General features: G+C 42.4%; 1 protein-coding gene and 1 long non-coding RNA gene across 2 annotated transcripts in view; both read left to right on the top strand.

The window, feature by feature from the left end:
• Positions 1-4,451, top strand: part of LOC144492521 (uncharacterized) — an 8,361-nt gene extending 3,910 nt beyond the window's left edge. Inside the window, exon 3 of the long non-coding RNA XR_013497599.1 lies at positions 2,420-4,451. This is a non-coding gene — a long non-coding RNA (uncharacterized LOC144492521). The remainder of the gene's footprint in view (positions 1-2,419) is intronic.
• A 19,394-nt stretch (positions 4,452-23,845) lies between these two features.
• hsd17b2 (hydroxysteroid (17-beta) dehydrogenase 2) lies at positions 23,846-53,684 on the top strand. The gene is made up of 5 exons (XM_078210231.1): positions 23,846-24,175; positions 44,847-45,059; positions 47,477-47,662; positions 51,105-51,242; positions 53,341-53,684. The coding sequence occupies exons 1-5, from the start codon at positions 23,878-23,880 to the stop codon at positions 53,682-53,684; spliced, it is 1,179 nt and encodes a 392-aa protein (XP_078066357.1). The 5' UTR covers positions 23,846-23,877.
• Positions 53,685-72,089: the final 18,405 nt, after the last annotated feature.

The raw sequence follows: 72,089 nt of genomic DNA, 5'->3' as shown, positions 1-72,089 counted from the left end.
GTTCAGAGGAGTTTGGTATTTCTGGATTGTTCAGGGAATCATAGTCACCTCTTCAATGGAAAGCAATCTATTCTGATCTCATTTCTCTGCCGCTTCCTACTCACTCTTTTGTGTTTGTCATCATTTTAAATGATGTGATATTCTTAGTTTCAATAGCCACTCGTGGTAATGCATTCAATGCTCCAATAGCCATCCATGTGAAAGCATTTCTAATTCTCTCCTTCTTGGAATCACCTTTAGCATATGGTTAGGTGGATTGGCCATGCTAAATTGCCCCTTAGTGTCAGGGGGACTAGCTAGGGTAAATGCATGGGGTTATGGGGATAGGGCTTGGGTGGGATTGTGGCCGTTGCAGACCCAATGGGCCAAATGGCCTCCTTCTGCACTGTACGATTCTATCATGTGTCCTGTTGTCAGTTCCACCAACCTGTTTACTCTCAAAAGGGTCATAGCAAATGTTCATGTGATGATTTGATACATAAAAGTTCAAATGTTTACATGGAAGATGTTTTATTAAATATGCACATGTTATATTTACCACTTTTGGCACCATTTAGATTTTCTATATTGCCTGTATTCTTTCGAGCTTTGAAGAATGAGAGGTGATCTCAGTGAAACCTACAAAATACTTAAAGGAATAGACAGGGTATATGCAGTAAGGTGTTTCCCTTGCTTGAGGATTCTCGAGCCAGGCTACACAATTTCAAAATAAGGGGAAAGCCATTTAGAAATAAGGTGAAGAGAAATTTCTTCACAGAGAGGGTTGTGAATCTTCAGAATTCTCGACCCCAGAGAAGTGTGGAAGCTCAGTCATTGTGTGTGTTTAGATTTCTGATTCACAATAATGTTAAGGATATGGGGTACGGTGTGTAAAAGGCATTGAAGTGTCTGATCAGCCATGATGGTATCGTTTGGCGGAGCAGGCTGATTAGCCCATTCCTGTTCCTATTGGTAAATATTAAAATTGATCATTTTCTCAGCTGTTGAATCACTGATTCCTTGGCCATTTCTCCAGATTTCCCAAAGATCTTGGTGCCATCTGAACATGCATAAACTTTTTTCCCAACTACAATGCTGTATGTCAAATAATATCAACTATTGGGGATTTTGTGACCAACTTTTTATCCACTCGTGGGCCATGTGCATCGCTGGCTGGCCAGCATTTATTGCCCATCCCAAGTTGTCCGAAGGCATTTCAGAGTCAACCACATTGCTGTGGTTCTGGAGTCACATGTAGGCTGGACCAATTAAGGATGGCAGATTTCCTTCCCTAAAGGATGTTAGCGAACCAGATGGGTTTTTCCGACAATGGTTTTATGGTCATTAGTAAATTCTTAATTCCAGATATTTTTTATTGAATTCAAATTCCACCAACTGTTGTGGCAAGATTCGAACCCGGTTCCCCAGGACATTGTGTCCTCATTTATATTCCCTTTGCCCCATTCCAGCCACCCCTCCACCCTCATAGTATACGTCTTTGCCGATTTATTTGCTCTTAACCCTGATGAAGGGTCATCTCGACTCAAAACGTTGGCTCTGTTCTCCCCCAATGTGGAGATGCCGGTGTTGGACTGGGGTAAACACAGTAAGAGTTTTAACAACACCAGGTTAAAGCCCAACAGGTTTATTTGGTAGCAAATGCCATTAGCTTTCGGAGCGCTGCTCCTTCGTCTGATGGCGTGGATATCTGCTCATAAACAAGGCACACAGAGACACAAACTCAAGTCAGCGTGGTCACCACACTGCCAGAAGGATGTGGAAGCTTTAGAGAGAGTTCAGAAAAGGTTTACCAGGATGTTGCCTGGTATGGAGGGTATTAGCTATGAGGAGAGATTGAATAAACTGGGATTGTTCTCCCTGGGAAGATGGAGGCTGAGGGACGACCTGATAGAAATTTATAAAATTGAGAGGTAGAGATAGAGTGAACAGTTGGAAGCTTTTTCCCAGGGCAGAAATGACAATTACAAGGGGGCACAAGTTCAAGATAAGGAGGAGAAAGGTTCAGTGGAGATGTGCGGGGAAGTTTTTTTTACACAGAGGGTGGTGGGGACTGGAATGCGCTGCCAGGTGAGGTGGTTGAGGCAGTTACGTTAGCCATGTTTAAGACTTATCTTGATAGGCATATGAACAAACGGGGAATAGAGGGATATAAGCGGTTGGTTAGATAGGTAAATGTGATCGGCGCAGGCTTGGAGGGCTGAAGGGCCTGATCCTGTGCGGTACTGTTCTTTGTTCTTAACCTTGCTACATCCTCAAATTCTTCTGTACATTTCTGAGGCATGATCTGTTTTTAATTGATCTTTGCTTTAATTAAATTCTTAGTGTTTTTGACATTCACTCTTTTGTTATTTTCAAAACCTTATTGCTGACTGCTGATATTAAATCAAAGTGGTGCTGACCTTCTCCCTGTTGTTCGCAGAGCATAGGACCAATTACTACAGCATTCAAGCCACAGGAAATACCGAGCCACATATCTACAAATCCAGCGGAGTGAAGATTTGATGTATATCCAACAGAAAATCTATATACTTCATATTGTGTACCAATCCTGGCATGCCACAGTGTACAGTTATTTTGTTAAGAGGTTGGTGTTACTTGCTTTAAAATAAGCTGTCAAAATGCGGAGACTGGCCTTTATGGAAATGCATACTGCAATGGCAGTGATGTGCATTATCAGAAATGCTGTGCATTAAATAGGATATCAAAAACTATCAGACTGTTGATTTATTTTCTGACTTCTGACCCAAACCCGGAGTTAAATGCCTGTCAGTGGCTACAGGCCGTTGTTGTAACATTAATTTGACACCCGTTTCTTTAAATTTGTACATTGCCAGTGTTGTACCTGTTAATTCTCAGATACGTTCAACCAGTTTACTTACTCCAAGGTTTTACCCCGGCGCCCTTATTTGCAAGGTGGACAAAGGACAAACACAAGTAAAAGTTCAACAAGTTTATTAAATAACACTATTAACCCTTAAATTACCCACATAAAACAAGAGGATATCCCAGATTCAAGTATACTACCCGTAAAGGTGGTTTGGTTAAACTGCAGGCCCGATTCTCTGAGTCCCTCTGGTCTGTCGTCACGAAGGTGATTCTCGATGGCAGCTTCTTCCTTCCTTCCTTCTCTGGTCAGTCTTCCGAATGGTCACAACTGTCTCCCCTGTTGAGTCTTCGCTGCTGTGTGCCTCTGAATGTGTCCCTTTATCCCCAGCCTGCTTGCCTTTCCAGAAACTTCTCTGGCTTCTGGCCAATGAGGTCCCAGGTGGGGGTTCCAATACCCAGTGGGTTTCTTGATGTCTGCCTGACAGGACACCAGGGTCCGCCCCCCAGGTGTCCATCTCCATGTTGTTAAACTTGTTATCAGGTAAGGTTTCTACAGGATCTCTTGGTGACAGAAAGTCTGGCCCGATCTGGGTTTCTAACAATAGACCGATGCATTTCAATGAGGTGCCATGATCTCCTGCTAAGTCTCAAGTAGAGTGTAACGACCTTTGATGGGTGGTTGATGGGTCAGGCCCAGACACATTTGTGTATTGTACAATTGGCCTGCCTGAGGTTTGACTGTTTGATTTCAACGTGCCCAATTCTTTAATTTAGGATATCCAATTTTATCAGCCTTAAAACTAGGCCCTGTTTATATCACCACACCAGTAATTAATTTTTCACTTGCTTTGATAGAAGCTGTAGAATTTTTTTTTTTCAAATATGGAAAGTTCCACATCTCCCCCCACCCAAATCCATGTTAAAATTTTCATAGATCAAGTATTTTCTAACATTGTAAAGTTTTTTTTTTAAGTTTATTAATGTAGGCTTACATGAACACTGCAGTGAAGTTGCTGTGAAAATCTCCTAGTCGCCACACTCCGGCGTCTGTTCGGGTACACTGAGGGAGAATTTAGCATGGCCAGTGCACCTAACCACTGTGGGAGGAAACTGGAGCACCCGGAGGAAACCCACGCAGACATGGGGAGAACGTGCAGAGTCCACAAAGACAATGACCCAAGCTGGGAACTGAACCTGGGTCCCTGGCTCTGTGAGGCAGCAGTGCCAACCATTGTGCTACCATACTGCCCCAGTAAAGCAAACTGAAATCTATTGATCTGAATATTGAAATTTATGGAAAATACTGAATGTACTCGATGACCTTGGATAATAGAGTTTCTGCCAGTGTTCGCTACCTTGGAGATTGAAACATTGAAGTGCAAATATGATGCAGATTATATCACTGAACCAATGAACTTTTACCTTTTTATGGTTCGAAGTTGGCAGTTAAAGTTTATAATTGGCTGCATTTTAGAATTCTAGTTTTTTAACAAGTGTGAGCTGTAAAGAGGTTTAAATGAATATCACTTTCTTTGGTGTTTAAGTTACAATTTTAGTACAAGTTAACTTGATTTAATGTTTGAATCTCCGAAACTCCAATTGGCAGTAAAGTTAACGAATCTTGATTTATCTCCCTAGCTTCATAAATCTGTCATTTATACACACACTTCCAATTGAGGGAGAATTCAGATATCATGTTGAAGCAGACAGGGGAGGAATTAATCGTCATCTAATTTCTTCAAATTGTTCAAAATAGTCAAGATGTTTTTATCTGTGGGGGGAAATCCAAAACTAGAGGACGTAAATATAAGTTAGCCACTAATAAATCCAGTGAGAAATTCAAGAAAAACATCTTTACCCAGAGCGTGGTTAGAATGTGAAACTTGTGAACACCTGGAGTTATTCCGATGAATAGTAGAAATGCATTGAAGGGAAAGCTGAATAAGTACACATGGCAGAACAGTATAAAAGGATGTGCTGACTGGATTAGATCAGATTGGATGAGAAGAGGTTTGTGTGGGACCTGGACTAGTTGGGCTGCATGGCCTGTTTATGTTCTATGCACTTCACATAATGACAATTGTATCTTGATGATGTGGGAGTCAATGATGGCTAGGAGCCGGAGAGTGGGTTGGGATGCAGGTGAGTCACTTGTTGAACGTGTGTGCAGGTTGGTCAGTTGCTAACATGGCTGGGAAGTAATCCATACCCTGAAGACCGAGCAAAGAGAATTTTTTTCAATCGCACAATTTCAACTTCAGAATATAAGACCATAAGGTACAGGAGCAGAATTAGGCCATTCGACCCACTGAATCTGTTCTGCCATTCAGTCATCGCTGATATGATTCCCATCCCCATTCTCCTGCCTTCGCCCTGTAATCCTTGATCCCCTTATTGATCAAGAACCTATCCATCTCTGTCTTAAAGACACTCAATGACCTGGCCTCCACAGCCCTCTGTGGCAAAGAGTTCCATAGATTCACCACCCTCTGGCTGAAGAAATTCCTCCTCATCTCAGTTTTAAAGGAGTGTTCCTTTGCTCTGAGGTTGTGCCCTCGAGTTCTAGTCTCTCTCACTACTGGAAACATCCTCTCTACTTCTACTCTAAAGTTTAAAAAAAAAAGTAAAGTTTATTTATTCGTCACAAGTAGGCTTACATTATGCAATGAAGTTACTGTGAAAATCTCCAAGTCGCCACATTCAGTGCCTGTTCTGGTACACTGAAGGAAAATTTAGCATAGCCAATGCACCTAACCAGCACGTCTTTTGGACTGTGGGATGAAACCGGAATGCCCGGAGGAAACCCATGCAGACAGAGGGAGAATGTGCAGACTGAGCACAGAGAGTGATTCAAGCTGAGAATCGAACCCTGGTCCCTGGAGCTGTGAGGCAGCAGTGCAAACCACTGTGCCACCAGGCACCCCTATCTAGGCCTCTCAGTATTCTATCTGCTGGTGATGGTTCTATAGGCTGATTCTAATAACTTTTTATGGATGTTATTCTGCTATTACAGCTGTTGTACAGGTAATGTCCCTCCCCATTTCTTCAGTTCTTCCCTCACTTCGTTTAAGAAACAAAACTACACCTTTCTCGATTTTTCTATTATAATCATCCCATCTAATCATCTAAATGGACTGAACAAATATTAAGCTCAAAGAACTGGATTAAGAGGCAGTGAGACATTGAATTTAATCAAGAATTAGGAATGTGCTGGGAATGTGAAAATTGAACATGCTTAAGCATAGTCCTTAAAACACTGGAAATCAGAAGTACTCAACAGGTCAGGCAGCATGTGTGGAGAGAAGAAGAACTGAGTTAAGATTTCAGACCAAGTGACCTTTAATCAGTCCTGAGCGATAGCACCTCTGATAGTACAGGCCCCTTTATTGTCAGCCCAACTTAGCTAGTCCAATCTGGTTGGAAACCACAACCCTCTGACTCTGATGAAAGGTCCTCGATCTGAAGTGTTAACACTTTTCCCACCACCGCCCCCCACTCCCCAACCACCAATCGTGGTGAGTTTGACAATGGTATTTCCAGGATTTTCTGGGGTTAGTGCTGGCTCAGTCAGTGGGCAGTACTTACACCTCTGTGCCGCAGGTTCAAATCACTCCAGAGACATGAGCACATAATCCGGGCTGACACACAATACTGAGGGTGTGCCGTACTGTCTGAGGTACTGTCTTTCCGATGAGACAGTAAACCAAGGAACCCATTTGTCCGCTCGGGTAGGTGTAAAAGAAAAACCACAGCACTGTTTTGAAGAAGAACAGGGCAGGTTTTCCGTGCCTTGATCAGTATTTATGCTACAGCCGACATGGCTAAAACAGGCGATCTGATCATTGTCGCATTACTCAGTGGAACCTAGCTGTGCATAAATTGGCTGCTGCTCACATTTCAATAGTTACTACGTTTCAACACTACTTCAATGTTCAGCATACCCCAAAGTGGTGATGAAAAGCACAATAGGAATGCAATTCTTTCTTCTTGTCACATCGATTTGCTGGTGGGCTCCCTCCTGTGGAACATCTTGAAAGTGCACATTTAAACATTTTGTGGACAACAAATCCAGAACAAGTAATGGCCCTGAACTTTTGTGGAATGGCAATCAGAATGGGCTTCTAGGGCGGGATTCTCTGGCCACACTGGCCTCAAAACCTGAGAATCCCGCCCGAGGTCAATGGACCTTTGCATGGTGTCTCTCCTTGCCCCCCCCCCCCTCCCCCCTCCCCCACCTGCTACAATTCCCGTGGTGAACAGGAGAATTCTGTTCTGGCCCTAGTTTCTTATCTTAAAATCCAGCTGCTCCTTCCTCGCCTGACCTTCCAGAAGCTAGTTCTGGACTCCCCCCACCCCCCATTGGGAACATTCTTTCTGAATCAACTCTGCCTAACCCTGTTAGAATTTTATAAATTTCTATGAGATCCCTTCTCACTCTTCTACACTACAGTGAATATAATCCTAACATTAAGCACTCTAGATGCTAGACTCACTAAAGAAGCCTACAATCCTAGCGTGGAAATAGGCTATTTCTTCTCACTTCAGAAAACTTGGGGCCTGGTTAGAAAGGGCCATGAGCCAAGTTTTCATTGACCCTGGTAGGGCATTAAATCTGTTCTCACAGCATTCAGTGACTTGATGAGACCAAACACAACAATAGTGACATGATTGGAATAAGTATGGATAATAGTGCTATCACTTTGGATTCTAACATTTTTAGACCATTGGAACAGCACTTTTCAATGCGTATGTATATGACAAAAACACACCAAGCTAGTTTTCCCAAGGGAATGACACAACACACAGCAAGTCTATTCCAGGACTATTCTTGGAGCTAAGTTAATAGGGCAGTAATTGTCCATGTTTGATTTCGTGGATAGGATGTATGTGAGAAATTTAACATGTTGTTGGGTGGACGTCAATATCATAGCTGGACAACTCTGGTAGAAGACTAAGGTAAAAGCAAATTACTGCGGATGCTGGAATCTGAAACAAAACAGAAAATGCTGGAAAATCTCAACAGGTCGGACAGCACCTGTGGAGAGAGAATAGAGGCAACGTTTCAAGCCTGGATGAGGGTCATCCAGATTCGAAGACTGCAATTTTCCCGTCCCGTCCGCCACAGGAAGTGTAGCAGGCGGGAGGCGGTCCATGCAAAAGTCCGTTGACCTCAGCAGGATTTTCTGGTTTTGGGGCGAGCGCGGCTGGAAAATCCCGCCCGAAACATTGGCTCTACTCTCTCTCCACAGATGCTGACGGACCTGATTTTCCAACATTTTCTGTTTTTGTTTGGTGGGAGACTGGTGTGTTCGGTGCGCTGGTAAGTATATTAGCCAGGATGGTAGGCTGCTGCATCTATGTGATCAAGTCAGAATCCTGTCTGAGTGAAAGGAAAAAGGAAAGGCCCAGCCAACGTCACATCTTCCTAATCCTTCAAATATGTACTTTTCACACACAAAAACTGATCTCTCCCCCAATATTGGAAATAAAAATAAAGATTTGAATGTTGAAATGTGTTTTCTTGCATTTGTTGATATTTCTGTTGAAAAGCAATTGGTGCGTTAACTGAGGATTAAATTTGGACAATATTATCTGCAAGCATCACCACAAAACCACGGAACGAGACCACAAAACACCTAGGCTTAGATGAGTGCTCTGCTCTCCGGTGTCAATGAGTTCCTACTGCCCAAGGGATTATTGATGATAATCTGCATGAATGACATGTTCCAACTCTTTCTCAGAAGGAGACACACTGGTCCCATGAGGCTAATATGCAAGTGGAGTAGACCGCGACCTAATCTATCGCTGTCACTGGAGATACACTTAGAGAAGCACGAGGCTGGTGTTAGGAGCACATTAATCATGCATTGTCACCAAACAAAGCTCTGTGGTAGCACACAGTGAGCAGTTACACATGACATGGCTTGTTGCTGAAACGCTGGTTTCGTTGAAGATGCGTTTGGAGAGAGTGTTCTTATCGGATTTGCAAGTATCTTTCATTAGGCAAGAAGAATACGAGATTTGTTAATTGCCTGCAGGAAGTTGCTAGGCGTTGGCTTGTCTGTGGAGGGCATGGAGATGTTTGTGCAGATTATCATCAACATTTATCATCATAAAACACACTTTAAAGTAAGGCAGCAGCAGGAAGACCTGGAGGTTGATAAACACACATCTTTTAAAATGGTAGGACAAGTTGATAAGGCAAGACAGGTCCTTATTTTTATAACCAGATGCAGAATAGTAGCAATAATGAGGGACAATAATTATGTGGAGATACTAGAGAAGTTTGGATTGTTTTCCTTAGAGAAGAATATTTCAAGGGGAAATGGAATCGAGGCATTCAAATGATAAAGAATCTGTTGCCAGGGGCAGGGATACAATTAATTAAAGGATTGGCAAAAATGTACGGGGACAGGAGGATTAAATTTTTTACACAGTGAGAAACTCTGATCTGAAATGTACTGGCTGAAAGGGTGGTGGCTGCAGAATCAACAGGAACTTTCAGACGGGAATTGGATATAAACATGAAAGACAGAAGTTTGCAGGGCCAAGGGGAAAGAGCAAGAGAGTGGGACTAATTGTAAAGCTCATTTAAAGATTCGACAACATCATGATAGATCATTAGCTCAGGAATGTCCAGGTTTTGGACACTTTGGTTGTTGTTCAGGGATCAAAATGGCATCTAATGTGCATGTACACCTCTACTCTGAATTACACCAGACGCCAGAGTGGTTAGTGCGGTGTAGATAACGTGCGCTGGAAGCATGCAGAGCGATTATGTTCCAATGTGCCTTGTAAGAGAAAGCATAGGCTGGATTTACTGTGCAATCCGCCATGAATGTTGTGGTGGTAAGAGGTGGTCCACCATTGGCCGGTGGTGGTGGTGGGATCTTTTGGTCCTGCTGTTGTTAAACAGGGTGTCCAGATGAATGCATCCCTTGTCGCCTTGAAACCTGCAGTGGGGTTGCTTCGTTGGCGTGACCATAAGATCCGGCCAGCATGAAGGGCTGCAAAGTTCTGGCCCACAGATGTCATTATATGCATGTACATGCTTGCGTGTGTGGGTTGTACGCTGGAGTCACCAGCCATGTTGCCAATAGATAGGTGTTCTCGCCCAGCAGTCATGCTTTGTTTTGGAATGGTGGCTCTAATGCAACTTGCTCAGTTACTGCTACAGAGCAAAGACATCATAACGGCTTTCAGGATCCAGGGCATTGAGCTATATAATTTGCTGCATACGGTCACATACTAGCTGGATGTTGATTTGATTTGATTTGATTTTTGATTTGATTTATTATTGTCACATGTATTAACATACAGTGAAAAGTATTGTTTCTTGCGCGCTATACAGACAAAACATACCGTTCATAGAGAAGGAAAGGAGAGATGCAGAATGTAGTGTTACAGTCATAGCTAGGGTGTAGAGAAAGATCAACTTAATGCAAGGTAAGTCCATTCAGAAGTCTGACAGCAGCAGGGAAGAAGCTGTTCTTGAGTCGGTTGGTATGTGGCCTTAGACTTTTGTATCTTTTTCCCAAAGGAAGAAGGTGGAAGAGAGAATGTTGTCGAATCTTTAAATGAGCTTTACAATTAGTCCCACTCTCTTGCTCTTTCCCCTTGGCCCTGCAAACTTCTGTCTTTCATGTTTATATCCAATGCGTGGGGTCCTTAATTATGCTGGCTGCTTTGCCAAGGCAGCGGGAAGTGTAGACAGAGTCAATGGATGGGAGGCTGGTTTGCGTGATGGATTGGGTACATTCAGAACCTTTTGTAGTTCCTTGCAGTCTTGGGCAGAGTAGGAGCCATACCAAGCTGTGATACAACTAGAAAGAAACTTTCTATGGTGCATCTGTAAAAGTTGGTGAGAGTCGTAGCTGACATGCTAAATTTCTTTAGTCTTCTGAGAAAGTAGAGGCGTTGGTGGACTTTCTTAACGATAGTATCGGCATGGGTGGACCAGGACAGGTTGTTGGTGATCTGGACACCTAAAAACTTGAAGCTCTCGACCCTTTCTACTTCGTCCCCATTGATTTAGACAGGGGCATGTTCTTCTTTACGCTTCCTGAAGTCGATGACAATCTCCTTGGTTTGTTGACATTGAGAGATTATTGTTGCCAAATCAGTTCACCAGATTCTCTATCTCATTCCTGTACTCTGTCTCGTCATTGTTTGAGATCCGACCCACCACGGTGGTGTTGTCAGCAAACTTGAAAATCGAATTGGAGGGGAATTTGGCCGCACAGTCATAGGTGTATAGTGGGGGGCTGAGAACACAGCCTTGTGGGCACCGGTGTTGAGGATTATCATGGAGGAGGTGTTGTTGCTTATCCTTACTGATTGTGGTCTGTGAGTTAGGAAGTTCAGGATCCAGTTGAATGAACAGCGATGGTGAACAGATGATGGCAGAGTTGGCATTTAGCACCCACAATGTGACACGTTGCAACCATGAAGTAGCCTGAAATTCTAGCTGTATGCTTGCTCTGCCTGCTGGTCTCTGGCAAGAGAGAATTAAATATATTTATCTCCCCATGAGGGCGGCAAGGTGGCACAGTGGTTAGCACAGTTACCTCACAACGCCAGGGACCCGGGTTCAATTTCCGGCTTGGGTCACTGTCTGTGCGGTGTCTGCAAGTTCTCCCTCTGTCCGCGTGGGTTTCCTCCGGGTGCTCCGGTTTCCTCCCACAGTCCAAAGATGTGCGGGTTAGGTTGATTGACCATGCTAAATTGCCCCTTAGCGTCAGGGGGTTAGCAGGTAAATATGTGGAGTTATGGGGATAGGGCCTGGGGGGATTGTGGCCGGTGGAGACACGATAGGCCAAATGGCCTCTTTCTGCACTGTAGGGATTCTTTGATTCTATGATAACATTCTAATACAGAGCCTCAATGCTGTTGGTTATGCAACGATGGACAGCAAAGCGTCAGTTGTTGCAAATATCTCCAGATCCAAATGGGAATGAATAAAAGCTCATCATCACGGTCACCTTCACAGAAACTGGCAATAATCTTGTAGCTGTAGCAGGTGGAAGATTTCAGGGAAGATGTCCTTATTGGAGTATAAATGTCTCATACATTTGCCGAGGTTAAGGAAGGGGAATTATTCATTGGGTGCGTTGGGCGTTGTGTGGATATAGCCTCCAGCTAAGTGCTGTTTTCCTTCTCCTTTCTTTTCCAGCATCTTATTCTGCCCTTTGCACATTCAAGGCAGAATATCTACTACTTTGTTCATATTTGGGAACAATTGGTTTCATAGAATCCCTACAGTGCAGAAGGAGGCCATTCAGCCCATTGAGTCTACATTGACCCTCTGAGGGAGCAGCTCACCCAGGTCCAAACCCTACCCTATCCTCGCAACCCCCCGCATTTCACCATGGTTAATCCCCCTAACCTACACATCTCGGGACACTAAGGGGCAATTTTATCGTGGCCAATCCACCTAACCCAGACATCTTTGGACTGTGGGAGGAAACTGCAGGAAACCCACACAGACATGGGGAGAACGTGCAAATTCCATACAGACAAGTTTGTCAGAAGCCAGTCCTTCAGCACCCACTCCATCATTCAATGTAGACTTTGCAACTTGAAACAGCAATGGAAAGCACCATGAACTTGTAGGGTCAGAGCAATGACCAGAAGAAATCAGGCAGCTAATAATTGGTAAGGAATTGATGATTCCTTTAAATGGTACTGGTGAGACAGTCCTTCCTACTGCTTAAGCAGTTCATCTGTGCAAGGTTAAGTGGGGGTGGTAGGGAGAATGGGGATGGACAACATTGACTGGAGTGTTAAGCAAGGTGACACAGTGGTTAGCAATGCTGCCTCACAGCTCCAGGGACCCAGGTTTGATTCCTGGCTTGGGTCACTGTCTGTGTGGAGTTTGCATGTTCTTCCCATGGGTTTCCTCCAGGTGCTCCGGTTTTCTCCCACAGTCTAAAGATGTGCGGGTTAGGTGCATTGGCCATGCCAAATTGCCCCTTGGTGTCCTGGGATGCGTAGGTTCGAGGGATTAGCAGGGTAAATATGTGGGGTTATGGGGATAGGGCCTGGGTTAGATTGTTATCGGTGCAGACTCGATGGGCTGAATAACCTCCTTCTGCACTGAAGGGATTCTATGATTTCTATGAATTACAGTGTTGGTGTTATATCAGCATTGCACACTGATTGTTGTCATGATTTGTCTCCAGTGTATATTATCTGCAGTGCGCTAACATCCTCACCTATCTGGTTGATGTATTTCGGAGAGCTGCACATATGCATTGGCATTTTGGTTCCCGAGGAACACCAGAAATGTCCAAAAAAATTGGTGCTACCGACTCATTTCATCCATTGTGACTCTGCTGAATATTGAAACGTGCTTTTCAATTCAACTCTCCTACTCTTTCCCTGGAGCCCTGCCGATTTATGTTTTTCGTGTAAAAACCCAGTTCCTGTTTGAAAGTTACCTCCGAACCTGCTTCAGGCAGTACATTTCAGATCAGAGTTACTCGTTTTGTAACAAAAAATCTGCATCTCTCCTCTGACATTTTTGCCAATTATCTTAAATCTGTATCCTTAAAGTTACTGATACTTATACAGGTAGGAACTATTTCTCTCTGCACCAAAACACAATTTGATCACCTCTGTTAAACCTCCCCTGGGTCTATTTTCTGCTTTGAGGAAAAGAACCCAACTTTTCTGGCATCTTCACCTAATTGGTGTTTCTTGTCTCTACTGTTCTGCTGCTCTATACCTCCAGAGTCAGTATTAGGATAGTGTTAGGGTTAGGTCTCTCTGTTGTTACCTTCCTTTAAAAATATACCATTTACATTATGTTACCTATTCTAATTTTTCCTTCCAAAATTTGATTTGATTTATTATTGTCACATGTATTAGTATGCAGTGAAATTATTGCTTCTTGCACACTATACAGACAAAACATAGTGTTCATAGAGAAAGAAAGGAGAAAGTGCAGAATGTAGTGTTACAGTACTCGCACCAACTTTTACAGATGAAAGTTTCTTTCTGGTTGTATCACAGCTTGGTATGGCTCCTGCTCTGCCCAAGACCGCAAGGAACTACAAAAGTAGTAGCCCAATCCATCATGCGAACCAGCCTCCCATCCATTGACTCTGTCTACACTTCCCGCTGCCTCGGCAAAGCAGCCAGCATAATTAAGGACCCCACACACCCCGGACATTCTCTCTTCCACCTTCTTCCATCAGGAAAAAGATACAAAAGTCTGAGGTCACGTCCCAACTGACTCAAGAACAGCTTCTTCCCTGCTGCTGTCAGACGTTTGAATGGACCTACCTTGCATTAAGTTGATCTTTCTCTACACCCTAGCTATGACTGTAACACTACATTCTGCACTCTTCCATTTCCTTCTCTATGAACGACATGTTTTGTCTGTGTAGCACGCATGAAACAATACTTTTCACTATGTTAATATATGTGACAATAATAAATCAAATGAAATCAAAATCATAACTAGGGCCACTTCACACTCTCTGCAATAAATTTAACATGCTGTGTATCTATGCATTTCATCGATCTGACTCTTGGAGACCAGTTACTATCCCACTCACTGCTTATTACATTGTCAAGCTTTGTGTCATCTGCAGGCTTTGAAATTATTGTTCCTACACGCAAATAGGATACATTTGTGTTTCTACTGCATTCTTAAAATTCTGTCAGCTTGGTCCTGACCCTGAGGTATTATTATAATCACTTACCATAAACAACAATGTTAGCCAAGCCAACAGCAACAAATTCCCATTGAAGCTTTCTTCTGGGTGAACATTAAGTTTTGCTCTATTCAGCAACTTCCTCCTGTTGTGAGGATAAATTGATGCCTGTGTAAAATGAATAACGGAAAGGATACTGGAGTGAGAGAAAAACATTTGGTTTATCAATCTTTTTCTTATTAATAGGTACAGTGCTGAACAAAAGGTGCTGGATTTAACAGTCTTATAGAATGGCCACTTGCGGACACACGTATAAATAATAAATAACTGAATTGTTGCCTGGTAAATGGATGAAATTTCAACACTATTTTATTTCATTTGCGATTGTCCACCCTCCTCTCTCTTACTCACAGCCAGATGCAGAACTGTCAGCGTCAGACTGAATTTTAAGGGTCAGTAATATTTCTATTGCCAGCGGGTTTAGCTGTTTGAATTTGGTGACCCCAGCAGAATAGGAAATATGTTTTCTCAATATTGCTATTTCATTGGTGGGTACAATCCTATATTTCAAGCAGCCGAAGAAAGCAAGAGACTAGAAACAGGAAATTACAGGAAGGCAGGATGGAAGCTAATTACTTCAGTGTACAATAGTAAAACTTAGACATATTGGAGTGAAATTCAGTGCAGTTGACACCAGTTAAAACTTGGATATAGAGAGTTACTTGATGTATCAAAGTTCAAGACTCTGCTGTGCTGTGTACCTAATTCTTAACATATACTCCATGCTCATATTTCATAAATTACGTAGAGTAAAAAAAAGTGTGCTCAGGCATCAATAATGTTTTGAATCCAGTGATACTCCTGGACACTTAGGTACCAGAATGGAACCCTGGCTCGAAAGATCGTAACTTTTTTTTCCAAGAGATGTGGATCAACAGAGTTGTAGGACTTCCAATTTTAATAAAAGAACAAAAAAACTTTATTACACAAGAAAAGATTAACTATAATTTACTACTCCTTCACCCCACCTATACAATTGCACACATACACAGGTTTGTAAGGATAACACAAGTTACAAAAGGTACCTTTGTACGCTAATGTTCCCAGTAAGTACATAGTCCCTGTAACCCAATAGATGAAATGTGGTCAGACACACCACACTCTGAAACCAAGTGATAGATGGCACTCAAACAGCTTCTGTGGATTTCTTATCAAATCCCCCAGATGCTTGTTACACTGTGAGCTAACTGGTCGCACTAGAACTCTGACTTCCACATCAGTATTTTCAAACTCCACTCTTGAAAAAATATGCCTTGGAACCTTCTCCCAAACACCACTTTCTCTTGGATGCCTTCACCAAGGATTCACTTCCAGAATTTCAATCTCTCCTTTCAGTATCTCTGTCTTGAATTACCACATGCATTCAGGCTTCCACACTATATCTTACCAACATGATTACTTCACAGGCTGTATTAAGATGTCACCAAACATTTGATTTACCTCGGATGTCTGATTTCTCAAGTTAAGTCTGGTACTTGCAGCTGCTTCTTTAACTCAGAACACACTCTGTGCTTTTTACTTTGACTTCACCTGACAGGATTTTGTTCAACTTCTTGTTCTTTGTTCCTTTAACCTAACTGTCTTCCGACACATACCTGTAGTCCCAATTCCCCGGTTTCTGGACTTTATTTTGTTCTTTTGGGAAGTCTGCTCCCTGCAGCTTCCTTGTCCTGTTCAGCTTCTTCTGAATCCAGTTAAATCTAAACTCAAAAGTTATTTTTAACCTAGGTTGGCCCCTGGTTGCTATATACCTATATATGTATACTTTTGATTTTATTTATTATTGTCACATGCATTGGTATACGGTGAAAAGTATTGTTTCTTGCATGCTATACAGATAAAGCATACCATTCATAGGGAAGGAAAGAAGAAGGTGCAGAATGTTTGACAGGATTTGCAGAGATTCAAGAATATTTGAAAACAGCTTCCAATCTAATACACCTGTACATTCTCTGTAAACTGTAGTAATTTGCAATTTACAACTTTACACTTCTTAGTTCTCATATTTGGAGATTTAAGGTTAATATGTGTGCACAATTTCAACACAATTTTTTGTTGTTTTCCTTATTAGCGGAACAAAAAAAAATCACGTTACCTGAAAGTGGCGGAGGTTGAAATATTTATGTAAAAATAATCATTTATGGTTGTTGGAGTGATTAAAAGAACGGAATCTTTTGAGACCGTATTGAACTTCAACAAAAACGGCTTTTATTCAACATGCATGAGGGAGAGTATAACTCGGAGCTGTAATTCCAGCGTGCTTCCGAGCTACTCTGCTCCTCCCTTTTTGCATTACATTTACATTAGGTCGTCATATTGTTACTTTGAATTTGTTACAGTCCTGCTTTTGTCACATTATGTGAATCCATTATCCTGTGTGCTTTAACTTTAATCATTTTCTGGACATATCCTGTCTTCCTGTTTACAACATCAAAGCATTGTGTTTGTCAAGCTAATTTTGCTGGTGTGTTACTCATCCCCATTTCCCTGATACTTGATTAGTTTCCAGAGGCACAATGGCTCCTCTGGACATTGTGGAGCCTTGTTAAGTGGTATTGATTCTCTTACTGTTACTGTAGCTTCGGAAAGATCACCTGGGTGCAACTGTGTTAGTGCTGTCTGGTAATTCGTCATGTCTGCGCACAGCGAGTGTGAATACTACAGTCAGGCTGTGTGTTTAACCCTTTCCATTCATTCCTCTCCTGCTGCAGCCCACACTCCCTGGGTTTGCCCTACTACATAGTATAAATATTGTGGAGAAGTTCGTGCTGTTTAAATTACACAAAAACAACTCAATTACCGACACTTTCGTAGCAAAAGAAATACTTGTTAAATGTTACTCTTCTGCTTTCATTTTCTTCCTCGTTTTGTCTTCACTGACTTTGTATCTGAAATCTATTGACCTTGGATCAGTTTCCATAATTTGGAGTGCATCCACACTGATATCACTACTATGAAGTTGAATACTCTCACCACTGCTATTAATACATCATGGATATCAAAATGGATTTTTAATCATAATGTAAAGTTCTAGAAATCACAAATAATTTTCCTTTGATGTTACTTATATATTAAGTTGCCATTCCTTTTTGCCGTATCATGATTTTAAACTGTTGCAAAGATGATTACTGGCATGCTACAATTTTGTATCGAGTCCTTTCATACTTAATTAAAAACACTACATTAATTGGACTTTAAATTTGACATCATAGTCTTAGGATAAGGGGTAGCAAATTTAAACAGAGTTGAGGAGAAACTACTTCTCCCAGAGGGTTGCAAAACTGTGGAATTCGCTACCCCAAAGTGTGGTGGATACTGGGGCAGTGAGTAAATTTAAGGAGGAGTTAGACAGATTTTTAATTGGTAATGGATTGAAAGGTTATGGGGAGAAGGCAGGAAAATGGGGATGAGGACATATCAGCCATGATCGAATGGCGGAGCAGACTCGATTGGCCAAATGGCCTAATTCTGCTTCTATATCTTACGAACTTATGAATCATTAATACAAACAGTTTGAAAGACTAATAGCTGGCCAACTCTGATGCATGGCTTCTCATTGCTTGCACATAAATAAACTAAATATTTTAATTGAAAGACCCGTGTTGCAGATTCAATTCCCAAATTGAACAGCTAATTGAAATATACATGCATAAAACTATATGAAATGTTTCTACACTACAGCTATAATTGCACTTCAGAAAGTGAAGCACTTTAGAATACCCTGAGGATGTGAAAGGTGCCATATAAATTCAAGTTCTTTTTATTATTTTCTTGTTTGCAATCCCCATTCACAACCGTGCATAAACTGTATCCGTACAGCATCAGTAAATCCCATCAGAAGTTTCAAACTATTAGCAGAACTGACGGTGACTTCTGTAACAAGGTTGAAATTTTGTATGGCCACTACCATATGAATGCTTTTACTCTGCTCATAAATTAAACTAATTGGCAGGCTAAATCATCTAAAATTTACCCAAATTTGTTTGAGTACAATAAAATACTGTGGCAGGACAAATCAGCCTGTGCTCCAGGAAATTCTCAATTGCCTTCATTTGTCAAAATTCAAAGCCTTAATATAGAATAGCTTCTTCTTTAAATGGCATTGAGAAAATTATCATTGTATGGACAGTCAAGTTATCCAGTAACTTAAACAAAGTTTGACCTATTTCCAAGAGCTGAAACAACCTATTACAATTTAAAAAACAATCTAATCTCCTGATGTGATATTTTAGTCTAAAATGTCAAGTCATTGTTATCTATCTTATTGTTTGCATTTCCTATGCAAAGAACTGGTATGTTTGTGATAATATTGATTGCTTTAAATGCGTATCACGGCTGCCTGAGTGGATAAGTTAAGAAAATGTAGAAAAACATTTGCAACCAAAGTTGAAAAAACAGTACCTTGGCAATACATCTTCATCAACTCATACAATAGAAGGGACATTTTAAAAGATTGTTTACTGCAGACAGGCTAAAAATAGTACATGCTATTTTTGGCAAATCCCAAAGAGAAATGGAAATCTTAAATAGTTAAAAAATTTGACCTTTGTTTCAGTTTTAAAAAGAGCAAAATGGTCTAAACTGTTTTCCTACTCTTGATGAGTGACTGTACTAATACAAGTGAATTTGTGTTTGTCTAAAGCTATTATACATACAGATATATCCCTGCATATATTATATTATGCCAATATACGCATCAATATACATTTGTTCAGATATTTTATGAAACTACTACTTGCGTTGATTAGGTGGATTGACCATGCTAAGTTGCCCTTAGTGTCCCAAGATGTGTGAGCTAGATGGATTAGCCCTGGTGGATGTGTGGAGTTGCGGGGATGGGGCAGGGGAGAGGGCCTGGGTAAGATACTCGGTATGAGAGTTGGTGCAGACTTGATGGGCCAAGTAGCCTCCTTCTGCAATGTAGGGATGCTATGAAATAAATACGTATTAAAATTTTGAGGTCGTTGTATATTAGGTTGTACAATCACTGGTATTTTAGGAGAATGCACATTCGTATACAGCCATAGGGATGAACCTGCATCCCAAAGCTGAGATGAGATGCTCAATTTCCATCATTCTCCCGAATATTCACTGCAACCTTGGTGTAAAGTCCATGGAAAATATCAAAGAAATAACATAAACATGGAATCAGCTAACAATTAGTGCAGAATAGAAATAGCCTTTTTGGAAAGATTGGCTATTCGGATTTGAAAGGCTGCCTAGAACTTAACTTGACTCAGCTAAGAAAATGTTTGCCATACTTAAGAGATGAATCATATTTAACTGATGTATATTAACCACAGTGAATTGGCAAGCAACTTCTTAATTCTTCCACAATGGCATTTTGCCTAGCACACAACTGAGCAACGTTGTGCATGAATTTCAATGCCGGTTCAGTGCCACGTATGTAGGCCATATGTTCCAATGATTGGTTAATTGAATCAAACATATTCCTTCAGTTGTTCATGGGCAGTGCACTTAGCCAGCCCACACTTGTAATATCCCAAAACAAAAGGTCGACTGTTTGATGTGATTCCAAAATTGGACAGCACTTGCTGAATAACCCTGAATGTGCTAATAGCTGCACTAACGACCAACTTAAGGTAATCAGTCAAGCTTGCAATTGGCTCATTTACAGAAACAACATATATTCATACACAGGGACCCATTCTCTGCAAATGAAGGTATATATTCAAGCTTTGTACCCTTTGTTTGAATTACCTGGGACTCAGGGAGCCAATTGTTCCCCGATACTTCCTCCATGGCAATACCTTGGCTAATCAGAGTCAACTTTTCGACCAATTAGCAAACCTTTCTCCTGTAGCCTTGGCCAATCAGAATCAACTAATTAGCACACTTTACTCCTGTAGTATACATTTGAAAGTTAACACTCTTGAGTGCAAGATGAAAAGCTTTGGCAACGTGTCTCTCTTTTCAGCAATATTCAACTTCATAATTTGGCTGTCTCCGAACTGTGGGTATGGGTTCTGACTTCATTCCCACCCTTTCCCTGATAAGGTGGAAGGCATGATGCGGAGATGCTGGTGTTGGACTGGGGTAAACACAGAGTTTTAACAACACCAGGTTAAAGTCCAACAGGTTTATTTGGTAGCAAATGCCATTAGCTTTCGGAGTGCTGCTCCTTCGTCAGATGGAGTGGAAATCTGCTCTCAAACAGGGCACAGAGACACAAAATCAAGTTACAGAATACTGATTAGAATGCGAATCTCTACAGCCAACCAGGGAACCCTGCCACAGCAACCTCTGCAAGACGTGCCAGATCATCGACACGGATGCCATCATCTCACGTGAGGACACCATCTACCAGGTACACCGGACCTACTCTTGTAACTCGGCCAACGTTGTCGACCTGATACGCTGCAGGAAAGGATGTCCCGAGGCATGGTACATTGGGAAAACCATGCAGACCCTACGACAACGGATGAATGAACACCGCTCGACAATCACCAGGCAAGACTGTTCTCTTCCTGTGGGGGAGCACTTCAGCGGTCACGGGCATTCAGCCTCTGATCTTCGGGTAAGCGTTCTCCAAGGCGGCCTTCACGACACACGACAGTCAAGTTCCGCACACATGAGGACGGCCTAAACCGGGATGTTGGGTTTATGTCACACTATCAGTAACCCCCACAGCTCGCCTCCTGGACTTGCAGAATCTCACTGGCTGTCCTGCCTGGAGACAATACACATCTCTTTAACCTGTGCTTAATGCTCCGTCCACTCACATTGTCTGTATCTTTAAGACCTGGTTGGCTGTAGAGATTCACATTCTAATCAGTATTCTGTAACTTGATTTTGTGTCTCTGTGCCCTGTTTGAGAGCAGATTTCCACTCCATCTGACAAAGGAGCAGCGCTCCAAAAGCTAATGGCATTTGCTACCAAATAAACCTGTTGGACTTTAACCTGGTGTTGTTAAAACTCTTACTAAGGTGGAAGACTCCAGGATAGTGACCTATTGGCAATTTCCATATATTTTTCCAGCCCCCCGATCCACCTCCATTGGATTGGGAAAATTGCTCTCCAATTGTGAGTTAATTGCCTGACTTGTCAATGGTTGAGTATTGCAGACCTCTGAATGTCCCGGAAGATTATCTGAAACGTTGGATTTTATGAAAGTGATTACTTCCCAACTTCCTTCAGCTCTGAAACATAAAAAGAATACTGCCATTCATCTTTCAGCCATTTCAGACAGAGAACTCTTTCAGAATAAAAATAGAAAATGGTGGATAAACTTGGCAGTTCTGGCAGCGTCTGTAACCACACTATCAAGAGCTATGTTTTATGTGTCAAAGAATCAAACATGGCTGGGAAACTCTGACTTGGTCACTTTGATACCTCACTATAGGAACATAGGCTAAATACAGAAATAACATCAAATCCTTTTGTCATTTTTAACTTCTTGATTAGAATCATCCCTTAACGTTCTATACTCAAGAGAATGCAAAACTGTCTATAAGACCACAAGACATGGGAGCAAAAGTCAGCCATTCAATCCATCACGTCTGCTCCACCATTCAATGAGATCATGACTGATCTTAATCCTCAACTTCACTTTCTATCTTATCCCCATAACCCTTGACTCCCTCACTGATTAAATGTCTGTCTATCTCAGCCTTGAACGTATTTAACGACCCAACCTCTATAGCTCTCTGAGGTAAAGAATTTCACAGATTCACTACCCTCTGAGAGAAGAAATTCCTCCACATCTCTGTCTTAAATGGACTATCCCTTATTTTGAGATTAAGTCCTCTGGTCCTACATTCTTCCACAAGGGGAAACAACCTCTCAGCATCTACCCTGTCAAGCCTCCTGAGAATCCTTTATGTTTCAATAAGGTCACCTCACATTCTTCTATGGAGGGATTTTCTTATGAGGAGAGGTTGAGTATAAAAAAATCCCTCCATATCTGGGATTAATCAAGTGAATGTTCTCAGGGTTGCCTCCAATGCCAGTGTAGCTTTTTTTAGATTAAGAGACCAAACCTGTTCGCAGTATTCCAGGTGTGGTCTAACTAGTGCCTTGTATAGTTTTAACAAGATTTCCATGTTTTTATGCTCCATTCCTGTTGAAATAAAGGCCAACATTTCATTTGCCTTCCCCATTACCTGCTGAACTTTGCTAGCTAGCTCTTTATGATTTAAGCACGAGGACCCCCAAATCCCTCTGTGCCGCAGTTTTCTGCAGTCTTTCACCATTTAAATAATATTCAGCTCTTTTATTCTTCCTATCAAAGTGCCTAATTTCATTTTCTTACATTATATTCCATCTGCTAAGTCTTTGCCCACTCACCTAACCTCTCTATAACCTGTCGATTCTTTGTGTCATCCTCACCACTTGCCTTCCCGCCTATTTTTGTGTCATCCGCAAACTTGGCAACAATATTTTATTTTCTTATTACTGTCACAAGTATCATAGAATCATACAGTGCAGAAGGAGGCCATTCGGCCCATCGACTCTGCACCGACCACAATTTCACCCAGGCCCCATCCCCATAACCCCATGCATTTACCCTAGCTTGTCCCCCTGACACTAGGGGGCAATTTAGCATGGCCAATCCACCTCATCCACACATCTTTGGACTGTGGGAGGAAACTGGAGCACCCGGGGGAAACCCACGCAGACACGGGGAGAACGTGCAAACTCCACACAGATAGCGACACAAGCCGGGAATCAAACCTGGGTCCCTGGCGCTGTGAGGCAGCAGTGCAAACCACTGTGCCGCCTATAAAAGTAGGCTTACATTAACACTGCAATGAAGTTACTGTGAAAAATACATTGACTTCCCTCGTCCAAGTCAATATAAGATATATACAACATAAGATATATTGTAAATAATTCTGCCCCCTCCCCCTCCAGATCCCTGTCGCATTCTTAACTTAATCCATTAAGCTTTTCTGAAGCCTTCGACAGAACTGGAAGTAGAGCTATAGCCTGCTGACGTGACTCTCAGACGAATTTTTAGTTTCCCCCCTTCCAGCTCACGCCAGAAGTATATATTTTTTTAACATAAAGCAAACTTGTGCACATATGTTTCTCATTCTCCAGTGCTGGTGCGTCAATATATGACTGCGGGCAAACTATTGTGACAAAATCAATAGCTGCATGGTTGTCTCCTGTTGCAGTCTGCAGGGAGGCAGTATTCACTGGAGTGTGTGAAAGAGTAGGGTGGAGGTCTCCTGTACAGTGCGCTGCTGAAGTTGATAAGTGGTGGGGGGAGGTGTTACTGCGGGAGTAAAAGGCGGTTCCTCTCTCCCTCCCCACTTTGTGCTGCTGGTGAATCGGTTCTGACAAAGACAGAGAGAGGGGCAGCGCATGGAGTTGCTAAGCGAGGAACCCCACCAAGATGTGCTCTTCTTCTCGCTCCTGTACAGCATAGCCACGGCTATGTTCGGCGGCGCGGTGGCCCGCCAGTTGCGGAAACATGAGCTGCGGATGGGGGTGCGCTCCGTCTTCATCCTGGCGCTGCTCCTCGTCGGCGAGTCCATCTGCTTCGTGGCTCTGCCCGGCTACTCCGGCCTCAGCCTCTTCTCGGTGGCTTGTCTGCTCAGCTACTGCACGCTGCCGGGCACCGAGTTCCTCTATGTGCAGGAAAAAGCTGTTTTAATCACAGGTAAGCCTCCAGCACAGCAACTTTCAACTTTCTCCTCTTGACTGGGCGAGAGGAACCGATCAAAGGCAACTCCAACATTACTCCCCACCGTAACTCGTTTGTAAGCATTTAAAAATACCCAAGCTGTAGTTTGTGTCATTTTAATTTCTTAGTTACAACGAAATGTAGTTTCCTATGTGAAATTGTTCCCATAATGTTTAATTGGTAAATGCAATCCCAACACAAAAGTACTTGCCACCTCGACCACTTTGTAAGCATTTATAAGTATCCAAGTTGTAGTTACAGTGGAATTTCATTTCTTGGTTACAGTGGACTTTCATTTCCACTCTGAAATTGTTCCCATAATGTTTACACACTTTCACACTTGTTAAAACTAAGAAAAAGTATCGAAGGCACATACGGGACTGTGTCGAAATTCCAGACGCTGTGTTACTTGGGTATTTTTCGTTCATTTTGAGGCCCCCCAACCCCAATGTTTGCGAACAATTCAATTACTTCATTCTTTTCTCAAAGCCACGTATTGTTTTGTTACGAAGTTCGTTCTCTGGGAGTTGGAAATTGCCCTTCCCACCCAGTTTACACGGTATTGCCTTATTTTGCAGTCGTTGAATGTGGGAGGAGGTGTTCTAATTATTTCAGTGATCTCCTTTAACTTTCTTCTTTTGTGTTTGTGTGTCCCCCTATCCCGCGTGTAGTGCTGTACGGTAGGTGAACACAGTACATCTTTAGAAGTGGAATAAGAAGATTTGTAATAATGCACAGTGCTAATGAACTATCAACACTACTACTTGTTAACGAACTACTGCATGCTGCTGACATATACATTGTACTTGATATAGTATAAATTAATTTAAATGAGTATTTGTTTGTAGTAGCAGGAAAAAAGTTTAATTTATGAATAATGTTTTGATTTGGCCATGATATGTATAATTTGAATCAGTTGTAATATGGGATGGTTTCACCAGAGCAGCACGATGGCACAATGGTTAGCACTACTGCCTCACAGCATCAGGGACCTAAATTCGATTCCTGGTTTAGGTCACTGTCTGGGTGGAGTCTGCACATTCTCCCATGTCTGCGTGGGTTTCCTCCCACAGTCCGAAAGGCCATGCAAAATTCTCCCTCCGTGTACCCGAACAGGCACTGGAGTGTGGTGACTAGGGGATTTTCACAGTAACTTCATTGTATTGTTAATGTAAGCCTACTTGTGACACTAAGTAAACAAACTAACCTCGTCAGTAGTTTCAGTTCCCATGAGTGGATCCTACCTCAATCTAGTAGCTATATGTTTTTCCTGCATTTGTAGGCTAACTACTCCCTAAATTACAGTAAACAGTATACTGGAATTTATGTGAATTTAACCTACCCGTAATGATAGTAAATAAAATGCCAACGTATTAAATTTTTTGACTAGCTTAAAAGTAACATTTATTTTCAATTTGCAACACAGTAAAACACAAGCTAGAAAGGCATGGCACAGTTTATAGCACAATAGAACACTAATGTTAGACAGATACAGCACAGGTAGCCATCAGAAGTGACTACACTTGACTCTTAAGCATAAATAAAGTAGTCTTTTAGGATGCAGATGCACTACCACTTGAATGTTAATGCAAATTGGTTTCAGATGCTTATCAATGTGAACATGCCACCTAATTTAGGAACTGGATCCTGATCTGATTCTTGAGCACATTTTCAGAGAGATTGTCTTACGCCCATTTTGAGTTGGTACCAGCAGAATTACAAATCCAGCGTGATGTCAAGCTGCACACATCTAATCCTCTTGGGATTTTGTACCACAGTCAACTTGTTCTATTTTAGCTACGATACTGGCATCTACCCAGCCAGGTATAAACTGCCCAGGTATATCCTGCCTACAAAAAGCAGATGATGTGGCGATGTCGGCGTTGGACTGGGATAAGCACAGTAAGAAGTCTCACAACACCAGGTTAAAGTCCACCAGGTTTATTTGGTAACACAAGCTTTCGGAATGTTGCTCTTTCAGGTGAGTGAGGAGTTGTGTTCACAAATAGGGCATATATAAACGCACAAAAGCAGGACAAATCAAACCCATCCAATTTCCTCTTTGAAATTGTTCCCATCACATTTTAAACAAGGCTTCACACTTGTCAAAACTAAGGAAAAGTATTGAAGACACACGGGATTGTGTCAGAACTCCAGCTCCTTTGTCACTTCGTATTTTTCGTTGATTTTACTGCTTCCCTATATTTGTTTGTAATTTAATTATTTCATTCTTTTTCAAATACACTTATCTACCTCGGTATTAAGTTGATCTTTCTCTGCACCCTAGCTACGACTGTAACATTATATTCTGCACCCTCCCCTTTATGAATGGTATGTTTTGTCTGTATAGCATGCAAGAAACAATACTTTTCACTGTATATGTATACATGTGACAATAAATCAAATCAATTGTTTTGTTACAAAGTTCGTCCTCTGGGAGGAGGGAAAGGCTCTTCCCCACTCAGTTTACACAGTATTGCATTGTTTTGAAGTCTTTCCCCCCTTTCCTGAAATGTTGCCCCCCCCCCCCCCCCCCCCCCCCCTGTTTGAATGTGGGAGGGCATATTTTGATTATTTTATTGATCTCTTTTGACTTTCTCTTATTCTCTGGTGTTTGACTTTCTAAATTTAGTTTTTTCTACTGTGTAGTGAGCTGTACAGTAGGTGAGCACAGTTCATCGTAAATCTTCAGGTGTGGAATAGTAAGAAAATTTGTAATTATGCAATACCAATTAATTTAAAAGATAAACTTCTCTGCATGCTATTGCTACATAAGTGAATCAAAATAGTGAATATTTGCAGTGGCAGGAAATTAGTTTAATTTATGAAAAAATATTTAGATTTAGCCATGATGCATACAAATTGAATAAGTTGCAACCTGGGAGTTCCCAAGAATGATTTCACCTTTCAGAAGTTTCAGTTCCGCTGAGTGGACCTTGCCTCTTATTCCTGCACTTACAGACATCGCGTGACTGAGGACTAACAACTCCCTCGATTACAGCAATACTGGAATTTATGTGGATTTAACCCACCCATTTGACAGTTTAAAAGAAATGCCGACGTATTAAATTTCTTTACTGGCTTAAAAGTAACAAATATTTGCTTTCAATTTACAGCACAATAAAACACTAAAGTTAGACAGATGCAGAGCACAGTTTAAATATATACCGCACAGATAGGCATAACCTAACTCTTAAGCACAATTTTAATAGAGCCTTTTAGAATGCAGATGTCACTACCACTTGAATGTTAATGCAAATTGGTTTCAGGTGCTTATCAGTGTGAACATGCTGTCTAATTTAGTAGCTGGATCCTAATCTGATTCTTGAGCACATTTTCAGAGAGACCGTCTTCCACCCATTTGGAGTTAGCACCAGCAGAGTTACAAGTCCAGCGTGATGTCGAGCTGCATTAAGTGCCCACGTCTAATCCTCTTGGGATTTTGTACCACAGACTGGTGATCCAAAACTAGCTGCGCCCTTAGCCAACCTGTTCTAATGTAGTTACAACACTGGCATCTACCCCAGCAATATGGAAAACCGGTATATCCTGTCCACAGACAGCATGACAAATCTACCCCATCCAAATACAGTCCCATCAATCTACAGTTAATCATCAATTAAGTGATAGAAGGGGTCATTGACAGCACTGTTAAGCAATACTTGTTGAGCAATAACCTGCTCGCAGGCACTCAGTTTGGGTTTCATCAAGCCCACTCAGCTCCTGACCTCATTATCATCTTGGTTCAAACGTGGACAGGAAAAGCTGAGGTGAGAGTGACTGCCTTTGACATCAAGGTGGCAATTGACCAAGTGTGGCATCAAGGAGATCTCATAAAACGAAGTCAGTGGAATCCAGGGAAAAACTCTCCACTGGTTAGACTTTGGAGTCATACCCTGCCAGAGGAAGATGGTTGTGGTTGTTCGTGGTCAACCATCTCAATCCTGGACCTTCGTTGCAGGAATTCTTCAGGGTAGTGTCCTAGGTCCAATCATCTTCAACTGCTTCATCATTGACCTTCCTTCCATCAGAGGGTCAGAAGTGGAGATGTTTGCAGCAATGTTCAGCATAATTTGCGATTGCTCAGATACTGAAGTAGTCTGTGTCCATCTGCAGCCAGACCTGGACAGCCTTCAGACGTGGGCTGATGTGTGCCATAAATTACTTGCCACTTCAGTGCCAGGCAATGACTATCTCCAGCAGGAGAAAATCCAATCATCTATTGACATATGATGGCAATGCCATCACAGCATCGAGAAACTGAACTGGACCAGCCACAACAGCAGCAGGTCAGAGACTGGGAATTCCGTGGTGAGTAGCTCACCACCTGATTCCCCAAAGCCTGTCTACAAACTGAGATTCAAATCGGGAATGTTATGGAATATTCTACAATTGTGCCTGCATAAGTTTAGCTCCAACAACACTCCAGAAGCTTGACACGATCTAGGACAAAGCAGTTGATTGGCATCCCATCCAACACCTTTAACATCCTCTGCCTCCACCACTGATGTACAAAATGGTCACACTATGTACCATTTACAAGATGCACTGCAGCAATTCAAGTCTCCTTCGATACCACCTCCCAAACGTGTGACCTCTACTATCTAGAAAAGAAAAGGCAGCAGAAAAATGGGAACATCCACACCCACAAGTTCCCCTTCAAACCACTCACCATCCTGACTTAGAACTATATCGCTGTTCCTATACTGTTGCTGGGTGAAAATCCTGAAACACTCTCCCTAATAGCACTGTGGGTGTAACTACACCATGTCGACTGTAGCTGTTCGAGGAGGCAGCTTGCTCCCACTTTCTCCATGGCAATTAGGCATGGAGAATTTTTAAAAAAATGTTGGCCTAGCCAGCGACCCAAAAGCTTAAATAGGTTGGACCTGTAATCATTGGATTGGAATTAGAAGAATGATACGTATAGGATTCTCAGGCGGCTTGATGCCGAGAGGTTGTTTCCACTTGTGGAAAAGTCCCAGGACCAGAGGACATAATCTCAGTATAAGGGGTTGCCCATTTTAAAACCGAAATGAGGAGGAATTTCTTTTGAGCGTGGTGAATCTGTGGATTTCTTTACCATATGGGATTGTTAAGTAGTCAGAAAAGAGCAGCTTACCGGGGGGCCTAGATTTAAGGTATTGGTGGAAGAGTTAGAGGGGGCATGAGGAAAAGCTTTTTTACTCATAGGGTGGTGGGTGTCTGGAATTCGCTGCCCGAATTGGTATTTGAAGCTAAAACACTCAACCCATTTAAAAGGTACCGGATCTGCACCTGAGGTGAAGAAGCAAGACTACAGACCAGGTGCTGGAAAGTGGGATTAAAATGAGCAGCTCATTTCTTTTTTGGCTGATGCAGACACAATTTGCTGAAAGGACTCGTTTCTCTGGATCTATAAGTTTCCTCTTGTTAATGATCCATAAATGTCAAAGCCATTGTGGATAGCTAGTCCCAGAAGCCTTGCCCTTGGGTTCACCCATTCCCAGGTCTCAACCTTTAGTTTAACCAGATTGCTCACAACCATGATGCTTCCTATAGTTCATAAATTCATAAGATATAGGAGCAAAATTAGGCCATTTGACCCGTCAAGTCTGCTTTGCCATTCGATCTTGGCTGATATGCTCGCCCACATTTTCCTGCCTTCTCCCCATTACCAATTTAAGTTCTGAGTAACTCCAGCTTAAATTTACTCACTGTCCCAGCATCCATTGCACTCTGGGGTAGTGAATTCCACAGATTCATAACCCTTTGGAAGAAGTAGTTTCTCCCCTCGCAGTTTCCAACCCACATATCCACTGCATTGCAAGAGTACCTACTTCTATCTGTGTTCTATCAACTGTCCCTATTCCTGCTTCAGCCCATCTGCTGTTAAACCCTCATCCGTGCCTTTGACATCCCCAGATTCGATTTATTTCAATGCAACTCCCTACCGTTGCCAAATTGGTATTGGATAGGTGTCCAGCCTGCAAATGGATTCAATGCCTCCCAATCTTGTGTTGGTTGGATCTGGTCAACTTAGAGGTGGGGTGGTGTGTAGCATTAACTACTAGCTTGGTATTAGTGGAAAATTACAAAATTGTTTTAGAAATCATAGGTGCAATACCATACAAAAAGTCCAAGCATATACTCTGATTATATTAATAGTGGAAACTCGTTTTTTGTTGATCTTCGCTGAGTTTACCAACCAGTTGTTAGATTTTAGCCTCAGATCTTTGGAATGAAGTTTAGATCCTCCAGGATTCTAACACGAGCTTTTGCAAGTCACACCAGTTGGGGAAAATCGTAAAACTTAGCTTCACTTGATTGAAGCATAGATTTGAGGGATCTTGACCAAGGTGGATGTGGAAAGGCTATTTCCTCATGTGAGAGAATCTTAACTGAGGGGTCATTGTTTAAAAGATGCCAATTTGGGATTGTCTCATCTACAGGACTTTAGGACACAAGCATTAGATCGGTAAGAAGAATTCCAAGAAACAGCTAGCGTGTTGAGGAACTAGAAATCATGGTGACAATGCTTAGGAATTCAGACGCGGTATCTGTGGAGCGAAGCAACATTACTGTTTCAGGAAATTACCTTTTCATTCGAAACATATGCCTCAAACGTGTGAACCTCATCTATGATGATAAAGATTCCAAGACTGAGTTAGAATCCTAGAATCCCTACAGTGCAGAAGGAGGCCATTTGATTATTGAATTTGCACAAAACACAATCCCACCCACACCCTATTCCCGTAGCCCCTCATATTTACCCTGCTAACCCCCCCCCCCCCCCCCCCCCCCCCCCCCCGACACTAGGGTTAATAGTGACATTTTTTAAAAATTCATGAATAGAGGAAACTTCAAGCCTGTGCTAATATTGATGCTGTGCAAATGTCACCAATCTTTGCTTTTTAACTTTTATTGGCTCATTGTTGTGCAGTGATCCTGTAACTTGAGGTTAATGAGTCGTGAGTTCGCAATTCCAGAAAGCAGTTGATTGTAAAATTCAGTGCCACAGCCAAACTGATAACATGAGGAAGGTTGATCAGTTAAGTTGCCGTTTAAATGTTTGAGTAAGAGATTATCTTAACACCAGTTTCTTTGTGGGTCATTTAATGTGAGCAAGAGTCTCACAGGCCACATAGAATTGAAATCAATGTTGTAATTCTTTTTCTTAGGTTGGTGTTACAAATTCTGTTGCCTGATTTGAATTTAATACACCAGCAAGGCATTCACCTCACCACATTAAAAAGCTGCCCTTTCTGATCCTTTGAACAGGGCTAAAGCAGGGACTGAAAATATAAATTCAAAAATAACTGAACATTATGATGCAGTTTGCTGGAGCATGCAGACCTAGACTGCCTACTGTGCATCATCTTGACACCAAGTTTTAAAGACTGTGGAGCACTTCATTCTTAAACCCTTTCAGTTTACCCACATGGGTAAGAGAACCTCCTGCAGATTATTCCTCTCACTCTTCCATGTTGAACATTACTTGTAGGAAGCACTTATAGAGTCACGGAGGTTTACAATCATCTCAATCCCAGGCCATCATTGCAGGAGTTCCTCAGGATAGTTAGTGTCCAAGGACCAACCATCTTCAACTACTTCATAAATGACCTTCCATCAGGCCGGCACGATAGCACAGTGGTTAGCACTGCTGCTTCACAGTTCCAGGGACCTGGGTTTGATTCCCGGCTTGGGTCACTGTCTGTGTGGAGTTTACACATTCTCCTCGTGTCTGCGTGGGTTTCCTCCGGGTGCTCCAGTTTCCTCCCACAGTCCAAAGATGTGCGGGTCAGGTTGATTGGCCATGCTAAAGATTGCCTCTTAGAGTCCTGAGGTGCGTAGGTTAGAGGGATTAGCGGGTAAATATGTAGGGATATGGGAGTAGGGCCTGGGTGGGATTGTGGTCGGTGCAGACTCGATGGGCCAAATGGCCTCCTTCTGCACTGTAGGGTTTCTATGATTTCTATGAAAGTCAGAAATAGGGATAATCACTGACTGCCCATGATGTTCAGTAACATTTGCGATGACTCCGATAGTGAAGCAGGCTGTGTACATATGCAACAAGAGCTGAATAACATTCAGGCTTGGGCGGATAAGTGGCAAGTAACATTTGCATCACACAGGCGCCAGAGAATGACAGTCTTCAATTAGAGGGAGCCCAAGCATCTCCCTTTGACAGTCAATGGCATTTTTCTTCCACCTTATATATCCAGATATTGAGGGCAATTGGTTTAATCCCAGGTGTATAACACAACAAAAGAGGCATTCAACTATAATGCCTTTACTTCCACAAACTATATTACCAATTGTCCCTTGGAGTCAAGGATGACTTGCTTCCATTAAAAAGGAATTATCGGATGACTAAGGAGCATCATGTGTGATCCACAGTCTTTTTGTTATAGATGGGCAAATGGTAGTTGGCCGAGTGGGTGCCTGGGTTGTCACATATTCCTTTCGTCATTGATGCTTTGCATCAGCTTGCTCTTGGTGATGAACCTTGAGGGGTTCATCTGCTCTCTAGATGCTTTTCCTCCACATTGGGCAGTCTTGGGCCAGGGATTCCCCAAACTGTCGGTGGGGATGTTACACTTTTCAAGAAGGATTTCTTCTGTCCTCCTGGGGCACAGTTGCAGTGTGGAAGCTCCTAGTGGAGCATTTGTTTTGGGAGTCTCGTGTCGGGCATGCGGACGTTGTGGCCTGCCCAGTGGAACTGATCGAATATGGTCAATGCTTCGATGTTGGACAGAGTGAGAACACTGACATTGGTGCCCATATCTTGCCAATAGATTTGCAGGACATTGTGGAGGCAGAGCTGGTGGTAGTGGTACATCTCCAGTGTTTTGAGGTGCCTGGTGCACATCGTTCACGTCTGAACCAAATCGGAGGGCAGGTGTCACTTCTGCTCTGTAGGTCTGAGTTCCTGATTGTCAAACACGTACTTCCTCAGATGACCGAAAGCTGCACTGGCACACTGAAGGTGATGGCAATGAATCCCCCACCATCAACTTCTGAGAGTTACCATCAAACAGAAACTGAACTGAAAGAGCCATATAAACACTGGCTACAAGAGCATGCAAGAGGCTGGGAATACTGTGGTGGGCAACATGCCTCCTGTCTCCCTAAAGGTTAACCGCCATCCGCGGTTAAAGCACGACAGGAGTGTGATGGAATGCCCTCCACTTGCCTGGATAAGTGCAGTTCCATCAACACTCCAGAAGCTCAACGCCATCCAGGACAAAGCAGCCTACTTGATTGGCATCCATTTCACCACCTATGACATTGATCCCCTCCATAGCAGTAGCAATGTGTACCATCTACAGGATGCACTGCACAAACCCGTCAAAGCTACCAAATCTGCAGCTTCTACCATCCAGAGGAACAAAGGCAGCAGATGCATGGGAACACCAGTGCCTACATGTTCTCCCCCAAGCTACACACCATCTTGACTTGGAAATATATTGCTGTTCCTTCACTGTCACTGGGTCAATATCCTGGAACTCTTCCCTGATAGCAGTGGATATTCCTGCAGCAGATGGAGTGCAGTGGTTCAAGATGGCAGCTCACCACCACCTTGAGGGCAATTGGGAATGGGCAATAAAAAATTTCAGGTCTAGCCAGGTGTACACCATTTCTCGCACTGCACGCATGCGTGCACGCATGCGTGCGCACACATACATCTGAAAGAATTTTTTAAAGAAGTTTACGGCAGTGTTTAATATTGGGGAACATAAAATCTTGTGATTAAACTGTTGCTGAGTTTCTGAATTCTTAAAACCATGACACATCTGAATAAGCACGTCCTTTAACAGTAACAACTGGGATTTCTGGCGATTATGGTATTGAAGGAACAGAGTTGCTGACAAGCTACAGTTACGGCAGACCTCCATTACTAATGAGCAAAGTGAGTGTTGCTAATGAGACAGTCATAATTTAGTGCTCATTACACATTGTTTAGTTTTCAGTAAACTGCTGCCAAGTGTTGTGTCAAATACATGATTAAATTGCAAGTACGAAGTTGTAAAGGAGAAATCTGATGGGCAAAGGTATTATTTAAACACACACACCATAATTAGCTGACAATCTGGCTCAGCAGTTAACTTAAACATTTTACTTGGACAGCAACATTCTTACTCAAAGGGAACAGAATGTTTAGAATATTGGCAATGATTGTAGAAAGGTTGGAATCTAATGTCAATGGATAGATTTTCACCTGAGAGAAATCGGTGTTGACAGACTGGCAAGAGTCTAAAGATGGGTTTGGTAGCTTTAACATCAAAGAACAAAGAAAATTACAGCACAGGAACAGGCCCTTTGGCCCTCCAAGTCTGTACCGACCATGTTGCCTGCCTGAACTAAAGCTTTCTACCCTTCCGGGGACCATATCCCTCTATTCCCATCCTATTCCTGTATTTGTCAAGATGCCCTTTAAAAGTCACTATCATATCTGCTTCCACTATCTCCCCCGGCAGTGAGTTCTAGGCACCCACCACCCTCCTGTATAGAAAAAAAAAACTTGCCTTGTACATCTCCTTTAAATCTTGCCCTTCGCACCTTGAACCTATGCCCCCCAGTAATTAAATCTTCCACCCTGGGAAAAATCTTCCGACTATCCACTCTGTCCATGCCCCTCATAATCTTGTAGACTTCTATCAGGTTGCCCCTCAACCTCCGTCGTTCCAGTGAGAACAAACCAAGTTTCTCTAACCTCTCCTCATAGCTAATGCCCTCCATACCATGCAACATCCTGGTAAATCTTTTCTGTACCCTCTCCAAAGCCTCCACGTCCTTCTGGTGGTGTGGTGACCAGAATTGAACACTGTACCCCAAGTGCGGCCTAACCAAGGTTCTATAAAGCTGCAACATGACTTGCCAATTTTTAAACTCAACGCCCCGGCCGATGAAGGCAAGCATGCCGTATGCTGCCTTGACTACCATCCTGTTAACTGTGATAAAAAGATCTGCAGTAAACGATTGACTGGCCAAAGAACTAGCCTGAAATGAATGATAATACTCTACTACCAATCAGAGGGCCTAAGACTTCAGCCAAACACTTTTGATGAGCACACGTTGAGAACCCAGCTGTCTTTACTTAAACAGTTCCCAGATGGTTTCATTATGAATGCTTTGTTGAGCTCCAAGCCCCTCAAAAAAAAAAGTTAGCTTAGCAGGAGCTCTGTTTGAGAAGTGAATGAGGTGCTCGGTTCACTCAGTTGAAACTCACTCGTTTAACTTGTTTCCAAACTTGGAAAATAATTCATTGATGTTCAATGCTGACTACTTCCCAATGCACCATGATCCAATTAAGAGATTTCCAGCTTTTAGCTCTGCCCTTGTATCTCCTTTTTTCATATTTCCTAAATCATGTTTTCTCAGGTTTTTATATATTCTAATTTTTAAATAACCAAACCTATTTAACCGAGTTTCCCTGTGTTCATTCGGGAACTGATTTTTGACTGTCGCTCCTGACCCAAACCCATCACTCTGTTTCCCACTTTATTTTCTTTGTTCTTCTCCTTTCACCTCTCCCCTGCCATCCAACTGGATAAAGAGTGGCACAGTGGTTAGCACTGCTGCCTTACAGGGACCGGGTTCGATTCCTGGCTTGGGTCACTGTGTGTATGGAGTCTGCACATTCTCCCCATGTCTGCATGGGTTTCCTCTGGGTTCTCCGGTTTCCTTTGGGCAGAGGTTTACTGTCCCATTCCCCATGGGAATTATAGTGGGCAGGACATGGACCATGCAAAGATCCATTGACTTTGGGCAGGATTTTCTGATTTCAGGGTGAGCGCGGCTGGAAAATCCTGCCCTTTGAGTTTGAGATTAGACCATTTATATCCTGGAAGTACAATGTGCTGACTCATTGTATTAGACTGTTTCTTCAGGAAGGGTTCTACTATTCTAATTTTGAGCTAAATATTGTCGTGCAACAGATGTTTGATTTGTCAATATATTAGTTATAAGAACATAGGACCAGGAGTAATTCTGAGCATGTTCCATCATTCAGTAAAATCGTGGCTTATCTTCTACCTCACTCCATTTTCCCATCCTATCTTCCAATCCCATCATTCCCTTGGTCTCCAAATACATTTATGGTATTGAATAAAGTCAATAGCTGAATACCGGCAGCTGTCTGAGGAAGAGAATTCCAAAGATTCACAACTCTTGGAGGGATTACAATATCCTTTCCATCATCACCTACCCCTCCTCAAGAAACCAACACTTGACCCCATCAGCTTTGCAACTACCATTCCACTTCCAACCTCCCTTTCCTCTCCCAAGTCTCTGTACGTGTTACCGCTTCACAAATCCATTCCAATCTTCCCAGAAAATCCATATTAGAATCCCACTAATCAGCTTCCTTCCCCTGTGTAAGGGGAAAATACAAGGAGAGCACACTTTAAAATGGCTGCCTGGCACATAAAGAGTTAACTGGGAAAGGAGCCGAAAAAGCAGACACCGGCTCCCACTTATCAGAAATCCCTTTAAATCAAAACCTAACAGACAAGCCATTTCTTAATCACAGACAGTGACTCATAGTAAACAAACACCTCAGGAAGCCAAGCAGAGGGTCGAGATATCTTTTAAGATGAGGAAAACCCAAAACAAAGGGAATAGATTAGCCATAGGAAGGGCGGGAAAATATGAATGCGAGGAAACCAATTAACACCTGAATGAGCCGAAACCAACCATTGATGGATACAGACATAAGGAAATGTACCCATTCATAAAAACAATACTACGTTAAATGTCTATATCTGTTTGTACCTGCCTAAACGATGTGATAATGTTCGAATCACCGGTCCATCCATTGTGTAAAAAGTATAAAGATGGACTGCTCCCGGCATTCTAGCGAGAAAAGGTATTCTACTAACTTGTGTCTTATCTCCCGGAGCTCCGTTAAATAAATCGTATTTTCTGAATCTCGAAGTCTGACTAGTGGATTTTTCCCACAACACCTTGCCACACCTTTTATCAAGAAGTCACACATGATATTCGATGTGACTGTGTTAAAGGTAAATTTTCCCTCCTTTTCCTTCTCCACTTATCTGCAGTCATTGACAGGATCGACCATAGCATCTTTCCCCCTGTTGTCCAAACCTTGCTAAATATCAGACTACTTTTCCAACATCCAGAACTGGATGAGCAGAAATCTCCATTAAAATTGTGCAAACTGAAGGGATTGTTTTCCGTCCCCACTCCAAAATTTGTTCCCTAGCTACCTTTCCTATCCTTCACCCCGGCAACATGCTGAGATTAAGCCAAATGGTGAACTTTGACATCATACGTGCCATGACTATGACAGCCTATTTTCACCACTGGCCCTTTGCGCCTGCATCAGTTCACCTACTACTGACGCCCTCAGTCATCCTTTCATTACCTCCAATGACAATAAATCAAATAGTGTTACTGGTGAAGTTTGTTATTCATATCCTGTTTAAGTTTATACTTTGCATGTTTGGAAATAAACTACCGAAACATGCCATGCCTCCCATTTTCTAAGAAGCAGAGGGGTGTAGTGAATTGAAAATTGCATTGTGCATTTTGTCCACTAGAAGCTCCCATTAAGGGAGTCTGGATGGAAAATAAAGGAATCCAAATGGCCATGGAATTCCAACACACTTCTGCTGGACTCCTACACTCTGTCCTCTGTCAGCTTGAGATAATCCAATGCTTTGCTGCCCGTCTTAACTCTCAGTGACTCCTGTTCCCTTATTGTCCCTGTGATCGGTGATCTACATCAGTCAAACTGCACCTTGATTTTAAAATTCGTATCCTTTTTCAAATCTTTCCATGGCCATTTGGATTCCTTTATTTTCCATCCAGACTCCCTTAATGGGAGCTTCTAGTGGACAAAATGCACAATGCAATTTTCAATTCACTACACCCCTCTGCTTCTTAGAAAATGGGAGGCATGGCATGTTTCGGTAGTTTATTTCCAAACATGCAAAGTATAAACTTAAACAGGATATGAATAACAAACTTCACCAGTAACACTATTTGATTTATTGTCATGTGTTAACATACAATGAAAAGTATTGTTTCTTGCACACTATACAGACAAAGCGTACCGTTCATAGGAAGGAAAGGAGAGAGTGCAGAATGTAGTGTTACAGTCTTAGCTAGGGTGGAGAGAAAGATCAACTTAATATAAGGTAAGTCCATTCAAAAGTCTGACAGCAGCAGAGAAGAAGCTGTTCTTCTATTAATTTGACAATACACTCAATCAGATGAAATGAAAAATTTGTTTGTCAACTGAAAATACTTTATAACATAACCATGATGGGCGTATCCGTTCAGCAGGATATCATCCGACATCAGGTGTGGCCTCACTTAACTCATTTTCTTTCTTTTGAAATGTTGATGTTGGAATCTGATTCGGTGCCTGAGAATGATGTTTTCAATGCTTTGAACAATGACGTGTTTTGTGTGATTTGTAAATTGTGCTAAGCAGAAATCATTGATCTTTTTGTTTGGTCACCCAACAAATGACTGGATGTCATGGATGTTGTTTGCTCTTTAAAATAGCCATCGTGTTTCCTAAGCACACATCTCCTGGCTTTAGCGCTATTGATCTAAATGTCTTGTTTTACTCTGCATTTAGCTTCATTTGGTCCTTCAGTTCTTGATTATATTAACTAAATGTTGATCATTAGTTCCACGGGGTAGCTCAGAAAGAAATGTCCACACAGGATGTACCAAGGTGAATCTAAATTGAGGCTTTCCAGTAGTCGTGTGAGGAGTCACTCTGTAATTGCGAAGAAAGCAATACAGCTCTTGCTTCCAGCTATAGTTGTCCAAATCACTTATTTTCAAGGTAGGTGTGAATCTCTCAGCTTCTCCATTAGCTCTTGGCCAATGTGGTGTGACTTTTCGATGCGTGAAATCCCAGGTAGCTGCAAACTTACTGATCTCATTGCTGTTGGATGGGGCGTCTAGGTATGGAGGGGAGATCCTATGAGGAGAGGCTGAGGGATTTGGGATTGTTTTCGCTGGAAAGGCGGCGGCTAAGAGGGGATCTTATTGAAACATATAAGATGATTAGAGGTTTAGATAGGGTGGATAGTGATAGCCTTTTTCCTCTGATGGAGAAATCCAGCACGAGGGGGCATGGCTTTATATTGAGGGGGGGTAGTTATAGAACCGATGTCAGGGGTAGGTTCTTTACCCAGAGGGTGGTGAGGGATTGGAATGCCCTGCCAGCATCAGTAGTAAATGCGCCTAGTTTGGGGGCGTTTAAGAGATCCGTAGATAGGTTCATGGACGAAAAGAAATTGGTTTAGGTTGGAGGGTCACAGTTTTTTTTTTAACTGGTCGGTGCAACATCGTGGGCCGAAGGGCCTGTTCTGCGCTGTAATGTTCTATGTTCTATGTTCTATGTCTATTGTTTTTCTTATTCATTTATGGGATGTGGGTGTTGCTGGCTGAGCCAGCATTTATTGCCCATGTCTAACTGTCCTTCATTTCGGAGGCATTTAAGAGTCAACCACATTGCTGTAGGTCTGGAGACACATGTAGGCCGAACCATGTAAGGATGGCAGAATTCCTTCCCTAAAGGACATTAGTGAACCAGATGGGTTTTTTATGACAGTCAACAATAGTTTCATAGTCATCATTAGAATTTTAATTACATATTTTTTATTGAATTCAAATTTCACCATCTGCCATGGTGGGATTTGAACCTGTGTCACCAGGGCATTAGCCTGGGTCTCTGGATTACTAATGCAGTGACAACACCACTACACCACCGCTGCCTCCCCTTGCTACTTACCATTTCATGCCCTCCAACACTCTGAAAATATGGTTAAGCTTTGTGATGAAACAATGAGGTAAACGTAACTAATTTCCAGGGCTGGGAACCTGCTGTAGTCATCGGTGCCAACAAGCAGGTGTTCGCTAATGTGCAAATCTGTGTGCAAAATTGGCAAGAACTTCAATCCATAGTCCTGGAGGTAGTTCAGACAACCTGAAAAGATGAAGATTTGCTATTTTAGTTGCTTGACATGGTCAGCACTGATTGTGTTCTATCATGTGGTCCATTTCAGGCAATCATACTTTTTCTTGACCTGAGTTGTTCGGTTTTCACAGTTCCCTCATGAGGCAACTCTGGGGCCTCTCCAGTTACAATGTGCAGTATCACACTCTGTTTGGGAATGTTGTTGGTATGCCCGAGGAATCGTGTATGTGGCTGCAATCATTTGCAGATCTGTTGCTGTGTGGAAAATTAAGCGTGACACATTCTCCAGATATGATCCAGAATACAAACATTCATTTTAGGATCTTTGAGACTGGTGTTTCAGAAGTGCCTTGATATTCAGTGATTTGTCACTGTTGTAAGGGGAAATCTTTAGTATTCCCTGGTTTGCAGAGAATGGTGTGGAGATGCCGGCGTTGGACTGGGGTAAACACAGTAAGAAGTTTAACAACACCAGGTTAAAGTCCAACAGGTTTATTTGGTAACAAAAGCCACACAAGCTTTCGGAGCTCTAAGCCCCTTCTTCAGGTGAGTGGGAATTCTGTTCACAAACAGAGCTTATAAAGACGCAGACTCAATTTACATGAATAATGGTTGGAATGCGAATACTTTTGTTTCTTAAAGACTTGATTAGTTGTAAGTATTCGCATTCCAACCATTATTCATGTAAATTGAGTCTGCGTCTTTATAAGCTCTGTTTGTGAACAGAATTCCCACTCACCTGAAGAAGGGGCTTAGAGCTCCGAAAGCTTGTGTGGCTTTTGCTACCAAATAAACCTGTTGGACTTTAACCTGGTGTTGTTAAACTTCTTATTGCAGAGAATGGGGCAATCCTAAAGTTTATTGAACATTTTGGTTCTTATGATGCTGACAGATGCTCCTATATCTGAGAGCAGCTACACCCGAGTGGTCACTGACACAGATTGTTGTGCCCAAAAGGGAACACAAAAATATATTTTGGGCCATCCACCTTACCTTGGCTACCCATTCTCACCCTTTTGTTTTGATATCCAGTATGTGACACCCTTCAGGTGGTGATGGTTGGAGTAGATGGTTCTGCAGGTGAGCAACAAAAGCAAGTTTTTTTTTTCTTCCCCACACTGTTTACCATCAGTAGGACATTCTGTCAGTGGTGAGCAAGCACCGTAATGGTGGAAACATTGGGCAGATTCTTCCTGTCCCGCCCGCCAAGGGAGTCGTAGTGGGTGGGACACAGACCATGCAAAGGTCTGACTTCAGGCGGACCTTTCCACTCTTGGGGCGAGCATGGCCGGAACATCCCGCTCATTGTTTGGACACTCGAAACTCTGGCTGTGAGACTGCTGTTTGTTGCTTTGCAAATGGCTCCCATCACTTGAGAAATGAACAGTGTTCGCAAGAATTAAATTTGGAGTGTGTTTGTTACCTTTGGCTGCCTCAACTTCACTCGCTCTGGACTTGGAAAACAAAAGCAACCTTCCTAGCTCCAACAACACTGACAGCTTTCTGTCTTTCCTGAATGCTTTTTCAGTGTTGTTTATTAGAGAAGTAACCTCGGATTATTTGATTCGATTTCCTGTTCAATATGCTCAACGTCACCAAAGTTGCATTTGATAGACCACTCTCTCAATTACATACAGCATCGGCCAGTTGACTCATTGGCTTCTGGATACGTATATTGGGAGGCAACTGTTTCATGTATTTTTTTTTGGATGTGAAGTAGGTTGTTGGAGCATTTTTGACTGGCTCATAATCATTTCTGTCTTGTGCAGGCACAAGTGTCTCAGAGATATTTTCCAATTCTTCATCTCCATAGTGGTATCTGATTGCTAAATGTGTCATTGAACCACTGAAACATTGTAGCCATTTTTACCAGTGTGGGAATACAGATTATGGCTCCAAAAACACATCAGAATGTGGTAGATTGGGTAGAGACAAAGCTGTCTTGGTCTGTAATGCAGTAACAGTACGTGATCAAGGATCACATTCTTTCCAAAAGAGGAGAATTCCCCCTCATGATCTGAGATTTTTTTGATATCTCAAATCTGTGCAGTCCTTGCTCTTGCTAGTCATAAGTCTACATGTCTCTGTGTCTTGACAACATACTGTGTTCCCTAAATCTCCTATTTAACTGTTACTGCAGAAAGGCAAGAAACCCCAAAAGTAAAAGCAATCTTTGATATTTTCACCCTCTTCATCACCATTGTGAAGTTCCAGGGAGATTCAGTAAGAAACAATCAGAACTGCACATGCTGTTAAAACGTGAATTCCGTTATTCTCCTTCTAGACTCCCTCTGTTAGTATTTGTGCATGGTAGCCTTTAAAGTGGGCAAATTACTCAATGCAATTTTGAATACACAGTTTCCATTTGTTACCTTCATGCTGATAGAGAAATGCAAACAAATAGAACCATCAGCACATTAGTTACACCCAGAGAGTTACTGACTTATCAAAATACTTTTTTTTTTTGTTTTGATGACGATATTAACATCCTTCCGCAAAGCAGAAACTGAATGATTTGATAAGTGTACAGAATTTGGCATCATCATCATCAACAACAAATTGCTGATCTTTTATTATATTGAAATCATTATGATTTTTGATTTTACCCAGATAAAAACAAGTGGCTACAATTCAAAGGTAAGCAATGTGTTGTAAAATTCTATGGGACATCCCAAAAGGTTTTATTTACATGCTCAAGTTGGTTGCTCTGTCTTTTAGTAAAGCGTTGTTTGAAACTGTTTCTAATTCGGCACGCTTTCAAGGCATACCTTTTTCGATTTAAAGAATTTCATTGGATTTTGCGCAATGTGACTTAAAAACTTGTATTATATATTTGCTGTTGGTGTGGCACTGTATTGGTGTCAAACATATGATATACTATAAATGCAAACACTCATATAGTCAGCTCCTAAGTTTAAAGAATTGACCTTGAAACACCACCCAGAATAGGTAGACCTGAGGCACACCCAATTTGGACATGCAACCTTATTACCCTCAGCTGGACAACTGTGAACACCAAACAGCTGCCTCCAGGCAGCTTGCCAATGAAATGGAATAGCAGGTCGGGCTACTGCCATGCCAGCAGCAATCCACATGTAAATATTTAATGGAAGAGTGGGTTAGATGATTACGTAACATTGGTCTGAAGGGAGGGTATGGGTGGTTAATGGCTGGTGAGGATTGAAGCCAGGGTTAGGTTTGTGGAGACGGTGGAACGTGGCAGTTGGCTTGTCAATGTTGAAGGTGGGGTGAGGGGGGAGCACTCCCCGTCCTCCCAACTCCACATTTAAGTGTATTTTTTAAAATTACCTTGCGGCCTGCAGCAGACCTTTTTTAAGGCAGTTGTTTGGTCCTGATTTGCATACGCAGTATGCCTTTTGGAAGCTTCTATTAAGATGATGGATAGCACAGTTCTGACTCATGAGCATGTGCTTATGGGAAACTTGAGAAACAGCCATTGTACTACTGAATTCCAAGGCCAGAATATGTTCTTAGTACCCCAAATGCTTTTTATAAACAGTCACCCCAGGCATGTATCAAACCCAGGTCCCTGGTGCTGTGAAGCATCTCTGGGGCCTCTCCAGTTACTGGTTAACCGAGTTCTTCTGCTGCACCAATGTGGAATTCAAATTGTGGAGAAGTTGAAGAGAGGAGTACCACCTTCTGCCTCCACCTGCCCCCTGCACTAAGCTCAGCAAGTCCCGTTCTCTTACCCATCCACTTCCCCTACCAGCCCATGCGTCACATTTCCACTTTGAATTCATAATCTTCTTCCTTGACTGTGCACCTTACTGTATGTCAAATTGGCCACTTGGTCTCAACCTTCTGGATGCCCATACCTCCAATACAAAGACACCTGCAAATGAGATATGAAAATGGCTGGCATTGACACTGATGGCTGTGATTTCTGGAGGCTGACTGTGTTTGTTTGGAAAGGCATTGGAAGAGGCAAGCAGAAACAACAAAACTCCTCTGGCTGATAACCAGAGAAGCCAGCAGAATACGTACCTTCTCAACCCAATATCTTCCTATGCAACAAATACATGTAGAGACTGCCATGCTAGTCTGGGGTGCTTGAGTTACACCAAGTGATGTTTAACACAGTCGACCATCAAGGTGCAAACCATGATCTTACAAAACAGAAGGTTCCTCCACCTGACCAATATCTATCCCTCAATCAACACAAAAGCAAATTCACCCGCAACTTCCTCACTCCCCAGTGTCAGATTTGGGAGATACTCCACGGATGCATTGAGGAATTCCTCCTGGGAGTTCCCATGTAAGGGTTCATCCCGCAATTGTCCAGAAGTGCTAACTTCCTCTGGGCATTTATGCTGGGATGGGAACCGTCCGACAGTGATTCAAATTGTTAATTTCAGCTGGTTCTGCCAGTTTTACGCTCATAGTTACTTGAAAGAGTTAGAAGGAAAAAAAGCACTTCAGAGTAACTATTTTAAAGATGCAGGCCATGCCCCGTGTGGTGCACCCTCCTCCACCCCCTGACCACAAAAAACAGTATAGAAATGCAAGTTTTTCTGTTCTGGGTTAACAATATCAGAAGAATGTTCCTTGATATTTTTCCAGTTTAATTTATTGCTGTTTCTCTTTCCGTTGGGACATTGCTGATGGAGAAGGGCCTGTGTGGTAGAGAATATGCTTCTTGTAGAAATCACAATACCTTTTGCTTCCATCGCTAAACAGGGTGTGATTCTGGATTTGGTCACGCTTTGGCAAAACACCTCGACCAACTGGGCTTCACTGTATTTGCTGGCGTTCTGTACCTCGACGGACCTGGTGCTGAAGATTTGAGGATAAGTGGCTCAACCAGACTGAAGGTACTCCAGCTAGATGTCACCAGTTTTGAACAGATAGCGAGAACCTATGCAAAACTGAAGGCTGAGCTGAGCAGCACAGGTTAGTAATGAGTCCATTTTAAAAGCTAATGTTTGGGTAGGGTAAAATTACATTGACTTGTTGCTGTGTGGCTGACCTTAACTATGATCTCACATTTCTGAAGCTTTCCGAGAAATTCTGTTGCAACTCTCTACTTCAACGAGATTTGCAATTCCTTTCATTGGGAATGGAAGCTTACAGCTTGTCTTGGAAATAAAAGCCGCTACAAACTCTTGTAGAGATGGGAGAGAAGCCACAATGTACATAGAACATAAGCCAAAGCTTTTTTCAAAAAGTGCAATCTTGCTGTGCATTATAAAATATGTGACAGTAATAAAGAAGAGTCATTTCAAGAACTGTAGGCAATTGAAACTCATCCTTCTAGATGTGTTGGACTTGGCATGACTACACTTTTAAGAGCTGCCACAGGCACGATGGGCTGAATGTCCTCCCGTGCTGTAAGTTTCTGTTGCAGCACTTTAAATGTGTTGAATTTGTTTTTCTCGACTGCCTATTGCTCCAAATATTCATTACTCGTTGAAAAGTATTTTCTAAAGTTGTCTTAAATTCTTTGGGTGAAGAAGTTCCTCCTCAACTCAGTCCTAAATCTGCTCCCCCTTATTTTGAGGCTATGCCTCCTAGTTCTAGTTTCACCTACCAGTGGAAACAACCTCCCTGCTTCTATTCCCTTCATGATTTTACATGTTTCTATAAGATTTCCCCCCCCCTCATTTCTCTAAATTCCCTTGAGTATAATCCCAGGCTACTCAGTCTCTCCTCATAAGTTAACCCTTTCAACTCCGGAATCCACCGAGTGAATCTCCTCTGCACCTCCTCCAGGGCCCGTAGATCCTTTCTCAAGTAAAGAAATCAAAACTGTACACAGTACTCCAGGTGTGGCCTCACCAGCACCGAATACGGCTGTGACATGGGGTGACACAGTGGTTAGCACTGCTGCCTCACAGCGCCAGGGACCTGGGTTCGATTCCCAGCTTGGGTCACTGTCTGTGCGGAGTTTGCACGTTGTCTGCGTGAGTTTCCTCCAGGTGCTCCGGTTTCTCTCCCACAGTCTGAAAGACATGCTGGTTAGGTGCATTGGCCATGCTAAATTTTCCCTCCATGTACCTGAACAGGGTCAGAATTTTCACACTAACTTCATTGCGGTGTTAATGTAAGTCTACTTGTGACACTAACAAATAAATAAACTTAAAACATAACCTGCCTGTTTTTAAATTCATCCTTCTTGCAATGAAGGGCAAAATTCCATTTGCCTTCTCGATTACCTGCTGCACCTGTAAAACAAATATTTGCGATTCATGCACAAGGACACCCAGGTCCCTTTGCATAGCAGCATGCTGCAATTTTTTGCCATTTAAACGATAGTCCATTTTGCTGCTTTTTCTGCCAAAATGGATGACCTCACATTTACCAACATTGTACTCCATCTGCCAGATCCTTGCCCACTCAGACTATCTGTATCCCTCTGCAGACTTTCAGTATCCTCTGCACACTTTGCTCTGCCACTCATCTTAGTGTCATCTGTGAGCATTGACACATTGCACTTGATCCCAACTCTAAATCATCTATGTAAATTGTAAGCAATTGCGATCTCAACACTGATGCCTGAGGCATCAGTGTTGAGATCACCAGTCACTGATCGCCAACCAGAAAAACACCCATTTACCCCCACTTTGCTTTCTGTTAGTTAACCAATCCTCTATCCGAGCTAATACATCACCTGTGCACCTTTTTATACTGCAGCCTTTTGAGCGGCACCTTGACGAATGCAATTAATACATTACTAATTAAAAACATAGAAATGAGAAGCAAGATAGGCCATTCGGCCCCTTGAGCCTGCTCTGCCTTTCATTTTGATCACGGCTGATCATCGAATTCAATATGCTGATCCCCCGCCCTCCTTATCCCATATACATTCTACACTCCGGAATTGTGATGGTTTTCAAAACCTCACAGCCCCTCTCCTTACTCGCAACAAGAGAAGGAAGACCGGACGGCACGGTGGCACAGTAGTCAGCACTGCTGCATCACAGCGTCAGGAACCCAGCTTCAATTCCGGCCTCGGGTAACTGCCTGTCTGTTGTGTTGAGTTGGCCGGTTCTCCTCGTGTCTGCATGGGTTTCCTTCGGTTTTCTCCCACGTACCAAAGATGTGTGGGTTAGTTTGATTGGCCATGCTAAATTGCCCCTTAGTGTCAAGGGGATTAGCAGGGTAAATACTTGGGTTTACGGGGATAGGGCCGGGGGTGGGATTGTTGTCAGTGCAGGCTCAATGTGTTGAATGGCCTCCCTCTGCATTATAGGGGTTCTATGTTAAAGTATGTGCTTATTTTTTTTAAAAGCATAGTTTTGATTTCCATTTCCTTTGTAAAACTGCTTCCAAGTGGACCTGTTGCAAAATGACTCTTTCTTTATGCTTAGGACTGTGGGGTGTAGTGAATAATGCAGGTGTCCTGGCGTTTGTTGCTGATGCAGAACTTCTTCCTGTGAATATGTACAAGCGTTGCATGGAGGTGAACTTCTTTGGGGTTGTGGAACTCACCAAAATGTTCCTTCCGTTAATTCGCCAAGCCAAAGGCAGACTGGTTAACATCACAAGTGTTTCAGGTATAGTTCTTTCATTGGTAATTATTGTGGCACACTGCATAGACAAGGCTCAGCCGTGAGCTCTGTGTCACTTCCAAAGTATTTCTCGATAATTAAAAAAAATCTTAATTTAGGAACCGTTCGGGTAAAGGTCATGTTAAGTGGATTATGTATTTGTGTTTTAGAAGAGATGGTGGGCTCTAGACTAAATACATTTCATTTTATTTCAAGGGTTGGCAAACCTCTTAATATTCACAATACATTGGCATGAAATAATTAGAATATGATTCCGAGACATACAAGCAACATAGTCTGGCTCATAAGATGTTGCAGTTACTTATACCCAATTAGTCTGTGAAGCTAATATTTTGATAAAGCTCTTGCTGTCTGCTGCTGAATAATGTGCGCGTGCGTGTGTACGTGAATGTTCTAATTGCTTCAGTTATGTTGTTCTCTTATCACGACAAATTATTGGGTTTAGGGACTGCAAGTCCTTTGTTTCCATATAACTTAGAATGTTAGTAATTTGGGGTCTATGCATGAGACCCCCTTTCACCTCATTCCACCCAAGAGCTCTTCCTGAGATAGCTACTTGACACTAATATCACATTACAAAGGAGGTGGGACCACCATGGGGTGTAGCAGTATTGTCATTAGACTCATACTCCAGAGACCCAGGGTAGCACTCTGGGGACCCAGGTTCGAATACCCCCACAGCAGTTGGGGAAATTTGAAGTTCATGTCTAAGGATAACCATGAAATGAAAGTTGATTATCGTTTTTTTTAATAAACCATCTGGTTCACTAATGCCCTTTAGGGAAGCAACTTTGCCATCCTTACCTGGTCTGGCCCATGTGTGACTCCAGATCCACAGCAATGTGGTTGACTGGCAAAAAAAGGCATTTTAACAGTCAGTTGTTTCAAATCACTAAAAATGTCTTGAGAGGAATGAAACTACACGGCATTGACTTAGGCACTGGAAACAACAGTGGCACAGCCAGCCCTATTGACTCTGCAAAGTCCAACATCTGGGGCAGTGTGGAAAAACTGGGAGCGCTGTCTCATGGACTAGACCAGCAACAACCTGACATAGTTCCCAAAATTAGAGAATTATATCTTCCAGATAATGTCCCGCTACCCTCCGTCACCATCCCACCACAGGACAGACCCAGCAGATGTGGCAGCACAGTCGGGAAGGAGTTCCCCTGGGAGTCCTGAACATTGACTCTGGACCCCAAGACATCTCGTGGAATCAAGTTTTAAAAATGCACAGGGTAATTGCTTGCTGATTTCCTCAGCTGGTGAATCAGTACTCTTCCATGTTGAACACCACTTGGAGGAAACGCTGAAGGTGGCAAGGGTGCAGCACTACTACTGACCGAGGTGGCCATGTCCTAAAGGATATAGTTATAGTTACTAAACTGCGTGGTGAGAGAACGAACGAGAGGGAAAAAACTACTTGACCTCATCCTCACCAATCTGCTTGTTGGAGATACATCTGTCCATCACAGTATCAGTAGGAGTAACCACAGCACAATCCTTGTGGAGACAAAGTCCCATCTTCACATTGAGGATACCCTTCGTTATGTTATGATTTGATTCATTATTATATTAGTATACAGTGAAAAGTGTTGTTTCGTGCATGCTATACAGACAAAGCATACCATTCATAGAGAAGGAAACGAAAGAGTGCAAAATGTAGTGTTAGTCATAGCTAGGGTGTAGAGAAAGATCAACTTGATGCAAGGTAGGTCCATTCAAAAGTCTGATGGCAGCAGGGAAGAAGCTGTTTTTGAGTTGGTTGTTACGTGACCTCAGACTTTTGTATCTTTTACCCGACAGAAGAAGGTGGAAGAGAGAATGTCAGGGGTCTGTGGGGTCTTGATCATGCTGGCTGCTTTTCCAAGGCAGCGGGAAGTGTAGACAGTGTCAATGGATGGGAGGATTGTTTGTGTGATGGACTGGGCTTCGTTCATGACCCTTTTTAGTTTCTTACAGTCTTGGACAGAGCAAGAGCCATACCAAGCTGTGATTTAACCAGAAAGAATACTTTCTATGGTGCATCTGTAAAAGTTGATGAGAGTTATAGTGGATGTGCCAAATTTCCTTAGCCTCCTGTGAAAGTAGAGGCGTTGGTGGGCTTTCTTAACTATAGTGTCCGCATGGAGGAGTCAGGACAGGTTGTTGGTGACCTGGACACTGAAAATCTTGAAGCTTTCGACCATTTCTATTTCGTCCCCATTGATGTAGACAGGGACATGCCCTCCACTACGCTTCCTGAAGTTGGTGACAATCTCCTTCATTTTGTTGACATTCAGCAAGAGATTATTGTCGTTGCACCAGTTCACCAGATTCTCTCTCTCTCTCTTTCCTGCACTGTGTCGCGTAATTGTTTGAGATCCAATCCACAATGGTGGTATCATCAGCAAACTTGAAAGTCGAATTGGAGGGGGATTTGGCCACACAATCAAAGGTGTATAAGGAATACAGTAAGAGGCTGAGGACACAGCCTTGCGGAGCACCGGTATTGATGATGATCGTGGTTAAGGTGTTGTTGCCTATCCTTACTGACTGGGGTTTGTGGGTTAGGAAGTCTATGATCCAGTTGCAGAGGGATGGGCCAAACCCCAGGCCACAAAGTTTGGAGATGAGTCTTGTAGGAATAATGGTGTTGAAGGCTGAGCTTGTAGTCTGTGGATAGGAGTCTGACATAGGTGTGCTAAATTGAGATAGATTTCAAACTGATCTAGCAGCTCAAGATTGGGCAACCATGAGGCGCTGTGGGCCATCAGCAGTTGTGGAATTGTACACAGCCACAATCTGTAACCTAGATATGTCCTAGCATATCCCCCACTCTCTTGTTAGCACCAAGCCAGATGCAGCACCTGGTACACCTAAAAACGAAGTGTCCTCAAAAAACTTCAGTAGGTGTGTCAAACATGATTTCCCTTTCATAAATCCATGTGGACTTTGTCTAGTCCCATTGATGTTTCCTGGGCAGCATTTCCGAATTCTCAATTTTAGTAAGTGCATAACCAAAAAAACAGAAATAACATTCTACTTTTGCAATTGGGCCCAAGATAATTAGTTTATTTATCAGTGTCACACGTAGGCTTGCATTAACACTGCAATGAAGTTACTGTGACAATCCCCTAGTCACCACACTCCAGTGCCTGTTTGGGTACACTGAGGGAGAATTTAGCATGGCCAACGCACCTAACCAGCACGTCTTTCCGACTGTGGGAGGAAACCGGTGCACCCAGAGGGAAGCCACACACACACGGGGGGAACATGCTAACTCAGCACAAACAGTGACCCAAGCGGGAATTGAACCTGGGTCCCTTGGTGCTGTGAGGCAGCTTAGATGTTAATGCTGAAAATATGTAGCCAAGGAAGTCTGGCCAACATTTTTGTTCATGCTATTGTTTTATTTGTATATTTCTTTTGTTCTGTCCTAATACAGGCAGTATGCCAATGCCAGGCTTTGCAGCATACGGTGCTTCAAAAGCTGCTCTCGCCATGTATTCCAATATTTTGAGACAAGAACTTGCCATCTGGGACGTCAGAGTTTCTACCATCCAACCTGGGGGTTTCAAAACAGGTATGTATCTTTTTGATTTCATTTGTTATTGTTTATTGCAGGGAAGAAGCTGTCAGTCGGTATGTGACCTCAGACTTTTGTATCTTTTTCCCCACTGAAGAAGGTGGAAGAGAGTGTGTCTGGGGTGAGTGGGATCCTTGATTATGCTGGCTGCTTTTCCAAGGCAGTAGGAAGTGTAGGCAGTCAATGGAAAGGAGACTGGTTTGAGTGATGGACTGGACTTCGTTCACCACCGTTTGTAATTTCTTGCGGCCTTGGACAGAGCAGGAGCCGTACCAACCAGAAAGGATGCTTTCTATGGTACACCTGTAAAAGTTGGTGAGAGTTGTCACGGACATATCTGCAGAGGAAAAGGCTCAGCAGCCTTGAAGATTCTAGCCAACTACCATAAGTCTCCCTCTTTTGTGATTTGACATTCAATAAATGAAAGTGAGCAAATCGTATGTTAAAATATGTAATATATAAATTGAGTATACATCACTGCATACAGCTCTCTATTATATTTCTATGTATATAGTGAGTGAGCTCAAGGAGATGAGAGGTCTATCAGTTAAATAGATGAATTGCTTGTCTGTGAAACACTCGGGCCAATGTAATAATCCAGACTGAAATAATGTGTTGTTTTAAATTTAAATATGAATTCACTCCAGAATGGATTTTATTGTTTGAGGAAATTATTTTGTATTTGATTCCTGACAGGCGAAGCCCAGTCCATATAAAAGTGTAATAGGTATCAAGCCTTTATCGATTTTCTGACAGTTACTTGAAAAATGACCAGTTTTACTTATATATTGCAGCACCTTTTAATGAATTAAATGCCTTTCAGTGATACCCTGTACTGCAATTCAAAAATCAATTTATCTTCATACTTGAGGAATAATGATTGCAGTGGGTTTTTTTTAAAAAAAAACAAACTCAAATTGCACACTTCCTGGCTTCGAAAGCATGCACAATAAATACATACTTGAGTGCTAAATTTCTTGATCCCACCGTGCCTGTTACAGTGTGAGAATAGCCTCTTATTGTTTAATATTAAACCACATGTAGCTGAGTGATAGCGAGTAGAGTCGGTCCCAAAGTCAGATTTGTGGCAATTTAGCTCATGGTATTTTCCCCTTCCCTGTGATCAGGAGAGTGATACGGGAAGAACAGACAAATGCTCAAAATAGTTACAAATCTGAGCGAATAGCGCTGGGCACTAAGGCTTTAATTGTAGTGATTTTAAGGAATGAAGTATCCATCCTCGTAGCTGTTAATTGATGAGGACAGAACTCCGCATGAAAATGGAACAAATTCGGGTCACGATTTACTCATACAAAGTTGACAGAATGTAGCTACTTCCTGCTGGGCAAATTTCCCTAAATTATCCACGATTAGCTATTCACAACTGCTAGGCCATATTGGGCCGGCAGCTGAGTGTTTGCTGAAGAAGGGGGATGGGAAATTGGGCTCATCAAGCGGCTGAGAAATTAAAATGTACCGATCCTGTTTGGTGGCAGAATAGGTGCCAATATCACAGAGTTGTCATAGTGCAGAAGGGATCCATTCAGCCCATTGTGTCTGCACTGGCTCTCTGAGCAATTCCCTTGGTGCCTTTCTCTCCTGCCTTCTCCCCTTTTTTAAGGATGGGGGAGAGCTGACTGGTGGTGATTTTAACCTGAGGATTACCACCCCTCCAGGCGAGTGGCAAGGTGGAGATGGTGGGGGCCTTTATGAATAATCTCATGGTTAACCCTGCACAATAGCTACCAGATTGAAATGGGAAAGTCTGTGACTAGTAATGGAATAATGTTTTTTTAAATATCAGGAACATTTTTACTTTGCAAAGTCTCTCTCTCTCTCTCTGGTTTTCAAATCTGTGGAATCAGGGCCGGGATTCTCCCAGCGTGCTGTGGGCCAGGGGGCGGTGGGGGGTGGCTTTAGTGAGATTAAATACTTTTGCTATGTACTGGTTGAATCACTACTCCTTGGCTTCACACTGGGAATACATATTTTCTAACTCTGCAATTAACCTACTACTATTCTCTTGCTATTGTTGAATGTTAGTGTATTACTAAAGATGTGTGACCTAAAGCCTTAAATTTGTATTTTTCCATAGGTATCTTTGGCACCAGGGAGCAGTGGAATAATCTACACCGAGAAGTCATGCAACAACTCTCTCCTGCCGTTAAAACAGAATATGGCGAAAACTACATATCCTCATTCAAAGAAAAATATCCTAAGTGGCAAACTAACTTGAAGGAAAACCTACAACCAGTGCTTAATGACATCTCCAAGGCACTGTTGGCAAAGAATCCCAAGCCCCTCTACACTCCTGGAACATCTATTTTCTCTCTTCCACTCTTTCAACACTACCTTCCGTCCTGCCTGTCTGATTTTTTAACTTTTCAGTTACTTAAATCAGCTCCGGAGGATGTACCAGAAGGAGTAAAAGAAACTTGAGCCATAAGCCATTCTCAGTTAGCTTTGACAAGTTATTTCGTACAGAAAAATACCTTTTTTAACAGGCTTTAGTCAGCTAACAAAATCCTATCTTTAAGGAATTCCACACTTAAATACACCATTGCACAAATCTGTGTACAAGTAACATTCCCTGCATTCTGTACAGGATAAGCAGAATCCAAGCCTGAAACTTGGGCTCTGAGTAAGTGTTTATTTTTCAGAACCATACAGCAGCAATATCGCAAATGTTGTAATCAATGGAACAACCTCAGTTGATACAGTACGTAAAGGGGGGAAGAAATATCCCATAGCATGAGGATCCTGCACCGGGATGTGGTAGATACTACTTCATTTACTTTTTTACTTCATTTACTTTTTTGAGCTATTTGTCACTGTGCCGCAATCTTGTTCAATTTACTGAGACTAACCTAGATAGTTAAATGAAGGAGTGGTTAAACTCGTCTTTACATAGAATTTTTTTTTCCCACTATATACGAAAATATAAAGTGTAACAAACTTTCTTAACACATTTTTATACTTGTTCAGTGTGAGGTGAAGTCGAGACTGATGCTCTTTTTTACAAAATATTTTGTGTTGTTTCTTTTTAAATGGGTCACGTTCTGAATCCGAGACAGGTACCCAATTTAACACTGCTGGCCTCCACAATCCTCTTCCTGAACTATTTTAAATAGAGCTTCTCGCCAGGCATGTTCGTGCCTGCCAGGCATGTCCCAGCCTAGATGGTGGGCTCTGGGCGAGAGATGGGGAGGGGGAAACAATGAATCACACGAGATACCACTCCCCTACTCTAGACCTAAAGTTGCTGGGCTACATTCCTCCTCTTGGATTATGGCCAGGCAGTTGTAGCTTCTTAAAACTTGCCTTTGCTTGTCCCTCACAGTCTCCATCCTTAGCTGATGGGGCTGTCAATCACAGAGTGCTGGAGGACCTCCCATTTGCCATCCCTAATTGCTTGGTGAGCCTGCTGCCACCTGACCTTTCATTGGCTGAGGGTTTGAAATTTTCCCTTGACGGGGTCAGGACCTGGAATTAGACCCATTTCCACTTCCCGACTGAAAAGCCAACCTCTGATATTTATTTTTGTGATGTAACATACATTGATATAATAGAAAATGAGAGAGCCCTGGCTATTCCAAGACCCAATAACGGGGTCAAGAGCCTTTTGTGTGCAGATGAACTATTATGAATAAGTTCTATTTGGGTAGTCAATAATCAAGCATTTCCTGTTTTCATTTAAAAATAAGTTCTGTGGAGTTTTTTTGCTCACATCACTGAGGTCTCCTCATTTTCCATGACCAAAGGTTGGTTTATACATTCTTTTAAAAATTGGGTTTCTACATCCATCGTTGTTTATTTTACACGATGTGGAGATGCCAGAGTTGGACTGGGGTGGGCACAGTAAGAAGTCTGTCAAATTAAAATCCAACAGGTTTATTTGGAATCATGAGTTTTGAGAGCTGCTCCTTCACCAGGTGACTCAGCTGACGAAGGAGCAGCGGAGCGCTTGTGGTTGCAAATAAACCTGCTAGACTTTAACCGGTGTTGAGGCTTCTTATTTTACATGAGTCAGAGAAAAATGGGAAATGTTGGTGGTTAAGATCATCAGCCTCTTCACTCATTGCCATCTCTCGATATAGAATGAATATCAATCAATTTATTCTAGTGCGAATTAATATGGGCAAATAAACAGAAATTAGGAAGAAAAGCTAAAATGTTGGAAATACATAGTATGGCAGTTAACTATTTTTGTTTGCAGTTCAGATAAAGGGTGCACACCGAACATACTGATCTGCTGTCTATTTCCAGCTGTTTCAGTATTGAGGTTAAGATGGTGCAGTACCACGTATGGAGTCTATTGCTCCATACGACTGCACCAGCATATTAAAATTAAAGCAGGTCAGAAGAGTCTTTTGCTGGCAAACTGGGCATTTACCCAATGCATTAACTAATAGGTACAGAACAAAGAACAGTACAGCACAGGAAACAGGCCCTTCGGCCCTCCAAGCCTGTGCCGCTCATTGGTCCAACTAGACCATTTATTTGTATCCCTCCATTCCCAGACTGCTCATGTGACTATCCAGGTAAGTCTTAAAACGATGCCAGCATGTCTGCCTCCGCCAGCATGTCTGCCTCCACCACCCTACTTGGCAGCGCATTCCAGGCCCCCACCACTCTGTGTAAAAAAAGTCCCTCTGATATTTGAGTTATACCTCGCCCCTCTCACCTTGAGCCCATGACCCCTCGCGATCGTCACCTCCGACCTGGGAAAAAGCTTCCCACTGTTCACCCTATCTATACCCTTCATAATTTTGTACACCTCTATTAGGTCTCCCCTCCATTCTCCGTCTTTCCAGGGAGAACAAGCCCAGTTTACCCAGTCTCTCCTCATAGCTAAGACCCGCCATACCAGGCAACAACCTGGTAAACCTTCTCTGCACTCTCTCTCTAAAGCCTCCACGTCCTTCTGGTAGTGCGGTGACCAGAACTGGACACAGTACTCCAAATGTGGCCTAACCAGCGTTCTATACAGCTGCAACATCAGACTCTATACCCTGTCCTATAAAGGCAAGCATACCATATGCCTTCTTCACCACCTTCTCCACCTGTGCTGCCACCTTCAAGGATTTGTGGACTTGCACACCTAGGTCCCTCTGTGTTTCTATACTCTTGATGGCTCTGCCATTTATTGTATAACTCCCCCCTACATTAGTTCTTCCAAAATGCATCACTTCGCATTTATCTGGATTAAATTCCATCTGCCATTTCTCCACCCAATTTGCCAGCCTATCTATATCCTGCTGTATTGTCCGACAATGTTCATCGCTATCTGCAAGTCCAGCCATCTTCGTGTCATTCGCAAACTTGCTGATAACACCAGTTACACCTTCTTCCAAATCATTTATATATATATCACAAATAGCAGAGGTCCCAGTACAGAGCCCTGCGGAACACCACTGGTCACAGACCTCCAGCCGGAAAAAGACCCTTCGACTGCTACCCTCTGTCTCCTGTGGCCAAGCCAGTTTTCTACCCATCTAGCCACCTCCTTGTATCCCATGAGCCTTAACCTTCTTAACCAACCTGCCATGAGGGACTTTGTCAAATGCCTTACTGAAATCCATATAGACGACATCCACGGCCCTTCCTTCGTCAACCGTTTTTGTCACCTCCTCAAAAAACTCCACCAAATTTGTACGGCACAACCTCCCTCTTACGAAACCATGCTGTCTGTCACGAATGAGATTGTTCCGTTCTAAATGTGCACACATCCTGTCTCTAAGAATCCTCTCCAACAATGAACCACAACCAATACAAGAGTATTGGTTGTGGTTCATTGTCAGGCACGTAATTAATAGCACAGTGACAGTGCAACCTGGAGACTTGAGGCTGTCCCAGTATTGGGCCTCAGGCATCATTAACACTATCAGTGCTAGCTGCACGCAGGTTTGAAGGCAACACTTTTGCCTCGCTGGCAATCCAAAAAGAAGGCTCAGAGGGAAGAAGCGGGAAACATTCACAAAGGTGCAATTGGAAGGGGAACTCCTACACCTCAGCCGTGCTGTTAGATTTGAGTTTTCAAATTACCTCTGCTTCGGTCTCAGTGACCTCCTGTTAAGAAAAAAAAGTCCTAACCATAGCGGGACCAGCGTTAACTCTGCTCAACTCAAACCAATTGCCGAGAGGTGTCTTAAAATGGATATTAGGCCCCTGATTAACATGTAACCTGTTTTTGGGTTTCCTTTTGATAAAATTAGCCCAAACAATTTAGCAGGGGCCAGAATGCCCATTCGGGTTTGCTATAGGACATTCCACTGCAAAATTTGTCACGGTTTTGCCCATTTTATGGCCCAAAAATTAATGCAATAATTGGCAATTTCTACTCTACAATTTGCAAAAACTGTGCGCTGTTCAGCAGAGCATGAAACGTTACTATACAATATATATAATTAACCAGAATGGACCATCATCAAGTTAGATTAGAATCTATCAGATTATTTGATTAGGGAAGTATTCAGTTACCAAACTAATTGCATATTTCATACTGTGAAAGCTCTGTTACTACAATAAAATAGACTTTCTAATGAAGGGGAACATTTTTATCTAGGTTCGAGCCAAGGGAAAGATTTCTTTTTACAACAAACATCATGTTTCAGAAATTTGAAGTGAAGTTTTATCATACCTATTGCAATCCACTTTTTTTTTTAAACAGTTCATTATCTATCTAAGGTTGGCTTCAAGTCACTGTCATTTTCGCACATTTATCCACATTGCAACAGTCGAATAATTAACAGCAGGAATCAATCTGACAGCTTGGGGTTCATTATGCTTAAAAAGAAGATTTCTAACTCAAAAGTTTGAGCCAAGAGGAAATCCGCAAAGAAAATATTGTACCCGAACTGCCATGTACGGTGTACAGTATGAAATTCTGTGAAGGTGGATATTCACTGTAACGAATATTGAACAGTTGAGTGAAGCAAAACCACACGTTCAGTTAACTCTGAAACTATTTGAAGAAATGGAATGTTCTGTGCTTGGATACATATCTAATTTTACAATATTAATAAATAGCATTAGGGAGTTGCATGATATATCTTTCACAAATTTTTGAGATGTTTGCATTTTGAATGTCATAAATCTCAGGTCTCAAATAGGTTAGTTTTTTTGAGAAAATAAATCAGGTGCAGTTCTGACTAAAACTTGGCAATGGTACAAACCACTACATAAGGCATTAGTGCTCCACGCAGCTCAGGGCTTGAATCGTATCTGAGAATTGCCCTGTTTATTGTCCCATCTTATGCAGGGTTGTTTATTCGGGAAGCTTTTCTTACCTTTTTAATGAAAAGCCTATCCAATGAAACAGGGATTCACTGTTTTTGGCATTAGTGGATTTTAAAGCTATGTTATGTCATTTTTGTTCATATTTTGGTCTTCTCTATAAGCAAACAAACATATCAGATATTGACTGCTCTAACCGGATGGACAATGTGACTTGTATGAACTAAAATACAATCTGCACAGCTTCTAGAGAATATTTGTTACAATTACTGGAATCTTGTTAAACCTCAGCCTAACGCATTTTAGCTCACTGCCCTTGGTATAGTCGCGTGTCATTGAAAAGGGCTTTATTGCAATTTTATTGGTGTCGGTATATCTCTGTCTTGTTTTTTAGTTGCTGCCTCTCTGAATTTCTGATTGAATGAGGGGTGGTGAAAAATGTATTTGTAATAATGTATTCACCACCTCAATTTCTTACACTTGCTGAGAGAAATAGCAATGAGGATAAGAATTCTAATTTCCCTGATGTGGCACTGCCTCACACAGTTCTAATTTTCTTGTACAATAAATATTACAAAGTGCTGTTTGTTTTGATTGAAAAAAAAGGTAAAACACGTGAGAACTAATTGTGTGATAATAGTGAAATAGTTCAATTTTTAAACTCCTTTGTGATTCTGGCTGTATAATTCTACAGTTGCTGGTCTTAAATCAGAAGCTGTACAGTTAGATTCCATTGAAAACCTTTATTGTGCTTAGTCCCCAGCAATATAGTATGCATGCATACAGAACTGGTGTCTCAAGGTGACTTAATTTTTAACTTTTGAGTGTGGGTGAAAGGTTGCATATTTTCCTTACAATAGAAGCGTTGAAAGCTAAATATCATGCAATTGCTGCAGATCATTACTCTGCACATTGAGACTAGACAACCAAAGGCTAAGCTTTCATACTCTCGGGTGTCAAATTGCTAACCAGACCTCTGACTTGTGCACTGATAAGAGAACAGCAACACAAGTTGAAATGACACCGATGCAAAACCTAGCACAGTGACTGCAGCCTTCTGTTGCTGAGAAGTGATCTGCTCAAACTTGCATGCTATTAGTTGCATTGCCAATGTTGGTAATGGCCGGTTCTCCATATGTAAACCAGTCTGACCAGACACTGAGCTGGCTTCCATGTGCATTACATTAACTCTGAATGCGCATTGTTAATTGTGTGCACTTTGCATTGTTGTGATGTTGCATTTCGAAGGGCATTTTTAAAAATCTAGCCCAGTCAAGGTTTCCAGGCCCCTCTTCAAATGACCAGCAAAGCGCAAACTGTTTACAACTACCCAACAAGGTATTTTTTTCATCATTTTTGAAGGGTTTTAATATTTTAAACCTGCCGGTTTACCATCATGCCCGCTGCTAGCTGACCATTATTTTATGGTACAAGACTAATAGTTCCTTCTCATATCAGCACTGAAATTTTATAGCTTTCCGTGATGCGTGGTTGATTATTGCTTGTTTCAATCATGCCTATAATGCACAGGTAGGAGTATTTTGCAGAGCAAGGAGACATTTATATTCATTAGTGCAGAGTTGAAGTTCTTTACAGAGACTTGGGTTTACACACAGTTTTCATTTTTCTATAAAAATATATATACAGATTTTGTCTTACTGCAATTATAGGGGAATGGCGCACATGCATATATATATATATATATATATGACATCTCATTTGTGAAGCAGTTCCAGGCAGTTTTCTTGATGCAAACAAATTGTAATTTGCCAAGTGTCATGAGCTCAGTTGGTGTATGGGTTGGGTGTGAGTGGACACAGAACCACTTCCTTTTGTATCCAGACAAAAGTCATATTAATACTTGAATTGAAACATTGTTCAATAAAGGAATTGGAATCAAAGAAAAATACCTTTTAACTTTAGAACTGAAGAAACGTGGATTTAATTTCTTGAATAAAGTTACATTTCTGTATATCATTTTGTGTACTGGTGCTTTAATAGTGAAAGAAAAATTGGCAAAATATTACAAACTGAGGTATTGGTCAGCTTTAGCGACAGGGTGACCTCTGTACATTGACCCTAGGACCTTGCAGTTAGTAGTTTGATCAGTGCGGCCTACTGTGTTAGCACCTCGCCTTGTTTCACTCCTCGAACCTCTACATTGAAACCTTGTTTGTTACCATTCTCCCATGCCCTAGACCAATCATAAAACCCCTACGGTGCAGAAGGAGGCCATTCAGCCCATCAAGTTTGCACTGATGATAAAATCACCCAAGCCCTATCCTTGTAACTCCACGTATTTACCCCTACCTGGGTGGCATGGTGGCAATGGTTAGTGCTGCTGCCTCACAGCACCAGGGATCCAGGTTCAATTCCTGCCTCAGGTCACTGTGTGGAGTTTGCACATTCTCCCCATGTGTGCATGGGTTTGCTCCGGTTTCCTCCCACAGTCTGAAAGATTGTGTGGTGGTGCATTGGCCATGCTAAATTCTCCCTCAGTGTACCCAAACAGGCGCCGGAGTGTGGTGACCAGGGAATTTTCACAGTGACTTCAATGTAAGCCTACTTGTGACACTAATAAATAAACTTTAAACTTTTTTAACTTTGCTAGTCACACTGACACTAAGGGGCAATTTAACATGGCCAATTAACTTACTCATGCACCTTTGGATTGTGGGGGGAAAAGAGCACACCCAGAGGAAACCTATGCAGCCACAGGGAGAATGTGCAAACTCCACACCAGACAATGCCGCAAGGCCGGAATTGAACCCTGGTCCCTGGCATTGCGTGGCATTAGTATTCTGCAACTTGATTTCTGTGTCTGTGCACTGTTGGAGAACAGATATCCACCCCATCTGACGAAGGAGCTGTGCTCCGAAAGCTTATGGTATTTGCTACCAAATAAACCTGTTGGACTTTAACCTGGTGTTGTGAGACTTCTTACTGTGCTTACCCCAGTCCAACGCCGGCATCTCCACATTGTGAGGCAGCAGTGCTAACAACTGTGCCACCACAGCCCTCCCATTTTCTTCCTGCCTGTATCACTTGCACTACCCAGATTAAAATTTCAATGCATCCCTCTCATTATTTAGCTTCATTTTGTGATTTATTCCTGATGATTTTCCAAATGAAATCACGGGAATGCAGCAAAACATAGCAGCTTGTATTTCTACTCTGATGGTAGATTAGTAAGGCAGACGGGCCTCTTGAGCAGCTTGACATATCGGTAACAATTACAAATTCTCTCTGCATGTAGCTCAGGCTTTTGTAATGCATGTTCTGAATTACGGCAAGAACTACATTGATAATATAAGTATTTGCATAATTTAGGGTGCTTAATAGCTATTGGCCATCACTATTCCTCACATTAGCTCCACATTCAAATCCAGACCCTGCTGCACCATCATTTTACAAATCAATGCAAAAATTACCAATTAACATTTGATGTGGAGATGCCGTCGTTGGACTAGGATAGGCACAGTAAGAAGTCTCACAACACCAGGTTAAAGTCCAACAGGTTTATTTGGTAGCACGAGCTTTCCGAGCGCTGCCCCTTCATCAGATGAGTCACCTGATGAAGGGTCAATGCTCTGAAAGCTCGTGCGACCAAATAAACCCTTTGGACTTTAACTGTGTTGTGAGACTTCTTACTATTAACATTTAAATAATATTGCTTTGCATTGCTGCTCCCTTGGCCCAGGTTTTTAGAGGAGCTAATGTTTAAACTGACCTGATGCGAAATTGTAATAAACTCCTCAATGCTAAATGGAACCCTGTGGAAATGGTGTATTTCACCTTTATCACAAGGTGGAAACTTCTTCCTTCAAGTATGTTTCTCAAAATTGTTTCTGGCAAACAAGACAGTCAAGCAATTTCAAACTAACTTTCAAATCCCTTAGGCTGAAGAAAATACCATGTGCCTGCAAGAATAATGACTTGTCGTGTCAGCATAGCTCATTTGGTAGCATTATTGCCTCGGAGTCACAACGTTTCAGATTCAAGATCTGCTCCAGGGACTGGGCGGCACGGTAGCACAGTGGTTAGCACTGCTGCTTCACAGCTCCAGGAACCTAGGTTTGATTCCCGGCTCGGGTCACTGCCTGTGTGGAGTTTGTACATTCTCCTTGTGTCTGCGTGGGTTTCCTCCGGGTGCTCCGGTTTCCTCCCACCGTCCAAAGATGTGCGGGTTAGGTTGATTGGCCATGCTAACATTGCCCCTTAGTGTCCTGAGATGCGTAGGTTAGAGGGATTAGCGGGTAAAATATGTAGGGATATGGGGGTAGGGCCTGGGTGGGATTGTGGTCGGTGCAGACTCGATGGGCCGAATGGCCTCTTTCTGCACTGTAAGGTTCTATGATTGGACACAAAAAAAATCAAAGCTGCCAACAGTGTGATAGATCATAGAATCCTACAGTGCAGAAGGAGGTCAGTCAGTTCATCGAGTCTGCACCGACCACCATCCCACTCAGGCCCTATCCCCATAACCCCATGCATTTACCCTAGCTAGCCCCCCCCCCCCTGACACTAAGGGGCAATTTTTAGCATAACCAATCCACCTAACCCGAACACGTTTGAACTGTGGGAGGAAACCGGAGCACCAGAGGAAACCCATACAGACACGGGGAGAATGTGCAAACTCCACATAGACCGTGACCCAAGCCAGGAATTGGACCTGGGCCCCTTGTGCTGTGAGGCAGCAGTGCTAATCACCACGCCGCCCACAAGTACCCTCCCATCCATTGACTCTGTCTACACTTCCTGCTGCCTGTGCAAAGCAGCCAGCATAATTAAGGACCCTACGCACTCCGGACATTCTCTCTTCCACCTTCTTCAGTAGTGAAAATGATACAAAAGTCTGAGGTCACATCCAACAGACTCAAGAACAGCTTCCCTGCTACCATCAGACTTTTGAATGGACCTACCTTGCATTAAGTTGATCTTTCTCTACACCCTAGCAATGACTGCAACACTACATTTTGCAGTCTCTCGTTTCCTTCTCTATGAACGGTATGCTTTGTATAGCGCGCAAGAAACTATACTTTTCACAATATACTAATACATGTGACAATAATAAATCAAGTCAAAATTAGATGATAAGCCAAGGCCCTAGCTGCTTGTTTGATGGATGTTAAATAAGCCATGGCATTATTTCGAAGGGCAGGTGAGTTGACCCTCGAGATCTAGCCAGTAATTATCCCTCAATTAGCCTCACCAACAGATTATCATTATCACATTGCTGTTTGTGGCGCTTTGTACATACATTGACTGTCATGCTTTCAATATTATAACAGTGCAACTATACTTCAAAAGTATCAATTGGCTGTGTAAAACACTTTGAGATATTGGCCAGAATTTTACCGTCCTGCCCGCCATGGGAATCAGAGCGGGCAAGGGGCAGAGCATAGGAAGGTCCATTTAACTCGGGTGGGATTTTATGGTTTTGGGATGAGCGAGGCCATAAAATCCTGCCCATTAGGTAAATGAACGGTATACTTTCTCTGTATAAATAATACTTTTCACCGTATACCAGTACATGTGACAATAATAAATCAAATCAAAAATAAATACAAGCTTTCTTTTTCTTTGCTATTCTCCACAACCTTGATACAGCTTCACTGCAAAGCAACTGAGAATCCTTTCTAATATCATTGAAAAATGACTGCTTTAATATGAGGTTTGGTACATATTGGGTTAAAGTGTGGCCCACACAAGGATATAAGAATGCACTTTTTTTTTGCAAAAATATACTTTATTCATCTGAAAGACACATTTCGAAAGGTTTTAAATTGTTATAACAGTTCCATGTTACTCACATTTACTCCAGAGATAAAAACAAATAGAATCCCTACGGTGCCGAAGGAGGCCATTCAGCCCTCTGTGTCTGCACTGACTCTCTGAAAGAGCACCTCCCCCAGGCCCAGCTCTCCCCACCCAGCCCTATCCCTGTAATCCCACACATTCACCATGGCCAATCCACCTAAACTACACATCCCTGGACACTAAGGGGCAATTTAGCATGGCCAATTCGCCTACTCTGCTTATCTTTAAATTATGGTAGTCATGATGTGGAGATGCCGGCGTTGGACTGGGGTAAACACAGTAAGAAGTTTAACAACACCAGGTTAAAGTCCAACAGGTTTATTTGGTAGCAAAAGCCACACAAGCTTTCGAGGCTCTGAGCCCCTTCTTCAGGTGAGTGGGAATTCTGTTCACAAACAGAACTTATAAGACACAGACTCAATTTACATGAATAATGGTTGGAATGCGAATACTTACAACTAATCCAGTCTTGTTTTGCAAAAAGACTGGATTAGTTGTAAGTTGTTTTGCAAAAAGACTGGATTAGTTGTAAGTATTCGCATTCCAACCATTATTCATGTAAATTGAGTCTGTGTCTTATAAGTTCTGTTTGTGAACAGAATTCCCACTCACCTGAAGAAGGGGCTCAGAGCCTCGAAAGCTTGTGTGGCTTTTGCTACCAAATAAACCTGTTGGACTTTAACCTGGTGTTGTTAAACTTCTTACTGTATCTTTAAATTGAGGGGGGAAACCGGAGCATCTGGAAGAAATCCTCGCAGGCACGAGGAGAATGTGCAAACTCCACACAGACAGTTACTCAAGACCGGAATTGAGCATTAGTCCCCGGTGTCTGAGGAACTCAAAACACACTCTGAGCTGCTTCAGTCCAGTGCTGAGAACACTACATATATTTCAATAATTTCATTGCTGAGAGTAAAATTCTTTACAAACTATATGCAATCGGTCATGTTGAACTCTGAGATGCTTCAATACATCTGCATAGCATTAGAATTAAATACACAGTCCAAGGAGTCTTACCCGGTTACCAGCCCCTTCGTCTACATTGGTTGAAAGGCCTTACATCACATCCTTTCTCATTGCAAATTGGCGACGGCTGACCCAAGCTTGAGTCCGTCCCTCAGCACATAGTCCTGGACTTTGGAATGTGCAAGTCTGCAACACTCAGTTGAGGACAATTCTGGAAGATCAGCAGGTTTCGGGCAGAACAAAAAGCGTCTTTCTCCAAGTTGATGACCCTCCAGCAGCAGTTGGTGTTTGTCTCGGTGTGCGTCCCTGGGAACAGCCCGTAGAGCACAGAGTCCCGTGTCACAGAGCTGCTCGGGATGAACCTCGATAAATACCTCTACATCTCTCTCCAGACCCTTTCACAGGCACATTCCACAAGGAGGTATGCAACCGTCTCTTCCCCCCACCTTCCCCGCAGTCACTTTGAAGCCAACGTGCGGTGGCGCAGATACGATGGATGTGCAAAAAGTATCTGGCAGAGAGTGCCCTTCTCACCACCCGCCAAGCTAGATCTTGATGCTTGTTTGAAAGTTCTGGTGATGAGGCGTTCTGCCAGATGACTCTGACAGGATCCACCATCTGATTTTCCCTCAGGGCCTCAAGGACATTCCGTGCAGACCACTGTTTAATCGCCTTGTGGTCAAAGGTGTTTTTCTGAACAGACTATTCTACGAGGGACAGGTGACATAGCTTGGTCCAACTACTTGGAGTCTTTCCGCTGGAATGTGGCCAGACCCATCCTTCATAATCATTCTTTTTAAGCTCCCTGGACTATGACTTTTCACCTCGATATATCAACGTATAAAATAATATTAATATCAGAGTGAAATATGGTTAGTGGCATCAAAGTAAGTAGAAGAGTGCAGGGGAGGAGGAAAGAGATTTCCTTTGTGTACTGTGTGCAAAAGATAATAAGATCATAAGAAATAGGGGCAGATGTGGCCTATCGAGCACCATTCAGTAAGGTCATGGCTGATCTGATTGTGATTTTAACTCAATTTTCCTGTCTGTCCCCATAACCCTCAACTCCCTTCTTGATTAAAAATCTAACTCGGCCTTGAATAAATTCAGTAACCCAGCCTCTGCAACTGACTGAGGAAGAGAATTCCAAACACCAACTCTCTGAGAGAAGAAATTCCTCCTCATCTCCGACCTCTTGTTTTTAAACTAACCACTGTGCCACCAGGCCACCCCAAACAAGTATATGTCTCTCCTTGAGTAAGGAGACCAAAATTGTGCAATATCTCAGGTGTTGCCTCCCGTACAACTGTAGCAAGACTCCCTACTGTTATACTCCAGCCCCCTTGTGATAAAGGCCAAATAGATTAATTTTTATCCATTTACAAAACTGGGCCTATGATTTTATTCCAGTTGGCCTGGCTCAGAGGGGACCTTTTGCCTCAACAACCTGTGGAATATCCACAGGTCACAAGATGGTGTCATGACTTTCAATACCAGTGAGGGGCAGAGAAACATTACTCAAGAGCAGTATTATAGCCGTTTCGAACATCAGGCTGGATTCACGTCAGAATCATAGGTTCATTGTAGCACAGGTGGAGGCCATTTGGTCCATGGAGTTCATGCCGGCTCTCTGGAGAACAACCCAGTGAGTCCCATTTCCCTGTTCCATTGCCATCCCACTGCAAATTTTATTGCCCTCAAGTGCCTAACCCATTTCCTTTTGAAATCATTGATTGTCTTCGCTTCTACCATTCTCATAGGCAACGGGTTCCAGACCACAGGTTAATATATTCATACATTGTTTAATACTCTGCTTGTTGATTAGTGATAACGATGATCATTACAGCATGTATTTGTAGCAAGAATATTCCCAATAGAGTATTGAAAAGATGATTCATTTCATTGTTTTTTGGCCCATGAATGTGTTGTATTTTTATGATGATTAACAGTTAATTGAAATGTGGGAAAATAGTCCATTTAACATTGCACGAGGCATGAAACTGCAACAAATGTGCTGAAATAAGTGAAAAACAGACACAAATGCATTATCTGGAATTACACTAAGGACATATGCAATAAAGGATTCATCGTGATAATTCCTGAAAATTACATTTGGTTTTTTTTACTCCGTAAGTTTTATTATTCAGTAACATACAAATTTTTGCCTTTTGAGAAAGGGGCTGAAGGACATGCATAACTATAACATATTTATTATGGCAGTGTGTGTCCTAATTGAACAGATTTAAGCATACTGAGAGGATTCATCAAATATATTTGTCCTTTTGGGGAAGTGAACACATTTATGGCACTCATTTAAATGTGTGCAGCAATTTATTTGCAACCCAAGTAGCACAGCAAAGAAGTTATTTGTAGGCAAAACAATTTTGATTATTGTTATTAGAAACAAAAAACAGTAATTTCAGTTGTCACAGAGCCACCATCTTCAGCAGCCACGACAACGAAACTTGTCAGGAGGTATTGCTTACGGTGGTACAGTGGTTAGCACTGCTGCCTCACAGCACCAGGGAGCCGGGTTCAATTCCTGGCTTGTGTCACTGTCTGTGTGGAGTTTGCACATTCTCCCTGTGTCTGCGTGGGTTTCCCCCGGGTGCTCCGGTTTCCTCCCACAGTCCAAAGATGGCAGATTGGCCATTCTAAATTGCCCCTTAGTGTCAGGGGGACTAGCTAGGGTAGATGCTTAGGGATTGTGGGATTAGGGCCTGGGTGGGATTGTGGTCAGTGCAGACTTGATAGACCGAATGGCCTCTTTCTGCACTGTATGATTTTATGATTGCGATTCTTAGCGCCTGCTTAAAAACAAAGTTGAAAGCTTTATCTATCAAAAATAACATTTGAAAGGACCAGAAAATGAGAAGAGAGAGACAGCAATCTATCAGATGGAACCTATGATGCTATAATGGACTCCCTGCAGACAGATATTTTCCTTTCATCATTTCCTGTAAACATATGGAACTGATGTGTTCAATCATGTTGGATGTCTTACAAGTGTAATAAGTATCAGAGTTCTATGGATGTCCTCTTGTTCTTATTGTTTTCTTTATAATACATTTTCAGACCATCCCTAACAACCTCGCGTTTCTTGTACATTCTGCGAGGGCAACGGTTACGATGCAGAGGTTGGTCCCCCATTGAGATGCCAAGCCAAATCCCCCAAAGAGGACTACCTCACTTTACAACCTGTTAAAAGCGTTTTGAAGGTGTGAACTTTCCTTCATTAATGTTTCGAGGTTAATTAACAGAAATACCTGACATTCACTTTAAATGAACAATTAACAATTTATTAATTTAACTAACATGGAACTTTAAACAAGTAACATGCTGATTAAAGTAAGAGTCCACTGGAATGCTGTTCAAATAAATACAAGATTCATTCAGTCACAAAAAAAAGCTAACAGAATTTAGTCACTCTCAAAAAATATACAACCAGATTTTGTGGCTTTGGAAAACTTTTGAAGTTCTTCTGTCGATTCTGCTGTCTGTAAACTCTTTCTGATTTGGTACCCTTCGTTAGATTGATGGAGAGTTCTCATAAGATATATATGAAGCTGGCAGAGAGCTGCTCTTTCCTTCTCTAGATTTTGAGAGGTGGCAGCCCTTCAGTTGAATTGCCGGCAGGCAGTTTGATCTCTTTATAACCGTGATGACCTATCAATTTTTCCTACAACAGGATTGGTCTGATGTCAACAACAGCAAATTCAAATTTGATAGGTTTCTGTTAGCTGAGTGCCTTCTTTAAACTGATAGGTTGAATTCAAAATTCAAAAGCCTGCAAAGCCTGTTACCAAGGCAACCCTGATGTTTGGTCTTTGCTACAAATGTTGCAGTCTGCGTACCCTGTTTGCACCAGCATTTTAAACCTCCAAGCACAAAACCTGCTTTTGAAGGGGCCACACTTCACAAACTCAACTATGCAACAGCAACATTTTCAAAGTGGTTAAGTGTAACTCTGTGTTAGAGATTGAGGCTCAGCCCACTGTTTTCTCGAAAAACATAAGAAATTGGACTGCCAATTTGTCCTGCTCTGCTATTCGGTGAGATTACAGCTCATCCTCTACCTCAACTCTGCCTTCCTACAATATCCCCATATCTCCCATCCAAAGATGTGGAAGTTAGGTTGATTGACCATGCAAAATTGCCCCTTAGGTGGACTAGCAAGGTAAATATGTGTGATTATGGGGATAGGGCCTGGGTGGAATTGTTGTCAGTGCAGACTTGATGGGCCAAATGGCCTCCTTTTGCACTATAGGGAATCTATGATTTTATGACTCCCTTCACACACAAAAAGCTATTGATCTCTGCCTAGACCATAACTCTCTGCAATGAAGAATTGTAGAGATTCACAACAACTTGAGCAAAGAAATGTCTCCTCATCTCAGTCTTCGATGGCTGACCCCTGATTTTAGAGTGTGATTGCTAGTTCTAGGCTGAAATACTCTGACCTCTCCCATGGCTGGGATTCTCCAGTCTCGCTGAGCGCCAAATTCTCCGTTTTCACTGGCAGTGGTGGCGGGGCGAATGAAAATGGAGAATTCCAGGCCTGGACTCCCCAGCTTGGTGAAGGGTCAGTAATGGTCAGGAGCAGGAATCCAAGCCAAACTTCTCTCTTGCCAGGGGATCCTGAGGCCAATTATGGCACCCAATCCTTGGCTGAGAGTAGCTAATTCCTAGTCTATTGGGTGTGCATTTACAAACAGAAAAAAAAGTCCAATCCCAGCCTTGTTTAGTAAGATCATAAGACCATAAGACATAGGAGCAGAATTAGGCCACTCGGCCCATCGTGTCTGCTCCGCCATTCAATCATGCCTGATATTTTTCTCATCCCCATTCTCCTGCCTTTTCCCCATAACCCTTAATCCCCTTATTAATCAAGAATCTATCTATCTTTGTCTTAAACACGCTCAAATACCTGGCCTCCACAGCCTCCTGTGGCAAAGAGTTACACAGATTCACCACTCTCTGGCTGAAGAAATTCCTTCTCATCTCTGTTTTAAAGGATCGTCCCTTTAGCCTGAGGTTGTGCCCTCTGGTTCTAGTTTTTCCTACTAGTAGAAACATCCTCTCCATGCCTACTCTAGTCAGATCTTGCAGTATCCTGTAAATTTCAATACGATCCCCCCCCCTATCCTTCTAAGCTCCAACAAGTACAGACCCAGAGTTCTCAACCGTTCCTTATACGACAAGCTCTTCATTCCAGGGATCATTCTTCTGAACGTCCTCTGGACCCTTTCCAAGGCCAGCGCATCCTTCCTTAGGTACAGGACCCAAAACTGCTCACAGTACTCCAAATGGGGTCTGACCAGAGCCTTATACAGCCTCAGCAGTACATCCCTGCTCTTGTATTCTAGCCCTCTCAACATGAACCTTAATATTGCATTTGCCTTCCTAACTGCTAACTGAACCTGCACGATAACCTTAAGAGAATCTGGAACAATGACTCCCAAGTCCCTTTGCGTTTCTGATTTCCTAAGCATTGTCCCTTTTAGAAAATAGTCTTTGCCTCCATCCCTCCTTCCAAAGTACATAACCTCACAATTTCCCATATTGTATTCCATCTGCCACTTCTTTGCTCACTCTCCTAACCTGTCCAAGTCCTTCTGCAGCCCCCCGCTTCCTCAATACTACCTGTACCTTTACATATCTTTGCATCATCTGCAAACTTAACAACTGTGCCTTCAGTTCCTTCTTCCAAATTGTTAATGTATATTGTGAAAAGTTGTGGTCCCAGCACTGACCCCTGAGGCACACCACTAGTCATTGACTGCCATCCCGAAAAAGACCCCTTTATCCCCACTCTCTGCCTTCTGCCAGTCAACCAATCCTCTATCCATGCCAGGATCTTACCCTTAACATCATGGGCACTTAACTTATTTAACAGCCTCCTATGCGGCACCTTGTCAAAGGCCTTCTGGAAATCTAAATAAATCACATCCACTGGTTCTCCTTTATTAACTTCCTTGTTAGCTCCTCAAACCTATCCAGCAGCCAGATGATTTTGGGGTACATCAATAATTCCAAGTTTCTGGAAAATACCATGCTTTTTTCTGTCCTATACCATCAATAGTTTGCATTCCTAGCGCTCTAACATTCCTCGCATTGAATGGAGACAGACCTACCTTTGGTTCACCATATTACCCTTGATGTACTTTAGTGGCTGAATTGTTTTACATAAAATATACAACACAATTATCATTATATTGTCTATACATTGTATACAATACATACTAATCACCTGGATGACGGGTTCAAAAGTTTGTTGCTAAATTTGCTGATGAAACAAAGATAGTTCGGAAAGTAAGTTGGGAAGAGGATGTAATGAGTCCGCAAGGGGACATAGAGAGGTTAAATGAGAGGGCAAAACATTGGCAGATGGAGTATAATATGGGAAAATGTGAACTTATCCACTTTGGCAGGAAGAATATAAAAGCAGCATATTACTTAAATTGGGAGAGATCACGGAACTCTGAGGTACAGAGGGATCTGGTTGTCCTGGTACACAAACCATAAAAAGTGGTTAAGTGATTAGGAAGGCAAAGGGAATGTTGGTGTTTATTGCGAGGGGGGTGGAATATAACTGTAGGATGTTTTGCTACAGTTGTACATTGTATTTATGAGACCACGTCTGGGGCAAAATTCTCTGGACTCCCATCCACGTGTTTCCCGCCAGCGGGAAGTGGCACGTTGTTTACTAGCGGTGAGATTCTCTGGTCCCGCCACTATCAATGGGAATTCCCATGACATCATCCCACGCTGGCGGAAAATCTACTGGCAGGGTGCATTGCTGGCAGGACCCGAGAATCCCAT

This window comes from Mustelus asterias, chromosome 4 (genome assembly GCF_964213995.1).
Source record: "Mustelus asterias chromosome 4, sMusAst1.hap1.1, whole genome shotgun sequence".
Classification (NCBI taxonomy): domain Eukaryota; kingdom Metazoa; phylum Chordata; class Chondrichthyes; order Carcharhiniformes; family Triakidae; genus Mustelus; species Mustelus asterias.
The sequence above is the reverse complement of the archived record's forward strand: the minus strand, read 5'-3'. Positions and strand labels throughout refer to the sequence as shown.

Excerpts from the sequence above, each read along its gene's own strand:
- hsd17b2 (XM_078210231.1), top strand. The coding sequence starts at position 23,878 with ATGGAGTTGCTAAGCGAGGAACCCCACCAAGATGTGCTCTTCTTCTCG. Across the intron at positions 24,176-44,846 it reads AAAAGCTGTTTTAATCACAG|GGTGTGATTCTGGATTTGGT; the intron begins GTAAGCCTCCAG and ends ATCGCTAAACAG. Across the intron at positions 47,663-51,104 it reads TAACATCACAAGTGTTTCAG|GCAGTATGCCAATGCCAGGC; the intron begins GTATAGTTCTTT and ends GTCCTAATACAG.